Genomic DNA, 72,089 nt, shown 5'->3' with positions numbered 1-72,089 from the left:
TTTATGGACTGTTGTTAACAGAAGAGAGGATGCTACACGGCAGGTAACATGGCCCTGTCTCAACTTCTGTTACTGTCAGCACATTCAAAATTATCTTCTTTTTATTAAAATGATACATTTTTGACCATTTAGAACATCCACTCTTACCTCCACACCACTCTGCAAACATTTTTAAACAAGCAAGAAGCAGTGTGTCCTTAGTTTTTATTCATGGTGTAACAGATGCAGCTGGAAAAACTCTGAGGTAAAGCTTCAGCATAATACAGTTAAGGTGAGTGGATGAAAAATCATAGGGAATATGGGCACAGATGTGACGAGCTGATCTTTAAGATTCAGATTTTAAACTGTGGCTCTAAACCAGAATTAGAGAAACTTTATTAACCTCAAAGGGAAATTGAGTTGCCATAGCAGCAAATGTAGAACAAACATAGTGTAGAAACAGAGATAAATATTAAGATAAATAGATAAACATAGAGATATAGGTATAAATATAAATCTACATATAAATATAAAAGGACAAGTATGTGTGCAAATATATGTCACGGTGTACAAAAGTGACAGGGTGCACTGAGGTGTGATTAATCAACATCTACATCTTTGGGGGTAAATATAGCGAGTTTCAGATGTTTGAAGCAGCCATGTATTATTTTCACCAGCAGCAGTTAGAACATGGGAGCGTGCACTTCTAAAGACAGGGGACCCACAACTTTGCGTGACTAACAAGGGGCCCTGAATGCCGTCCACAACAGAAACGGGGACATCCGAAGAGACTCCACTATTTCCACTCCACTATCCGAAGAGACTCTGCAAGTTGTTATTAAAATGTTCTCCTCAAAATCATTTACATCTTTTCAACATTACATTACAGTTTTAATATGACCTTTTATAACAGGTTTTGCAGCAGGCGGGGCTGTACATCTTGCTGTAAATGAGCCTCGCTTTTCTCATATCCTGTCAGAGGTGTTTCCACTCTGGTAGGCTCACACATTCAGTAATTTTCATTTCTGTGTTTTCCAAGTTCTTTTTTTCAACATAGATCTTTTTAACATACTAGTTTTCTTAAGAAAGCACAAATGGTTCTGTTTGCACACAATAACAAATTCATTTTAGAAATTCTGAATATATAATTGAACATATATGAACCGAGGTGAATTTCTCCATCGCTTTGTTTTTGTCATTAAGCTCGGTGATCTTGGCGTCTGTGTTGACCTCCTCAGACCCAGGGAAGAAGATTCACTCCTTCTTAGCCATACCAAGTCGTTCACGAGATGAGGTAGGCTCCACAGCATCCCTCTACATGATAACGCCAACATAGGTAATGGATATATATTAAATTGATTTATGTATTTGGTACTGCAGTATTTTAAACTATTATTTAATATCACTACATAGTTGAATAAAGCAATAAGAGAAAAATGGGGAAAAAAACTAAACTAAATTTAAAAAAACAAGGGAATAGAAAAATAAATACAGAAATAAGAAAGTAATAAGAGATAAAAGGATATTAAATTAATGGTGCTGAACATAAACAATCATAACCAAAAAAGGCACATGAGGCACAATGAGCTATCAGACAGACTCAGATGCCAGTGAGTAAAAATAAGCTTTAAGTCTAGTTTTAAAAGACTCAACGGTGAGATATGAAGGAGATATGAATAAGATATACTGGAGGTTAGAGCAGCCAGCCAGTGACTTGCAGCTTCTTGCAGAGGTGGGACCAAGTCATTGTTTTGCAAGTCTCAAGTAAGTCTCAAGTCTTTATCCTCAAGTCTCAAGTCAAGTCTCAAGTAATGTCAGGCAAGTCAGAGTCGAGTCTCAAGTCACTGGTGTAAAAGTCCGAGTCAAGTCACAAGTCTGAAACTTTGAATTTCAAGTCCTTTCGAGTCTTTAAAAAAAACAAACGAAAAAATAATGTTGCAGTTATGCTAAATGTAAATATTAGACCATGTAATTTTAAAATCTGTGTTTTTCTCAACACATACAAAATAGTGAACTTAGAAAATATACACAAATTGTGAAATTGCACCTCTTTAAAATGCAGCTCAATTAAACTTAGCTCCAAGAATAATTTTCACCGACAGTTCTGAGATAAGCTGCATGTTATTCTTGGATGCGGTTGTAGGACCAGCTTTAAAATCGCATGACAAAAATATCATACACATTAAAAAAAACTGTATCACCAACATAGCCTGGACAACATTTGCTAGTTAGATGAAGTCAGCTATCTCATCTTAGCATATTTATATGCATATTTATAATTATACGGTTCTTGGAGTGAGTGCATACACTCGTGAAGTTTAGTAACTTCCGGTCACTGCAACAAGCCCAGGTACAGTTTACCGCCGGATGGATACAGGACCTTGAAATGCACCGTGTAGAACGAAAGACCATCGTACGTATCATAAGTTTACCAGTCTCACAAATCGTCTTCATAAATACACATTCGTTAACCGTTTATAAATAGGACCTTTGAGCTCAACGGTAATTAATTAGTAGTGGAAATAATTTCTGGTAGCATCACAGAAATGTAGCAGTGACAATAATATTGTATGCTGTAATCGTACTGGGCAATTAGTGATACAAAAACCTGTTTTATCCTGTGAATAAAAGTATATGTTTTTGTCAGTGTACCATAATAACAGAAGCGAAACGCAATATTGTGTCAGGACAATTCACTATTTATGCACAATAAACAAAGGAGCATAGCGCGACAATTTCTGTTCAGCGCCAGACTTGCTTGTAACCTATATCACCAATTATGTTAAGAAAAATGACGCATTAACTACTAAAAAACACTGACCTTCGTGTAAATGCTTGGAGCAGACTAACCTGTGAGCTGGAGGGTTCTAGGACGTTATATTTGATCTTTGAATGGCTGCAATCCAGTCGCCTCTTTGTTACTTCGGAAACATGGCTGAACAATTTCTCTTCAACGATGTAATCCGATAACAACCGATCTCTTTACCCGTCGGCTTCCCGTGGCTGTCATGCGACCGGCTATTGCAGTTAATAATACAACAGCTTCTTGACATTTTTGTGTTTCTTTTTATCGCTGTGTGACTGATTTTAATTGAAAGCCTGCGTGCGCTAGTACCGCTTGCCACGAGTTCCCAGAATCCTTTGCGGTTCTACCCGTGAATGACGTCACATTTTCAATCTCCATATAATATGCATGTTAAATTTTATATTTGGGGTAAAATATCAAGTCTTTTCAAGTAAACCGGTTCAAGTCCAATTCAAGTCCCAAGTCATTGGTGTAAAAGTCCAAGTCAAGTCACAAGTCTTACAACATTTTTTCAAGTCAAGTCTAAAGTCATAAAATTAATGACTCGAGTCTGACTCGAGTCCAAGTCATGTGACTCGAGTCCACACCTCTGGCTTCTTGTATTGAGTCTCTGTTCAGGTGGTGGGATGTCCTCCCTCTGAGATGTTTGCAAACAGACCAACATGAAAGAAGAACAATAAACAAATACAGAAGCTCATATTTTCCATGTGTGACAGGACGCCTTCTACAGCTGTCGCTGCAGCACTCAAAATCAGTACACTTACTTTTCTTTTTAATTACTCTTTGGGTTAACGGGTGGGGGTGCAGAGTATGGGAGATGCAAGGAGGGAGGGTTAAAGGTGGAAGAATAGTTGTAGAGAGATTCTTTTCTTGCTTTTGCAGCTACTTGAGTGCGTTTTACAGTCTTTCTTTGTCAATTCAGCGTCTGTCATTTCTGTGTAATTCTATCCTTTTGACTTTCTCCTCTTCAAGTGATTTCTGGATTTTAAGCAACTCCTTCCTCACATTTTCAGATTTTCCCCTCTTCTCCTTGTCCAGTGCTTCATGGACTTTGAGTAATTTCTTCTTCATGTTTACAGATTCGTTCTTTACATTTCACTTCCTTCTTTGCTTTGTGCATTTTTTTTCCTCTCCCAGTGTTTTCTGAGCTTCTAACAATTCCTTCTTTACATTTTCAGTCACTATCTGCCTCACTTCCTGCCTCCTGTTTTCCCCTTTTTTCCTGGTGAAGTACCTGCTAAACTTCCAGTAATGCCAGATAGTTGCTGTGCTATTGGATGCAGCAATTGAGATTTATTTACAGCAGCCAGAAGGGCATAGAGTATTGCACCAACATGTGAACACACCTCTCCTAACCCTGCCTTACAGGCCAAATTGCACCAAATTGCCCATAAGGGTAGTGAGTCAGCCATGTGATGCCTTTATAAAACAGTACTGTTAAGTTCCACATTGCCTAGCAACATGAGGTGTCATTGACAAATGGACACTACCAGAAATATTACTTTTTGGGGTCTGTTTCATTGTTTAGTAAAGAAAATATATCTTGGTATACCATGTTGAGATAACCAAAGAGAAGTAACCCTGCAGAGGCTTGGGGCCTGTTCCCGCATGATGTTTGGGTGATGGTCAACTTGAGTGAAGAGAAAACTGGAGGTCACTGGTTTGAATCTGTGTAAGCATGCTGGCATCTCCTCTCTCTGAGATGCTTGCAAACAGTCTCGGACAAAGAAAAATAACATTTGTGAGACTATTGTGTTTCGATCCATGTGTAGCAGGATGCCCTCTACAGTTGCTGCAGCACGCTGTTGTTAGAGCTCAGATGAGTTTTGGCATGTTCAAAACTTTCTGTATTTTCCTGTCGCAAATCTGTGTTTTAGACTCAGATTCAGATTCAGACTCTCTCACTTGAGAAAATGTTACTTTGAAAAAGTACTGGATCTCCCATGGTACCAGAACTACACACACACACACACACACACACACACACACACACACACACACACACACACACACACACACATCCTGAGGCTCAGCACCTTCCTGAAACCTTTCCGTCCATCTGTAAAACTTAATGGGAAAAAGCCACAGAATAGAAATATGGAAACAGCCTGATGGGTGGCCCAGTTCTCCATTTTCCTTTCATCGATTAATAAAAATAAACACAAATAATTTGTTCCACACTGAATTATTGGGAAAGTTGGTACAGACATACTTGTACGCTATCAGTCAAAATGCAATGAATTGTAGTAATTTCCTCTATTGCTTATGTCTGTTTAATGTTGGTCTAGGTCTACATATATACAGAACCAGTACCATTTTCACAGTGTTATCAGATTTTAAATGCAATGATAATTATAATTAGAATCAACATTATACATTTTTTAGATTTTGAGTTTTGTGCAGGTCAGCAGCAGTGCTTAATTGGCCTTAAGTGGCCAGTTGAGGTGGTTCAGGAATCTGACTAGGATGCCTCATGGATGCCTCCTAGGTGAGGTATTTTGGGCATGTCCTAGTGGGAGGAAGCCCCTGGGCAGACCCAGGACTCCCTGGGGGAGAGAACAACTCGGTCTGCCCCTGGAAGAGATGGTTGATAGTTAATGAAGGAAGTCTGGTCTTTTCTGCTCAGACTGCTGCTCCCTTGACAGGAAGTAGAAAATGGACGGATGGGAAAGCTATTGTAAGACCACAATAAAAAATAGACTGATGGGAGTGGACAGTTCTGCAAGTTATCTACTAACAATTTACTTGTTTAAGAGCACACACAGAACCCGTTCATTCTACCAGGGGTTGCTCCAAATTAGTGGATCTGAAAGAAGTAGACGCACAGAGTAATCTATTAATCCCAATAACACAGTACAGTGGATTTTATCCATGTTTCTTCTCAGAAGTAGCACTGGAATTCAGATCAGTGGGAAGCAGCTGAAGAAGATCAACATATTCTGACAGAAGATATTGATGGAGACAGTGTGGGGTCTTGGAGGTTAGCAGAGCCATCCATCAGATGGTCTGCATGGTTTGTTCAGATAAATACTGCTTTGTTACAGTCCCCATTGATCATTTTAATTTACCATTAGAGTCTGACTGGTCCATGTGTTAATGTAGATATTGCTACATAGCTGTATGTGACATTCAGTTAAGTAGCAGTACCGCCAAAACAATAAGAAATTTAATAAATAAAGTCCTTTTATTGAAAAACAAATGTTAGCCCTGTCTGATGCTCCGTCTTGCAGTATGTTCAATCTTTTGATGTGACATAACTTTAAGCTCTCGCTAAATGTTTCAGTTGCTCTTCACAGTGCTAACCCAAGATTTCTCTCACTGGGTAAAGGCTAAAGTAAATTTCTTAAATAAATATGTGCATTTTTCTGTTTTATCACATAACCAGACGACTGCACATTGTAAATGCACTCCACTTTACTCGCAAAGACAACATCCACTGTTGATAATCAAAATATTTTCAAGCAATGTTTTATTAATTTGTCTAAAAATATTTCATGTGCTGACAGAGGGCCTTTACTCTGTAAAGTGGAAGACAGCAGGTTTCTCTGGATGCACAAGCATGTTTCACTGTATGTACCAGACACCATCTGGACCAAGTAGGGACACTGTGGCTTTCCTGAGCAGTGGAAAGAAAGCGCCAGACCTCAGCACAGAGAGCAATATGTTAAACAGAGATAAAGTGTAAACACAAGTGGCCACAAGTATATATCTGAAATATAAAATATAAAAGAAAGTATAAAAACCAGAACCAGTAAATGAAAATAATACAAATAACTTGCTTGGTAAACACAAAATATTGTAAAACGTGAAATCAAAGAGAATGCAAAAATGTACCACATCCAGACTGTAGTGGGGAAATAATGAAGCTGAAAGGGGAGGAGATGATTATATCTGAGAAGAGACAGGCATGTGACATGGACACAGATGATGTGAAAAGTTTAATGTGAGAAGTGTCAACATGTGGATGAGGAGGAGGGCGGGAGTGACATTTCTCACATTTCTTACATTTTTCCTTGTTAATCTGGGACTGCTGTCAACACGGTCTTTGCTACCACAGCTGACTGGCAGAACAGAATATGTGTCCCGGTTTACGTTTCATGGATTAATATATGAAATAAACGGCACATGTTACAACTGTTTATCTATTCTTAAGAGCCAGGCTAACAAAAACGTGTTTCCTAACCATGGCTTGAATACTTGTTGTAAAGGCTCACCTTTCAGCACATTCACTTCACATTGTTTCTTTTCCTCACCTTTTATTGGGTGTGGTGCTTTCCCTTAATTGCACTCACCTGTCACTGGTTATATAAGGACTGCACTCACCTACAGCTCACTCCATCTTCGCTCCCACATGGGGCGGCAGCTGAGGCGAGTTTCTGGTTGAGTCTCCTTCATGTATTATTTTGAGTTACTGAGTTACTTTATTTCTTTTCAGAGATAGCAGTCCATGTGTGTCTTTCCTTTTGCTCATTATTCAATAAAACGAAAAACCCTGCAAGTGATTACTGACTGTTCATTCTCATCCTGACCGGATGAGCCCATGATGGTAACAATCTCCAACCTCCTCTGAACCTTCCTACAAAACAGTACTACAAAAAGACAAACACTAATTAATAGATAATTACAAGGTTTTATAATTCATCAAAGTCCTGTGTGATCGCTTTAAGTGGGTAACACACCAGAGCCCTCGGTTTAGTCAACTTCATTCTTGCTGTACTTTTTCCTACAACGTTTTTTTTTGTCATTTTCTGTCCTCATTTTGTGTCGAAATAGGACTGATGGTTGATGTGTGAAGCAGGGAACCCCTTCTCTCTTAGTGGTACAGCTGATATGCTCTGGTAGGACTGCATCTATTATGCATACATATCGCCTGCCGCTACATCTTCATATTTATGATGCTCCAGTCATGTTTGAACTCTCAAAAAAAGCAGATTCATTTAGCAGGAAAGTCAGTTTTCGGATGGAACCAAAGTGTGTTTAAACGTGTGTGTTTCCCTTTCCTTTTTAAAAAAATGAGTGCAGTCATGTGTGGTAGTCCACATCCATCCTTTATCCCAATGCCCATGTTTGTTTATCTCTTTGTTTCTGCCTGCTGAGAGAAGGCAATCATCAGGTTTAAAAAAAACACAAAGTGTCACAGCCAGCCGAGATTCAGCTGTGTTCCTCCCTCTGTGCCGACCCTTTCCCCCCACATCCCTCTCTCCGTTGCTGGGGTTACAGCAGGACCTGATGTGGCTCCTTTCCAGTCAGCCTTTGTTCTACAGATGGCCCTGGCCTCGTCGTTTCTCCTCCTGTCGACCTCCTCTTGGTCTTTGTCATGTGCAGCTGCACTTCAGCCCCGATATCTGTCGTTATGCAAATATGAACAGTTGATTAATTAGTGCACACATAAAAGTTCTTTTTCCATATGGGCCTCGTCTTCATTAGCAAACATCTATTTACAGTGCCCCGAAGTGCTTTTACAGTTTATGCGCATGTGTATAGGAAAAGGATGTGGGATTGTGGTGGACATGTCACTGGGTGAGTAACGGGAAGGCACTGCTTGTAAAAGTGGAGTCCACAGAATCTGTTTCTCATTTATAATACAGATACTAGTAGATTCAAAGGGTTAAAAACACTCGGGCTCAAGACAATGGTTGCTTTAATTAGGATATTCAAGGCTGATTTAAAAATGTAGTAATCTGAAAAATGTTTACAGGAGAAAAATAGTAAAGGTCATAAAAATGTATAATTTGTACATAAATCCTGCGTAGCTTGACTAACTAAGGCCTCTCCTGAGATTTATATCTAAAAACCAAACTTTTTCTACAGTTCCAGGGAGATAACACTGCAGCAACAATGGCACTGGTGTTGTTGGTGGTAATCAGACAAATAAAAACATTTCCTGAGGATAAGAGAAAACACAAGATGAGATCATGATTATGAGATCAGAGATGGAAATCTTGGGATGGCGTGCCAGATATGAGATGTGTCACAGTTTTTTATTTAATTTTAAGTAAAATATTAAATTCACTATTTTCCCCAGAAGCTGCATGAAAGGTGGCTGCTATGCATCCCTTGTAGAAGAACCAAATAGAGCAATTACTCAAATGTAACCAGATTTCCACGACCTCAAGCAGCAAACCTGTTCCTCATGCAAACCGACCCAGTTCTCTCTCACTTGCTCTTTGCTCTTGTTTCCTCGCCTTTCAGTCCAGTTCGAAGAATTCGAGTGCAATTCGCAAGGTAGCCTAATTTCGTAGGTTGATATGGGAGTTGGGGTGGTCCTATATTTAACATGGGGAGTGGAAACCACATTAGAAAGCCCTTCGGCGGTCCCTGAGCTTTTTCTCTGTGGACTGACTGGCCTTTTTAATACAAGACAGCTTCAATGTGGCCTCAATAAGAAGACAGAGTCTACATCCTATCTAATAGGTTTGCATTACGCTCATTAAACACATTTCAGTTATTGTCATACACAGACGTGCCAAAATATAACATTTACCAAATATAACTTTTAACATTTGCAGAAATCCCCTGTCTGTACTGCTTATATTAAATCAGTCAATTTAAAGTTGAGCTTCTAGAAAATAATAATGAAAAATAAATAAAAACAACATCTTCTGTTCAGCAGTCAGATCCTTTACTACATGAATCTAGAAACTAAACTGCCGAAACATTCTTCTATTAAAAATATTACTTTTAACTTTAAGAATATAATCAACCAAACAGACGTCGTTGTATTTATAGTGAAGCAATGGCCCCAGTCAGAAATACGTTATGGTTCATTATAATGTATTTATTGGACTATAATTGCATAAAAATAAATAAATGTCACCTGACTCAAGGAGCTATCAGTTGTTAGGCAGCTTAATCTGCAAAAATGTGTTTTTTCCTTAATTTATTAACTTTAAATTTATTAACTTTAAATTTATTAACTTTAAATTTATTAACTTTAAATTTATTAACTTTAAATGCTTAATTGATTAAATATCTACACTAAGAAAAGTGTCTGTTACAGTAATTTCCTCTTCTAATGTATAGGTCTAAATTATATTCAGTTGTATTTATATAATCACAAATCAGTCACCTCAAGGTGCCTTACACTGAAGGTAAAGACTTTACTATAATGCAGAGAAAACAATCAGATGAAAAAAACTCCCTTTTAACAGGTAGAAACCTCCGACTGAGCTAAGGCCAGTGAGGGACAGCCATCCATGACTGTGGAAGAGAGCCAAAGATGAATGACACCTAATGATTAAATGCAGAGTCGTGAGCACAAAGTGAATAAGAAGCACTCAGTGCATCATGGGAAACCCCAGGCAGCCTAAGCCTATTGCAAAGTAACTAAGGGAGGATTCAGGGTCACCTGATCCGGCCCTATAAGTGTATGCTTTGTCAAAAAGGAAAGTTTAAACGTAATCTTAAGAGTAGAGCGGGGTTTGTCTCCCCAATCCAAACTGAGAGCTGGTTCCACAGAAGAGGAACCTGAAAGCTGAAGGTTTCTGCCTCTGAGAGAAGGGAGGGGATGTTATGAGCATCAGGTTTTACTGCCGTGCTCTCTGTCGCTCTCCCTGCTAACTCACTTCTTCTATGGAAAGGTTAGTCTCTGCAAGTTTCACAGTTTATTTATTTGAAATCCACTTAGGCCCTCAGAGTGGTAATAAAAAAAGACACCATTGGTTGGTTTTACTATATGATTAGTCGTTATATTTAAGGTAGGTCTGTTTCAAATAAGTGTTATGTAAATGGATGTAAAAATACTCTATGCTTCCAGAAAAGCTCAGTGCAAATAGTGTGTGAGGATCTGGGTGGGTGTTTCTACAGATTGTTGATGGGGGAATTTCAGATTAGTCCACATATCTAATGCTCATTTAATTTAATCTGGAGGAAGCAGGTGTTCATGAGCACCAAGCACTGCCATCTTTCACAGTTGCATAGCTTACAATTAGGTCTCTTTCCTCCCTTTGGTTTCTTTCTTCCTTCCACTTGTTGAAATGTTGTCTGAGGCTAAGATGTTCAGGGAGTGAGGGCACAAAAAGAGCTTTAGCATTCCCAAGGTGTTAAAAGAGAGCTCTTAAAATCTTAATGACACTATGTGTATCTGGTGTTTCTTCTGTTCTCAGATACAGTTTGCTAAAGCAGGCAGCTTTCATTCTTTCATGCATTCATCTCATTTTATTTTCAGCTCACATCCACCAACACCCACCCACACCCACATAACAAAGACGAACGTACACAAGTATACAGGCACATACGTGCACAGTGATGTTTGCACGAGTGTTCTCTTATTTCTACATTTATCCCCAAATCCAGAGCAGCTCTTTGTAGAAGTGTGAAACAGCACAATGTCCTGCCCTTCAGGGACTGTCCTCATTTCTTGTAACCTTTGATCTTTCCAATGACAAAGTGAAATTCTCTCCAATCCCAAGCCTTTCTCTGCTGTACCTGCACCTTATAGATGGTCAAGCAAATATTTGGTAACAGCTATAAATATATAAGCAGGCCATGTGTAACCTAAGTGGACATCCATCTTCATGACCCTTATTTAAAAATGGACAGCAAAAAGCAGCTTGACAAATCTCCAAATAATGAAGGGCAAAATGTGTTTTTGAAGCTTTCTGAGTTTATTTAGCTCGGGCAAGCTTTGGAAACTCTCACATCTACTCCACTGAATGAGAGCCAAGGTATGGAATGTGAAAGGAAGCAGGAGTACAGGGAGAGGGAAAGTCTGCAAATCCAAAAGAGAAACACCCGAGCCATGAGATGAAAGTGATAACCATCGCATCATCACGTTGCCCTGCTGTGAAACTGCTTGGAAAATCTGCAATTTCTTAATGGTTAATGGTTAGGTATTTATTTTTGATGGTTAGGGTTAGGGTAAGTGGCTAGGGAAAGCAATATGTCAATTAGATGTCTTCACTAAGATATGAAAACGAGTTGCTTGCCAAAGAAAAATCTGGGCTAAGTAAGTTGATACAGCAGAATATCTGATAACCTGGGATTGAATGTTTTCTGCACGTCAGGAGAAACATGAAGTAAATATTGATTCATTTACTTCTGAGACTTATTGAGACCATATGTAGAATAAAACTGATACTTATGTATTGTTGTGTATGGCATGGTTGAGCCTAATTGCTGTATGTGTCCTTTAGATTGTGTTTTCACATAATAATAATAATAATAATAATAATAATAATAATAATAATAATAATAATAATAATAATAATAATAATAATAATAATAATAATGGTGTTTTTTGTTTGGTTTTTTGCTTTGTTAGATATGACAGTTATTTTATGGTAATTTTGTGTCTTTTCAAAGCTTTTGTAGTGAAATTGTCTGTAAGGTATTTTGGGTGTAGTCACTTTATTTGAGGTGAGTGCTATACAGTGGCCCAAACTATGATGCAACCTTTGTTGTTTATTTAGTTAATTTATCGGTTTAGTTTAGCATTTAAAGGTACTTATAACGGTGTGTTTGCGTGGTAACGTGAAGGTTGACATATCTGACTCAGTAGTTGGCTGTTCCCCTTTAAATGTTAAACATTAAGAAATGAAGCCAATGTAAATGTTTATCTCAACATAGTTCAAAATGACAACATGAAAAAATAGATAAGAGAAGCTGCACTGAGTCTTTGAGTAATTCATGATCAGTTTTAGCAGCTGTGTCAAAGGACTGTTTGATGCAAGTGCTGATTCAAGCAAAGAGTGGGTTTAAACCTGTGTTTAAGGTTCTGCCTCAGACATACTTGACTTAAAAACAAACACACAATAATATAAATGAATAGTTTGAATAGTCACCCCCCCCCCCCCTCCCTTTCAGTACCTCGGACAGCAACCACTCAAGTGACACCTGGAAACTGTACACTGAAATTATACAACACTGTCTGAAGCAATAAAAAATGTTAGAATTTCTATTTGCTTGTCGTTTTCCTGCCATACTGGATAATGATAACATGAGCTTGCTTGTCAGTCACACACATCCCCTTACTAGAAGTTTCCCATATGTGGTCAGTTTTAGCAGTGGGGGGAAAAGTCACGTTTCAGATTGCCTTTTGACAATAAATAATGATGAATGTCAAAAGGGCAGGTACAGTACACAGCACTGTCCTGGGATAGGTCTGATTATAAAGGTCACCTGACCTTGTATCATATGAGCTGAGGTAGGATCTGCGTGTCTCTTAATGTCTTATTAATAATGATTTCTTCGGCACTTGCTTCTTTTTAAGCTTTTCACCAAACATTGAATTTAATTTTATGCTGCTGCTGTTATGTATTCATCACACATCGACCTGACCGAACTACCTCCTGTCTTTCTCATCCCCGCGCTCGCTGATCATCACTTTAACACGTACCATTGGGACTCGGCATTAATTATCTCTCAGATTTCAGACGGGATATCAATCGTTAACCATTTTCCTTGAGCCTAATTTAAATAATATTATCGCCTGCAGAATTAGGTGCAGTACTTTACCAGGACACACCCTAATTTATTTCTGGTGCTGGTGCATCTTTTATGATACTTTCGAGTGGAAATGAAGCTGTGATATATTCATGAGCAGCCTATTTGAAAATATCCCATCTATGGGCAATGACCTTGTTTAAAAGGAGACTGTTTGTACTCGCCAAGTGTGTGTGAGAGAGTCTGTGTGTGTCAGCGCGCGTCTAGAAGACGGGAGAGGGGTAGAAGAAGGTGGGCACGCCCAAACGATGTGCTGAGTGACGCCCGTCTGTTGCTTTTTCTGTATAAAGGAGCGTCCAACGATTGGAGGAGGAGGGTGAAGTTACCCAGCGCTGGCGCGTCGTGGGCGGGTGGAAGGGCTGTTTATAAACCCAGATCTTTCCTCGTGGGCGGGAAGAGCAACAGTGGGGAGTGAAAGTGAAGCGAGAGAAGAAAGTGAGAGAGACGTAGAGGAGACTAGGCTGTGGTGGCGACGGCTGTGGTTGACCGGGGTCCGCGGAGGGGGCGAGGCGGCCGCCCCTGTATGCGTCTTCAACCGCGCATGGACGACCACCTCAGCCTCCTTCAATCACCCCCGCCAAGCGCAACCAAAACCCGGGGCGACAACCTGGTGAACCACGGATACACCGAGACAGAAGCCGACGTGATGACTGTTGTGGCTTGTGACAACATGCTAGAAGAGTCAGCGGCTCTCCCGGGCCACCACTCTCTGGACCGTTATGAACCGGATCACGAATGCTGCGAGAGGGTGGTCATCAACATCTCAGGGTTACGATTTGAAACGCAGCTAAAGACTCTCTCGCAGTTTCCAGAGACGCTGCTGGGTGACCCCAAGAAGAGGATGAGGTACTTTGATCCCCTCAGGAATGAATACTTTTTCGATCGGAACAGACCCAGCTTTGATGCCATCCTCTATTACTACCAGTCTGGCGGACGCATAAGAAGACCTGTGAATGTGCCCATTGACATTTTTTCTGAGGAGATACGCTTCTACGAGCTGGGCGAGGAGGCTATGGAGAAGTTCAGGGAGGATGAGGGTTTCATAAAGGAGGAGGAGCGACCGTTGCCTGAGAATGAATTTCAAAGACAGGTGTGGCTGCTTTTTGAGTACCCAGAGAGCTCTGGTCCCGCCCGGGGAATCGCAATAGTCTCAGTCTTGGTCATTCTCATCTCCATTGTCATTTTCTGCTTAGAGACATTGCCGGAGTTCAGGGATGAGAACAGGGATCCAATCACCATTGCGCCTGTGATAAATGGCACACTCCCCTATTTCATCAGCCCGTTCTCGGACCCCTTCTTTGTCGTGGAGACGTTGTGTATAATCTGGTTCTCATTCGAGCTGCTAGTGCGCTTCTTTGCATGCCCGAGTAAGGCCACGTTCTCCAAAAATATTATGAACATTATAGACATTGTGGCCATTGTTCCCTATTTCATCACACTGGGCACAGAGCTGGCAGAAAGACAAGGGAACGGACAGCAGGCCATGTCTTTAGCCATTCTGCGCGTAATTAGGCTTGTTCGGGTGTTCCGTATCTTCAAACTGTCGCGTCACTCTAAGGGGCTTCAGATTTTAGGACAGACTCTAAAGGCCAGTATGCGTGAGCTGGGCCTGCTCATCTTCTTCTTATTCATCGGTGTCATCCTCTTCTCCAGTGCTGTCTACTTTGCTGAGGCAGACGACCCAGAATCGGGTTTCAACAGCATCCCGGACGCATTCTGGTGGGCTGTTGTCACCATGACCACAGTGGGCTACGGAGACATGCACCCCGTGACAATTGGGGGAAAGATTGTGGGGTCTTTGTGCGCAATTGCTGGCGTGCTGACTATTGCCCTGCCTGTACCTGTCATCGTCTCCAATTTTAATTATTTCTACCACAGAGAAACGGAGGGCGAGGAGCAGGCACAGTACTTGCACGTGGGCAGCTGTCAGCCTTTAGCAGACACCGAGGAGCTGAGGAAGACTCGCTCTTCTTCTTCACTCAGCAAGAGCGAGTACATGGTGATAGAAGAGCACGGGATAAACAGCACGTTCAAACAGCAGCCCAACTTCCCCACTACCGCTCAGAACAACTCGCAGAATTGTGTGAATATAAACAAAAAGATTTTCACCGACGTGTAGCCATTATTTTAGAGCCATAACATTGAACACAGGACGTGGTGACGAATCAACACACAGCTGGTTCTGCCGTTGCGCACCAGCGCGTGGGAGCAGCTGTAGATCAGAAAGAAAGAAGAAGAAAAAAAAAACAGAAAAAAGAAGCGAAAGAACGAAACCTGCACGTTCAGAGATGCTGCTTTGCTGTCCATTCAAAGAATCGGGATTTTTCATTTCAGTGGTATGAATTCATAATTCTGTGTGGTTCCATTCGCGCTTGTAAGAAGATGAAGAGCTCCTTATAAAGTTTTAGGCCTACCATTCTTCTCTGAGTGAGGGGGGTTGACCTGTTGTGAGTCGGGCAATAGTGAGTATATGTTTCACAACAGGTAGACATAGAAGCTGTATAACTGTGACAGATGTGCACAAATGTATAATACTTGAAGGGCACTCACATTGTATTAACATGCGTTATGGGTCGTGATCCGTCCATCATCGGCTATGTATAATATCCAGAATCATTTAAATATGTTTGTGTGTGCGTGTTTAAACACATGTGACGTCTGAAAAACACAGTTCAGCATATAATATCTCAATTAGAGCGTTTTGTGCTATGCCTTTATTGTGCGTTAAAGTCTAGTCCAAATGCTATTCTCTTTAAAAAAACATATATATAAGAATTCCCAACAATTTCTTTGTATGCATTCTCCTGGTTGGCTATTTTAATGGTTAAACGGCGACATGTAAACACAGGGGCCAGCCGACTCCAGCTCTCATTATCGATGCAAGACACACGTGCAGCGAAGAAACACTGAGCTTTTTTTTTTTGCGCACACAAACAGTGATCAAAGATGGAGCGTGTCTCTTTTCGGATGCCTCGAATATAGCCCACTGTGATGCAGTCTCCATGGCGACGGTCGTTACCTCGGTAACCCACCCAGTCACCGTTACCATGGCACCTTTGTTTCCACAGTAACCTCCCAGATTGCTTGGAAGCAATATTGAAGATTTTCATCTTAATGGGTTGTCTTCGGTGTGTAAGAAGGATGTTGGGGCACCGTGCTTCGCTGCATAAAAAATAGACGCCCAAACACGCCCACTAACGCTAATCTGCAAGCCCCCCCAGTGACCAGAACAACGACACGAAACAAATCCCACCAAGGAGGTTGTTAATCACAACAGTCCTACAAAACAGCACAGGCTCGACACAGATAGCTCCAAAGCTGTCTGTCAAGAGAGGCCGAAGAAGAGACATGTGAGGAAATTGTGAATGGACTGGGAGCACATTGTCTGGCTGCCCTGAGTGCGCTGCTGTCGGCGTTCAGCAGAGGCTGCTGTTCTCCCACTAAAACAGCTGGTAAGTTCTAAGCACTGTGGTGCTCGTCTCATTCTGAACGATCACTGTGGCGTAAGTCATAACATAAGACCCGCGGCTTTTGTTGTTTGGAGATTTACAATTTACAATTTACTGAATGGAAAGTTCAGGCAGGTCATTTCAATCTAACAAGTTATCATCACGAGACGCACTGACGCTAAATTAACCTGCACTCAGGTTAAAGGCCAGTCAGTTATCTACAAATCCATTTTATATCGTTATTGTGACGTAAGAAGGTTTTTTGGCTTTCGTCCTTCATCGAACAGTGTAGTGATGTCATGCATGCATGTATGTGTTTTAATGTTTAGACCCTCGTCAGTCTTTGTGCAGGATTTGTGATCCTCGTGTCTTTCACCTTATGCTGACGCTGTCTAAGAAATGAGTAAGAACACCGAAGGCGTGCTCACACAGGTTGTGTACTGTGCTGCCCCCTGGTGGCCGTAATCTCCTAATTGAACAGGTGCTTTGTGACCTTTGTCATTTCTCATGGATATGAAGGGGATGTGATATTAGAAAGCAAGAGAAAAAAAGAAGGCTTGTACTTGTAATAACTGAATACATTGTAATTATTTAAAAAGTAAGAAATGGAATCTGTAATGGGGGTTTTCTGTTGTTTGCTTGGTCTTAAAAGTCTTAAAATACTCGTGCGTTTTCATGTAACACAGTCCTATCTTTGATACCGTTGCACTGATGATCCTCCAGATTTATGTCTGTTTATGCCCAGTGTCCGCCCTGACTCTGGTCACTTAACAGAAAGCAGAGACGAGAGTGAGGCAGAGATAAAACTTTCGAAAGCCAGGACAAGGGAAATATAATTATTCTTAAACTATTGACTACGCAATTAAATGATTACACAAAATTACATCTTTTGTGTACCTTTCCAGTTAGTGATAATCATGGTAGCTTCATTTGGAGGGACACCCTAAAAGGCAAAGTGGGAGGTGCCTCAGATTAAACCTTTTCGTTGATTGATTATAAGTTTTCAATTTGATCCCTGGCATTTTTATATTTTTTCAGTGGTGAGCTCCATATTGATCATCAGTTGGAAGCCTGCTCATTTCTCATGTTACATAAAATCTCTAGCAGAGGAAAACACTAATAGATCAGAAAGTGAATAAGCAGAAATGGGAGCCACTTGTTTTTCACCTAACTGGATTGGCCAGTCTGGAAGCCTTTATTTCCCGGGCCTCTAATAATCCACACGATTGTTAGAGACATTGCACACTGCAGTGCACTCATCCTTTCAATTTTTGTTCACTTCTGCTAATTTCAAGTCGACACAGGTCACTTGAGAGTTACAATCATGTCTGTCAGACTTTAATTTCCTGTCCTTAACGCTCTCCTCACTAAGACGTTATTCAGAGTTACACAGTTCTTGCCCGACTGTTAATGAGACAAAAGAAGGAAGAGAAGTAGCTTTGCTTTTGCAGAGACCACAAAACTAATAGTTTTGCTTTTCCTTCCCCATTTTGTCTTTTTCTCTCTTAGGTGAACTCTTTCTCTGCTCAGACCTCCTGGAACCCCCAACGAAACCAGTTAGACTGCCTCCCATTTAGGTAAACAAACTAAATTGATTTGATACAGGTGCTAATTACTTAGAAAAGCTGAGTCATTTTGAAGGCATTTAGATTAGCCATTAGCCTGCAGTGACCTTATTTTTCCATTTAGGGGCGATGCGACTCCGGTCTTCCTGTTGGGCCAGATTGGCCAAGTTAGCAATTGAGACAGAAATCTCTCTGGACTAATTCTTCCCGCCCTGCCTTCTTGCTCATGCTGGTGCCCTTGAACCTGAATTAACAAGTTGTGCCTATTAATCACCCTGCCACGCCCCTCCAGCGAACCACAGCTCATTCCAAAATGCAACAACATGCAGTTTTGAAAAGCTTATAATGGACACTCAACATCCAGTTTTGTAGCTGCAGTTTTGTAGCTGCTTCCGCGCTGAGGCTAAAGCACTGTGAATGGAACCATCGCAGGGTCAGAAGTTGTTGAGACAGTGACAGGATTCAGCTGCAACGGACTTTTTCACCACATGCTTTCTATATAAAATTCAAAAGGATAGATGCAGAAAACAAGACAGCAATTTTGCAAAGCACTTTCGCGTTACTGGAATATCAAGGATTTTTGCATTCTGTATTCACCTTTCCGGGAGGAGATGTTCATCATGGACAACAGCTGACCAACATTAAGACAGAAGTGGCAAAAACCAAGGCCATCCACAAGTTACTGCTATAAAACTGTGATACAAATTCAACGACTGTTAGTCATTTGCCTTTGTTAGTTCTATGTGTTGTGTATTTGTAATATGTGAGACAAACGCATATGTACATGTGCTGGTCGCTGCTATTCCATTGACATATACTGTACGTGGAGGAAAATACAAAGGCGTTTATGCAGACACAAACACAGACACATGCAGCACATACACATGCCTTTGGACGGCTTTCTCCTTCCCAGAGTGCACTCTTGATTTATGGGAAAGGGCAACATGTTGTCATGGGGCGGCTTGTTTGTTCTGTGTTATTTTTGTGCTGTCTTAAACATGACCCATGTAGAGAGTCTGAAAGTAGCCAAATTGTAAAGGAAAATGCACTCATTTACAGTTGCAAGGCAAAGTTTTAGTGCCACTTACTGATATATAATGTTGGATCATTTTCCTCAATAAATCAGTGAACAAGTTTTATACTTTTTGTTGGTCTGTTTAACTAGCTTTTAGGTAGAAATATAGACACTCTGAAAAGATTCAGAAAACCTTCCTGCAGCTACGTCCAGAGGGATGTCTGGATTCAATACATTTCCAAAGTACATTTCCACTTTTAAGTTAACTAGAAGGGAGACTAACAACCTGTGTTTAGTATCCCTCTGCCTTTCTCTCACTCTAAATTGTTCAATAAAAGAAACCTATTAAATTTGCAGTTAAGCGTTAATAGAATGAAAATACATGAAATGTTTTATAGCTGGGCAAAGAATTAGTGACTGCCTTACCTGTGCAACATATAATGCAATTAAGTACATGATATAAAATGGTTTAATCCTTCAGTACTGCAATATTCAATCATTTCATGGGTTTTTCTGGATTCTGCTGTGTGCAGAAATGCTGTTGGCACACAGGATGTGCCACTGTTTAACAAGTGTTTCCCGTGAAGAGCCTTGCAACGTGACAGTCTTTTAATAGTGAAAAACAGTGCTGGCCCAGAGTCCTTTGGTTACAGGAAAACACTAACACAACAGAAGAAAGAACAAAGAGAGCTCTCTGTAGCAGCAGGACCAGACAGGAAGCTTATGACGGAGTACTCCATCAATGAACTAGAAGGGCAATATTGAAAATAAAAGAGACGTCTCTCTGACAGATTTAGAAAGAAACATTTGGTGATTCCTAAATTTAATTCTACGTCAGACGTTTGGATGCCCCCTGGTTTGTCTGGTTGCACCTTAAAGAGCACTGAGCTGTGTTAGAGCACAGTGGAAAACTTCATGTCATCTCCCAGGCGAAGAGGTAAATATTAACATTGTAACAAAGGTTTGCAGCAATCATGCTGTCATGCTGTGTATGAGAAAGTGTGCTTTATTGCTGCGACGAGCCTGCCAGTTCACTAACCACTCTGCCATCTCTCTTGGCAAAAGTGTGGCTGAAAGAATCAAACCACTATATCTTTGGTTGTCCCCTCTTACATGCGCAGCAAATCCCCCCCACAGTCTATTTGTGTCTGTTTTCATTCTTTTGCTTGTCTGTTCCTTCAGGGGCAGGGATAGCTCAGTAGGTAGAGTGGTTGCCCCATGATCGGAAGGTCGGGGGTTCGATTCCCCTTAACAGCTACCCTGAGGTACCCCTGAGCAAGGTACCGTCCCTACACACTGCTCCCCGGGCGCCCAATGGCTGCCCACTGCTTCACTGAGTGAATGGGTTAAATGCAGAGAGCAATTTCCCCACGGGGCTCAATAAAGTACAATAATGTACACTTTCTTCTTCTTCAGTATCAAACATAGGAGAAGGCACAATGTGGCAGCCGATCACAAAAATGATGTCATCAGACCTCACACTAGCCACAGGGCTAATGCACAACAACTCTCCATAGTAACAGGGGAGGGCTGCTGGTGGCAGATTCAGCCCTCTGCAGGTGTATTTCAGAGCTAATCTCTTGAGCTGTTGGTGCTACTGTAAACTGTGCACAGGGAAAGGTAGAGGCTAGCAAAGTCTAATTTTGTGTATCAGTGTGTTTATTAGAATTGTACACTGTGTAGACTGGGTTTCACCATGCAGGGACTCGATGTGAACAGCAAGTTTAAGTTGAAACAATTTCAATATTGTGAGCCAACATCATCCCAGCACACACATAGTATAAAACCTTCACAATCAAAATGCCAACAGATCTTGAAGGGAGATGATGGAATGTCCCTTTGGATGTTTCTGGTCACCTGTGATCAGAGGAAAGAAGTCGTAGACACAAAATGTACATAAATTTTCCAAGGTTAATATTATCACAAGAGACACTGCACTTTGGGGCAAATTTTAATCCATAATTTGTTCCCTTTTGAGTCTTTTTTGGCTTCTAACACTTTAGGGGAAAGTCTGGATCATTAGCTGCAAAATGCTCCTCGCTTAATAAATATGAAGCAACTGAAGCAGCTGCATACTGTGGCCCAAACCAATGCTTTCAGGGATGGGAATAGAGAAGCTGAGGCCCAGGCTGGTAAACAGTGAGCCAGAAGGTCTACAGAGCCCTCATTACAAGTAAATCCCCTCCATACAGCCTTCACACATCATCTTTCTCACTTCATTTGATTTTCATAATTTGAATTTTCAATTTTCGTCTGTTGTTTTTGAGAAACAGCACGAGTTTAAGACATGAGCGGAAAATATAATCAAATAACTCCACAGAATAAAATTCTATGTCCACAGAGTGCCAGGACTTATCAATTATCAACACATGGGTAAGCTTTTTTAATCATTCCCATTGCATACTTTGGTATATTTGAATGTTATTCTCTAAAATATATGCTTATGCTTTCGACCCGAGGCGAGATCAGTTTGTTGATGATTAAATTTTTAATTTTATGTTAATTTAAACCATTTTTTATTTATTGGCTGCTTGACATCTTCTAACAGTACCAACAGCTAATTGTTATTTTTAATCATGATTACATTTTGTCTTAAAACCAGAGTCCAGATTAGAGTGAACACACTAATGTTCTAAAGGAAGGTGTCGACTGATTTCAGCTTCAAAATTCTTCATAAAAGAACTTTCACAATAAACTCGTGACTTTCTTAACATAAAGTATAATAAAGCATTTTATGCCCTGGTCATGTGACACAGTACACACGCCTCTTGTTGTTTTTTCCTCTAGTGACTCCCAGTTGTGTGATATTTCCCTGTTCGCTTGCAGAGCTACAGCCTTGGCACTGCAGGAAACGATGGTTGCTAAGGATGATGATGCTGTTGCTAGTGCTTCCACTAAAATCAGATTATTTCTTACTGCTGATTGGCTGATCAGTACCAGTTTTCAGCCGCAGGCGTAGCAGAGAACACAGGACTCCCTGTCCAGTTCTGTATACAAATGCAAAGAAAGAAATACCTTAGAAATACAAATATACACAGTCTGACACATGCGGGCCTGCAAGAAGATTTAGATTAAGCAAGAGCAGGATGTTCATTTGCAATCTTTTGCTGCCAAAACAAAGAGACAAATGGTAGAGAGGCTGACAGTTTAACACAGAGACACAAAGACGCTCCTGCATTCTGCTGCATGACTCATCACTGTCACCGTGACCTTTATCTGCTGCCCTCTCCACCTCTGTTCTTCCATCCCTCCCCTTCGTTTTCATTTTCTGCATCCCTCATTTCTGCATTTCCTGATGGCTTTTTTTCCATCCTCCCTAATCTAGTGTCTTCTGATCTATAAATATAAGCTCTTCCTGACACAATTTCCACCATTTCTCTGGTGTCTTTCCCAATAGTTGTTTTTCCACAACTCTTAGTAATATAATACAAATATACACAGACAGACTACAGGCAGACTGGTGCTTGATGCTTGTGGCTGACAGACTATGGTTTGTATACATTAACTGTTCATTTAGCTGAATTGTCCAGACAGAGAGCACTTAACTGCTGCCCACAGTTTCAGAAATTCCTTAGGGAAAATGAATGTTCAGTGGACGTGTCAGGCCACCAAGAGCCTCCATGCAAAGGTGATGTTTTAATATGTTGCTTATAGATTCAGCAGCAAATATCTAGTGATACAGAATACATGCCATTTGTATACTCCTCTCTTTGCTAAACCACACCCTCCAGATCAGCAAGATCATTGATTTTCTCTTGTTTTCTAAGGTGGAGAAAACAACGGAAAGTGAAACCACATCTAGAATCAATACCGGAGCACTCTGCTCTGGAGGTAAGGACATATCTCATCGTGAAAACCGGTTGCTTTCAACAGACAGGTATAGAACTTGCAAGGTCATTTTCTAAATATAGAGAGAGACCCCAGGGGGAGACATGCAGAGAACGTGAAGAGTGGGTGGAGAAAATGAGAGGAAAAAGAGGGATGAATGGCCAGAATAAGCTGATGAACTCCTTGGTGTGTCATACAGGAGCCGAGTTCTGCAACAAAGATTAGTTTATTTTTGTTCTCCATTTACATTAACTGCAGTTTCAGAAACATATTCATATTCATTTATACATGTATAAAGAAATGTGTGTGTTTTTGCACATGGATTTTTGTGGGCTTGAAGCCACAAAGAAACAGGGAGTCAGTATGTTAAGGAATGTACCGATAACAACAGCTCATCACTGCACGTGTGAGTGTGTTGCATCTAGTAAGATATCACCTGCTGCAGCACCAGCAGAGGTCACACAGGACAAAGCTCCTCCCTGCAGTCGTCTGTCATAACTTAGATAAACAACCTCTCTCCCTCACTCGGTCTCGTTCTCACTCTTCCAGTCATGCATGAGAAAGGCTGGAGATTTTAGGTGTGCGTGTCCGACACACATATCCTAGTCGTGCCATAATCATTTCAAAATATTCGTATGCCCTTCTCTTTCAGGAATAATGGTTTCTGCGTAACCTCTTCACTTAGATGTTATCCCGAGTATTAAGACTGTATCCATCATATTTACTTCCTCTAATCCATCTTCTAAAAAAGAAAGAAAGAAAAAACAAACAAACAAAACAGAGTGCTTGGGTAGCATTTTGGAGCATAAGCTCCAATAAATTCACTGGCTATCACAACATGGTACATATTTAATACAGTGAAAAATAATGTTTGCATGGTTATTGCAGTCATGTGGGGTCAATAGTTGGGAAGCAATCTAAAGTTTCCCTTTCAGATTTTATCTGGCCTGCTTGGCTAAACATAAAACACAATCAATGCTCCTATTAGGTTCAGACTTGGCATAACCTGAAGGTAAGAGGGAACTGGAGATGGATCTGGCTATCTGGAAGGGGTTTGGGTCTGTCAAACTCTGGGTAAACTGTGTGGCATTGATATAAAACTGTTTATACTTTATATGTCTATGGGCATTCAAAGCCCAGCACTGTACCAGCTAGGAAATACCAACTTTATGATTTAGGTCAAGACTTTAGTTACCACTGCATTTTATATATATATATATATATATATATATATATATATATATATATATATATATATATATATATATAAAAAAAACACCCAGCACGCCCCTGCGGGCGGTTTATCCTTCAAGCTCGGGTCCTCTACCAGAGGCCTGGGAGCTTGAGGGTCCTGCGCAGTATCTTAGCTGTTCCAAGGACTGCGCTCTTCTGGACAGAGATCTCCGATGTTGTTCCATATATATATATATATATATATATATATATATATATATATATATATATATATATATATATATATATATTGAACTACCAGAAGGCAACATTGCAGACATAGAGGACAGTTACAAGTACTTGGGGATCCCGCAGGCGAATGGGAACCATGAAGAGGCCGCTAGAAAAGCTGCAACCACCAAGTACCTGCAGAGGGTCAGGCAAGTCCTGAGGAGTCAGCTGAATGGTAAGAACAAGATCCGGGCCATCAACACGTACGCCCTGCCCGTGATCAGGTACCCTGCTGGGGTAATAGGCTGGCCAAAGGAGGAGATAGAAGCCACTGACATAAAGACAAGAAAGCTCCTTACCATGCATGGAGGGTTTCACCCCAAGTCCAGCACCCTGAGGCTGTACGCTAAGCGGAAGGAAGGGGGCCGGGGACTGGTGAGTGTCAGCACCACAGTCCAGGATGAGACAAGGAACATCCAAGAATACATTGGGAAGATGGCCCCAACTGACCGAGTGCTCAGTGAATACCTCAGGCAGCAGAAACCCAAGAAAGAGGAGGGAGACGAGGAACCATCATGGAAGGACAGGCCCCTGCACGGTATGTACCACCGGCAGATAGAGGAGGTGGCTGATATCCAGAAATCCTACCAGTGGCTGGACAAAGCTGGACTGAAAGACAGCACAGAGGCACTAATCATGGCAGCACAAGAACAAGCTCTGAGCACAAGATCCATAGAGGCTGGGGTCTATCACACCAGGCAAGACCCCAGGTGCAGGCTGTGTAAAGATGCCCCAGAGACAATCCAGCACATAACAGCAGGGTGCAAGATGCTAGCAGGCAAGGCATACATGGAACGCCATAACCAAGTGGCCGGCATAGTGTACAGGAACATCTGTGCGGAGTATAACCTGGAAGTCCCGAGGTCAAAATGGGAGATGCCCCCAAGGGTGGTGGAGAATGACCGAGCTAAGATCCTGTGGGACTTCCAGATACAGACGGACAAAATGGTGGTGGCTAACCAACCGGACATAGTGGTGGTAGACAAACAGAAGAAGACGGCCGTAGTGATCGATGTAGCGGTTCCGAATGACAGCAATATCAGGAAGAAGGAACACGAGAAGCTGGAGAAATACCAAGGGCTCAGAGAAGAGCTCGAGAGGATGTGGAGGGTGAAGGTAACGGTGGTCCCCGTGGTAATCGGAGCACTAGGTGCGGTGACTCCCAAGCTAGGCGAGTGGCTCCAGCAGATCCCGGGAACAACATCGGAGATCTCTGTCCAGAAGAGCGCAGTCCTGGGAACAGCTAAGATACTGCGCAGGACCCTCAAGCTCCCAGGCCTCTGGTAGAGGACCCGAGCTTGAAGGATAAACCGCCCGCAGGGGCGTGCTGGGTGTTTTTTATATATACATATATATATATATATATATATATATATATATATATATATATATATATATATATATATATATGTATATATGGTTTCATCTGAAGTATAGATATGCCCATATTCTATAACATGCTCTACGTGCACTCTTCCTCATCCCGTGAGTGAAAGTGTGTTTAGATAATTGCTTTCAACATGGTGGTGGAAGATGAATCATTGTTCTACTGACACCCAGCGCGGGATATTGGAAGCTGGGCTTGCTCCTGCATTTAGAAATGGGCTGTGTTCATTTACATTCACAAACAACTGAAGATTTAAGAGTTCCAGGGCATTTATCAGTAGAACCTGATAACACCAGAGTGGCAAATACAGTGCAGTACCGTAAAAAGTATTTGTTCCCTTCCTGATGTCTTATGGTTTGTATTTATCACACTTGCTTCATCATGCTTCAGATCATCAAATAAATTTAGATAAATGCAATTTGCAGATGTAGTTATTAAAATGATTATTTCATTTCGGGGAAGAGGAACGGGCCAAACCTAGCTGTGCTGTTTAAATCCAAGCTATAAACCAAGTCAGCTTGAGCCTCATGGCATTAACTGATGCCTGGACATTCTCCTTCAGGATTTTCTGATAGAGAGCAGAATTCATGGTTACATCATTTAGAGCAAGTCGTCCAGGTCCTGAAGCAGCAAAGGAGCCCCAGATCATCATGCTACCACCACCATGTCTGACTGTTGGTATGATGTTGTTCTTATGAAATGCTGTGTTGGTTTGGGGACTCAAACCTTCCAAAAAGTTCAACTCTTGTCTTGTCAGTTCACAAAATATTTCACCAAAAGTCTCGGGGTTCACCATGACGTTATTTGGTGAATGCAAGGCGAGCCTTGGTGTTCTCAGTGGTTTTAACTATGTAGCTCTCCCATGGATGCCACTTTTGCCCAGTTCCTGTCCAATTTTTGAAACATGAAGGCTGTCCTTAACTCATGCAAGTGAACCCTGCAGTTTTTTTTAGATGTTGTTCTCAGTTCTTTGGTGACCTCCCAGGTCACTGATTTACTCTTGGAGTAACTTTGGTATGCTGGCCACTCCTGGGAAGGTTCCAGGATATCTCCATTTGTGGGTAATGGCTCTCACCAGTGGTTTACTGGAGTCTCAAAGCCTTGGAAATGGCTTTGTAACCCAAAGTGATAGATGTCAATGACTTTGTTTCTCGTCTGTTCCTGAGTTTCTTTAGATTGTGATTGTGGTGATTCAATTTGAGATCTCTTTCACTTTGTCAGACATGTTCTATGTAAGGGTTTCTCGATTGTGCAGGTCTGGCAGTAATCAGGCCTGGATATGGCAAGTGAATTTGAACTCAACTTTTCAACAAATGAGCTTAATCACAGTTGATAATGAGGTGGGCAACTACTATTTTAAATAGGGCCAGTCAGGTTTGGACAGGTTTTTTCCTTCATAAATAGAATAATTTTTAAAAATGCAATCTTTTAAAGTGTAATCTTTCTCACACACACACACACACACACACACACACACACACACACACACACACACACACACACACACAAAGCGATCAGGACAGGGGTGTTTCTATGTCATACATATAAAGATTAACTATTATAATCATTGGAGAGACATGAATTCCAAAACTATTCAAGACCGTCAAAAATAACTTTGAGCACCTGGGATTTTGTTGTTTTGTGCATTAGCTGTTTAAACGTGTAATTTCCCCTACAATTCTCCCTCACTGTTGTTCAGTGAGGGAGTGTTTTTGTGCCTCTCTTTAGCCCAATTCTAATTTGTTATGTGGATATATATCCACATCGGAAACACAACAGAAGCCAAGTCATTAACAACATTTTATCGCTCAAATTTTTTCGGACATTCTCTGCCTCTAAGGGTTTTTTTCTTCTTCTTCTTCCCCTTAATCTCTTCTGAGCAGCGCGTGTTTTGCTTAGAAACGCTTCCACTCTCTAGTGGGCGATGCTTCCTCTTTAATGTGGAAGAGTGAGGACAGGAGTGTCGGGGGGTGGGGAGCGCAAAGGGATGGGGCGAGGCGCACAAGAAGCTTTTAGTATGCGCTGCAATGCCTAACTGCAGCCCACGCATCTCTACTATGGTGAATTATGGTGAAATATGAGAAACACGGGAAGAGCTCAAAAACAGTTAGACGTGATGAGATGACACAGCCGCTGGACTGATTAGTCAAATAGGGGAAGAAGGGCACATATGAAGAAATAGACGAACGACCTCAAGACACCTTTTGAGAAGAGAAAAACTGGATTTAACAAAACATTAATAGGCTACATGCGTCTGCACAACAACAAGACAATCGCGGTGAATTCCTGCATGCCATTAGCCTATCTGAAATAATGCTGCCTGTACTCGGACAGATAATGCTATGCTGCTTTGTTTAGTGCATGGAGACTGTTGTGGATTTCCATGATCCGCACAGGATAGGGCTGCAAATGGCTTGAGCATGTCTGGCACCTGCCCCTCCAAACTAACTCGCGCTTGCAGTCAACTACAACATTTCCATTTAATGTCTGAAAATGCATGAACTTGGCTGCTTGGACATTTATTAGCAATAGTTTATTTCGCCATCAGAGGGTTGGTTTCATCCATGGAGTTGTGAATGCATTCTGTTTCTTAGTGATGTGCATCACTGGTGTAGTCATATGGATTTTCCCCATCCGAAAAAAAGGATGGTGATATTTACGTTGAAATAATTAAAAAGTAACATTTTTTTAAACAACTTAGGAATCAAACAGGTGATTCCGCGTTATTTCTTAAATCTCCTCGGCGGCTTTCACAGTATCTTTTCTTCACTGATGCCAGGCATCAAGGCTGTCGTTGTTTTTGTTTTGGGCGACGGCAGTGTCATGTTAAATTTAACTAATGTCAGGATTTTAAGTGTGTTTAAGTGCAAACCACTTGCCCCCACCGTCGTCCCCGACCAGCTTCAGCCTGTAGCGTAGCTGCATCTCGGCATGTGCCCGCTGGTCACTGAAGCGATGGAGGTAACTCCTGCATCCTCACACCTTGTCCCCTCTCCCATTCCCACTGCCGCCTTGCTGCAGCGCCAGAGCTTCGGATGATATATGAGTGACAGGAAGGAGCTGCTTGGACCGAGGGGAGTGACTCAGGACCGGGCACTCTGCTTAAGATTTACCAGCAGAGGACAGAGACTGTAAACAAGCCCAATACGTGCCTGTGAAAAGTAGCAGGTAGGGGCTTTTGATTGATTGATTTTTTCAGACCTTATTTTAAAAATCAAAAGCTGAAACAAGTTTTTTGGTTTTTTTTGTGGACCACCGTTGCTTTTGTGCAGCTGCTAATGAACAGAACAGATGTGTGTTATGTCAAACACGTGAATTGACAAATCTCCCAAAATCTTCTCTACTGAAAAAACTACGAAGTTTATTAAATTAGGTAAGATTTTTTTTCAGCATTGGTAGGAAATGCTGGTAACACCAGATTTATAGAGGAAGCTCATCTCAGAGACTGTGGAGCACTGAGCTCATAATCAGATTTGTTGGTTGTAATTGCACCCTGTGAGAGTGGATACTGTATTACTAGCCTGCATATTGATCCTGCAGTGTGCTCATATGAGGGAGAACTCATAACCTAATACACAGACACAATGGAGCCAGCGCTCGCCAATGGTTCTGCCCCCACCAACTTGTTATTTTCAAATGCTCTGCTTTCAAGGCTTTGAAGTAACATGGCCTTTCTGGGAAATAACAGCAGCTGAAAAATGTTTGGTTTAAGAATTGACAAAATAAGTGGATCATAAATGTTTGCCAGTGAATACAAGTTTCTGAACAAGTTATTCGTTTAAAGTCCCATAAAAAGTAGAGCGTGAAGCATGTGCTGATCACATTAATATTAAACCTACCTCTGCTTTCTGTCTGTTCCTTTTAGCAGGCAAATCTGCCTGACTGTACAAGTGTGTGGAGACTTTACCTACTTGTGGCCCAGCGTGGCCCCGCCCGGTCTGAAAGCTGCAGGTCCCATCTTCTTCCATCATGACGGTCGCTACCAGCGACCCTGCGGATGAAGCAGCAGCACATCCAGGTCAGTCTCATGACCATTACGACTCGGATCCGGATCATGAATGCTGCGAGAGGGTTGTCATTAACATCTCAGGCTTGCGCTTTGAGACACAGCTGAAGACACTTTCCCAGTTTCCAGAGACACTGCTAGGTGATCCTAAAAAAAGGATGAGGTATTTTGATCCGCTCCGGAATGAATACTTCTTTGATCGGAATCGACCAAGTTTTGACGCTATTCTGTATTATTACCAGTCTGGAGGGAGACTGCGCCGGCCTGTTAACGTGACTCTTGACATTTTTTCTGAGGAGATCCGGTTTTATGAATTGGGTGAAGAGGCTATGGAAATCTTCAGGGAGGATGAAGGTTTTATAAGGGAGGAGGAGCGGCCTCTGCCAGAAAACGAGTTCCAGAGACAAGTGTGGCTTCTGTTTGAATATCCAGAGAGCTCAGGACCAGCTCGCATCATTGCCATAATCTCTGTCATGGTGATTCTTATCTCTATTGTCAGTTTCTGTCTGGAGACACTGCCACTTAATCGAAACGAAGATGAGATGTATAACTCACTCCAGTCCACATACAACACCACCACTCCATCTGCAAGCTTTTATTTTACAGATCCTTTCTTCATTGTTGAGACGCTTTGCATCATCTGGTTCTCTTTTGAGTTCCTAGTTAGGTTCTTCGCCTGTCCCAGCAAAACTGGATTTTTTGGCAACATCATGAACATCATTGATATTGTGGCAATCATCCCGTACTTCATCACCCTCGGCACAGAACTAGCAGAGCGGCCAGAGGATGGCCAGGCAGGCCAGCAAGCCATGTCGTTGGCTATTCTCCGTGTCATCCGTCTAGTTAGGGTATTTCGTATCTTCAAACTCTCACGTCATTCCAAGGGACTCCAGATCTTAGGGCAGACACTGAAGGCCAGCATGCGTGAGCTGGGCCTCCTCATCTTCTTCCTGTTCATTGGTGTCATCCTCTTCTCTAGTGCGGTCTACTTTGCAGAAGCAGACGAGCCAGTTTCTCAGTTCAGCAGCATCCCCGAGGCCTTTTGGTGGGCAGTGGTTTCCATGACAACCGTAGGCTACGGAGACATGGTCCCAACAACTATTGGGGGGAAGATTGTGGGGTCTCTCTGTGCAATTGCCGGTGTGCTGACTATTGCACTGCCTGTACCGGTCATTGTATCAAACTTCAACTACTTCTACCACAGAGAGACAGAAGGTGAGGAGCAGGCACAGTATCTGAATATGCCAAGTGTGCCTAAAGCCAGCTCAGCTGACGAGCTGAAGAAGAGCGGTCGGAGCGGCAGTGGATCCACTCTCAGTAAGTCTGACTATGTGGAAATCCAAGAGGCAGTGAACCACAGTATGGAGGACTTCAGATCAGAGGCCAGGAAAACAGGAAACTGCACCCTGGCCAACACTAACTATGTAAACATCACCAAGATGCGTACAGATGTATAATGTGAGCTCGGATGATTTACTTCTGCTGGGATCTACAATAACTGTAGTGGGAAGCTAAAGGTCCGCATACTGATAAATGTATGGGGCCCAGTATAGGAGTACAGAGCAGATCAGTGAGATTAACGTGGAGAAAGGGTCAGTAGAGAAGACCACATCCTCTCCCACATCATGTTCATACTATAGAACTGTCAGCTGTCGTATTCACGACATTGTTAGTGTTTGCATGGAGTTAGTCTTACCTGTGAAAGTAGTTATCCTGCCTCCAACAGTAGCAAAATTGTAGCCTAACCATAATAATCAATAATAACAATATAAAAGGACCACTAATTTTTTTTATCTTCTTTCTCTAATTGCTGCACAAAGGATGCATGATAACAATATTCCAACAATATTACAGACGTGTCATAACTTATAAAACAGGCCACTCGATCAGCATTCATGGGCAGCTTTAATCTGCTGCTCTAACTGCCGAGGTCCAGATACACAGAAAGATCATTTCAACCAGATCACAGCTGTTCTCTCGAGGGAACACCGAATTAAGAAAGAAAGAACGAGAGTGCAGCACCAATATGCTGGTGGCCATGTGCACTAGTATTCATTCCCTTGCTACATCTTGTCTAGTACAAGCTATCAGAGACAGGTAGACACCAACAGCCTAAATGAGTGCTTTGCTGTAATTCTGTACACCACATTCTTTTCCTGCCATTTCTTCTTGATGAAGTTCAAAATGATTTACAATGTCTATGCAGGGTGCGTGACTCTCTCCACTCGAAGCCTTTTCTTGCCTCTAATTAGTGCAGATTAGCAGGTGAACAGCAGAACACTGAACAGAGTGAATGTCTTAACGTATTCTACTAATGAGTGTTTTTAATATAATTAATTTATGATCAACGTGGTCTTATTACATATATTTTCATGGCCTTAATGTTGAATGAAATACTCTTTTAGTGTTCTGGGTGAGTTTCCAGCCTCTTTGCTGTAACCTTAGACACGCAGTTAAACGTGTTCAGCTTGACATCACTGCCCAAAATAAACGTTGCTGTTCTTGACTTCAAAGCATTCCATGTGTGTAGGAATAGATACAATGATTTTGTGGGCAAATTGCTGACATTCTGTTGCATATATCAACACAGCTTAGGTCTCATGATCAACTGAAATGTATATATGTCATTTTTAAGCTTCAGCTTTAGTGCCAGCATTTGAGTTTACTGCAAGTCTGCTTACGACGTCTTAAGCAGTTAGCTGTTAAAACAGAGTAATCTGACCTAATCAAGCTGCTTCACAGCGTTATCCTTTAATGGCCTCCATCTAAGGCAGACATGAAAAGGGAACATTTGTTTTCCTCTGAAAGTTGTTATGTGCAACCACCTGCTAAATTGGATCTTGGTTTGTAAAAGACATCAATTTTCTTTTGTTAATTTTGTATGCATTTTTTTCCGTTTCTGCACCCATTTCAGAAATCATTCCCCTGGCCCAACATATTTAACTAACCAAAACTTTTGCAGTTCTGATTTTGCAAAGCTGCATGTCCTCAAAAGTAATCATTGGTGCATGCATTAATATAAGTAATATTTGACAATAAAGAAAGGAAAACGTACTTAATTACATACATGGAAAGTTCTAAGTTAGAGAGGGTAGTGTGTTCATGTGGCAGCTTATTAGCTACCTCCAGCATAGGAGATGAAAGATATCACACTATGATCCGCCCTGTGGATGCTAACAACATCCCAAACTCTTCACTTTTCTATTTGTTATAGTCTGTTGCAGTCATGACCTAGTATCTATGTATTGTGAAAGCGTACCGTCTGCTGCCAGCTCAGTGGATGCACTGAGTTTCATAGCTGATCAGTCAGAGTTTTTGCTCACCCAAGTGTATTTGTAATGCTCCAAGGATCTGTCTGAGTGCTGCCATCTCTAACATATAGGTCCATCAACCTCGGTGTGTAATATTTTGTGGGTGAGAGAGCTTATGAGAGAGAAATAGACTCAGACACAAAGAGACTGTGAGAGAAACGTAGAGCTTTCAGAGACACACAAGCTGACGTCACTGCTCTCAAATGCTGCTCCCCTTGTTTCCAGGCTAGAATGACAATGGTGCTCAGCGTTAGCACAGTGTTTACAGCCTATGTACTGCATATATTAAACACATGCACATAGTATATTAAACAAAGCAAACTGAAAGGAAACACTCCGTTGTGATGATGTCCACAAGTGCGTGTGGACCTGTGAGATAAGCTACAGTGTCTGCAAAGGCAAGTTACTGAAGACTTAAAATATAAGGAAGTAGAGCAAAGTCTGTGAAGGGAAGTATGATCATTCAAGTGAGACAACACTGCCGCAATTTTCTCCCTTGTATTTTTCTTATGTGTATTTGCATTACTATGAGCTGCTCCTGTGTACAGGAACACCTACGTATATATGTCACTTCAGGCTTAGGCTGGACGCTGTCTTTGCTGCTCTTCTTAGCAAGCATACAACACCTGAAATGACAACAAACTCTCAGAGGAACCAACAGCGTGGCACATCAGGATCTAAGTCACGGATAACACGGCTTTGCTGTACTGCACAACACGAGTGGACTTGTACACGGACACACATTCATACAAACACTGGGCATTTTAAAACATACAGACAGTGTACACAGATGCTTACCCGAGAGATGTAATCTTATGGACATGTCTGGCAGACGCATTTCTGTGACAGACTTCGCTGCCACAACGGACCTAAACCTGCCGATTGTGGGGTTTGCACAACTGTAGCCATGTAAATGTATCTAAGAGTTAGAGCTGCTTTGATTATGTCGTCAAGTACCTAATGCTTTAGAACCAGACTCTGCCATGTGTAGGTTCCTGCGTAATAGAAAATCCATGAAACTGATTTGCTTTGTCAGAAATGATAAAATCCTGTTGTTTTTCACTCTGTTTTTGTATTAATTAGCTGCCTTTGAGCCTCAGAAGTGGATGGACTGAGGTTTGACGCAGAGCTTGGTCAAATAAATCCTGTCTCAGTACAAAGTTACTCTCAGAACACCAGTCGCTCTGCTCTGTCTTCTTCAACTGTTTGACAGGCAAAAACGTGTGTGAATGAAATATAAGATAATCCTCAGCTCATTGACTGTGTTGTTGTCTATACTTACAGCTGTCTATGCTCACTATATGTACAAGGATTGTTTTATCTGCTATTGTATGCAAAAGAAGGAACTAAGAATCAAGCTGTATATTATTACACCCAAAGAAATATGGATTTGAATGTCTGTCCTTATCATGTCCTATGAACATAAACTAAAAACAGAAAATATCTATTCAGAGATACTTTCATTATTTAAAATAAATGTATATTATAAAGTTATTATGAATTATACTGGTCTCATTGATAACATCAAGAATATATTTATGCTAACATGCAGCTACTGTTGTGTTTTTCTCATGTGGATTCACACCGTGGTGTCCTATAAGCAGCTGTCACAGAAACGATAGTGAAATCGGCTGTGACATCATTTTGTGTGAGAAAGAAAACAAAACAAAAAGGAAAAAGCTGTAACAGAGCGTAGGGAACCGCTACTGGAGCATCTGCTCTCATGTCCATTACATAAGGTGTATCAACCCTCACCACCTAAATGGTTTTGTGTCCCGCTTTTCGCCTTAAGTGAATCTTGTGCTCTCTGTGGATTACTGAGAAAGCAAAGTGGCCTATTTATAAAACCAGCAAGGAGGGGAGTGAGCGAGAGAGAGCAAAAGGCCCTCGACTTGTAATTCATCAGAGTGGGACAAGTGCAAACATTTCTCTGAATCAGAACCATTTGGCTCTCCCCCTTGTACCTGGTTTTTTTCTCCTCACGTCGCCTTGCTCACTTGTCAATATTCCAGTCATATTGCCCACTAGTGGTTCCTCCTCCCTGCAGGGTTATTGTCTCTTGTCTTTAGTGACGCTTTGGGGCAATTTTAATTACTCTTGATTTAGTGGCCTTGAAAAATAGTGACATTCGTTCACAATATTACCAATATGTTTTTGTAGAGCTAGTCATTTTGATTGACATAAGTGCATTTGCTTTTATGCTGTATGAGGTAATATCTATTAGGCCAAGAGAGTGTCTCATGTGCAGGACATATTTCCCTGATGTACTGTGAGCTGATTTATACCCGAACATGCAGCCCTCTTAATAGCCTGAGTGCATCTTTACATTCATGTGTGTGGAGGAGGGGAGTTTCCTTTTTCATCAGTCCTGTATGGATGGTGAAAGACCCCGTTTTAATAACACTAGGTTTTCTTTTTTCTGTTCACAGGTTTATGATTTAAACAGCTAGAGGACTGTGTTATGTGAACACTCCATAATCATATTGGGTAAGGAAGACAAAGATAAATACATAAACCTATAAAAAGGTTAATTAATATGCCAGATATTCGATGGTGGATGGCTGACAGCCTGTCTGTGCTTTAGATGACCTGATGTTATTTATAGCTTTGACATAAAATCTATAGCCAGCTTTCACGATATACCTTTGCTTCCAGTGACCTGTTAATCTTCAGTATTCTCTTTAATTGTTGCAGCTGACTTGCTTTGACACCCATTAATAAATCGATCCACATAACAGAGACACGTGATTGCGGCGAAACAAAGACTCAACTGCTAATGTTCTAACTTCCCTGTCTTACTGAGCTCCGTCTGTCTTTCATCTGTCCATCTGTAGTGTTGGATTCCTCCACTACCTCTCCAACCAGAGCTTGATTATAAGGTCATTGTTTAGTTTATCTCTATATCTTTATTTATAGACACACATACTCACAAACCTCATTACATTAATACTTTGTGTAATCCCCCAGGTGGTGGTTTTGATCTTTCTTTCAGTTCTCCATCCTCATCTTTTCCAGTAAATGTCCCCACCCACACACCAATAAAACACAAGCCACTGAGAACACACTCAGATATCTAAGACTAATTTAATCCAGGATACAAAACGCTGATATGATGATCGAGCATTCTGGGATAAAAGACACATTCACTCAGGGCTTCATGTTCCATTATGTCATATTTCCACATAATAGGAACACAGTGAGACTGGTCACCATTTCAGACAACAAACTGATACTTTTACTTTCCTTTTTAACCTTGTTTGACTAATAGAGCATAGCATCTGCAAATCCTGCTGTTTTCATGATTTCCTCAAGTGTGAAATTTGCAGGCAGTGAGATTGTTTCAAAGTTGGGACGCGCATCAACATTCTTGGGTTTGATACATGAACTGAACCCGACTGAAGTGCCTTTCGTTCATCAGCTGTGCGGCTTTCTATTAGTCTGTCTGACAGACTGGAGTGGGCTGCTTAACTGTATGCCTCCTTCATGCGTTATTTTCATCTGCCCCCTGGTGTCGACAAGGTGGAATGACAGTGTTAACTGAACCAATATCTTATTTTATTTATTTGATGGAATGATTTTATTACTTTCTCTGTTTTAGGTTAATGCATAGAAGACAGACATTTCCCAAAACTAATGTGAAAAAATAGGAGGCTGGACCAGCTTGTATCCCTTTTAAGAATGAAAAAGCACCAGCAGCAGAAAATAAGATCAGAAATACGACTACGACTACTACTACTACTAAGAATAATAATAATAATAAAAATAAGAATAATAAGAATAATAATGCAGTGCCAAGAAACTGATACATACATACACATTTTTTTTAGTACTTATGTCGATTTGAGAAATGTTTTTTTGGTTTTGTGTATCTGCCAGTAAGTCGGGGGAGCAAATTATATCTACTTCCTCTTGTCCTCCAACCAGTCATTGCTCACATTTGAGATTCAGCACAGTATTAGAGTCTTAATATATCCTACTTCCATTAATAATTCCTAAGCTCAACAATCATGTCCTGTCCCCTTTCTGGACTTCTTTTTCTTTCTTGTTCTTTTATTTCTGTCTTTCTGCAGCTTTTTTTCAACCTTCTCACAGATTCAACTTTGTGTCAGTGAATAAATTATTTTCTGTCTGTATCTTTTGTTCCATTCCACTCTTACAACACTGCAAACAGAAAATTTCAGATATGCATGTGCTGCCATATTTCCATCAAACACACATTAAGAGATTTGGTTAGTGCTCCTTTGTTCTTTATGCACATTTGTGCATCAATCAACTAATATCTGAGTAATTCTTCCATCACTAATCTGCCTCAAACAGAAAATAAGGATTTAAAACCTCATCATTTAAGGATGTAGCACATTGAAGATATCAGTTAGGGTGTCAAACAACTTATTCATCTCATGATAAATTATTTTAATAATATTAGATACAACAGACATGAAATCCTCTTTTTCCCTATGTTTTCCTATCACATCCCATTGTCTCATAAGTGTTGTCTTTGTAGTTGGCTTGCCCTGCTTTGTCTGAGTTATTTTTGTCACACGAATGAAATAAGAGTTGATAGTAACAGCTTTGGGAGGGGAAATAGAAGTGTGAATGAATGAGAGAAGCCCAGTAGCTCAGGCCTGCTGAGACATGTAGCGCAGGATTCCCATAAGAAGAGAGCAATGCTCATGAGTATGAACTGAGATTGTTAAAACAGACTTATCCAGAAATGGCCCCATGATCGACAGGCGACCTGTCCAGGGGGTAACCTACATCTTTCCTTATGATAATTGGGATAGCCTCCAAGTCCCATATGGCTTTGAATAATAATAATTTTTAAAAAAAAGTTAAGAAAATGGACAGATGGATGTGTGCCTGTGTTGTCTGGATAGCAGTAAGAAAACTATGAGATACATGTTTATATGTTGGAGTAAGTCCAGTCTTCAAACAGAGTAGTGAGGTAAATTATACATTGCTGAATGATGCAGCATAAATCTGAGGGCATATCCTAAGTATTTGCAAATGTAGGCTACATAACACTGAAATTAGGACAAGATTACACTTAGTGAATAGTCAAAATGGATATCTGCTCTCTTCACTTCAGATTTAGAAAGATGTAGATGAGATCGTTACATAACTTAACTGTGGCCAGTCTGCTAATCTAAGTCCATTTAGCAAAAAAATGCATAGGCCACTGACTCAACAATGCCTATGGGAAAATAGACAGGGTTTATCTTTGGGAAAGGATCAGGAGAAGCTATTTTTGGCAACTTAAATGACGAATTTGGGGTTGTAATGTTTCTCTTTGGGTTTATCATATTTGTACTGTTTCCTTAAATGTCCTAATTAACTGTGGTTTTCAATGATTTGTATCCAAAAGGGAGGCGGCCCAGCTGTCTGTTTTCTTTATCACTTCTGCACTGCTACTCTCACTTCTAGGTCTGGGAGACATTGAAAAAGATTACAAAATCATTCAAAGTGGGGAAATTACAATAAAATAAAAGCATACAATGTATTACAAACATACATTTTATTCATAAATGACTCTGAAACAACTTTTCATTTCTTTTCTTAAATAAACAGATAAGAAACTAGTGTAGGGGAGAAGCAAACGGACACATGTATGGTGGGAAATGTGTTATGATCAAAATTTATGCTGTTGTGATCAAAATGACATCATCATGAATAAATATACTGTGTGAATGGTGTCGTAACAGGTTAAACTGCTGTTACATACAAATAAATGCGTACGGTTTCCCAAAGAGCAGTCCCACTAGTAGCCTACAGGGGGCAGCCTTCATCCTTACAGGGATATCAACCTCACGTGACTGTGTTGATCCCAGACAGTGGCTTCCCCTCCCCAGCCTGAGGCTGTTCGCTGGTCCAGAGGTCAGCCTGTGAAAGTATCTGTGCCAGCCACATCTATTTAAACACTGATGATTAGACATTAGGATTCAGCTCTGCAGTCAGTATATCTTATTCAATCAGCAGGAGTATCTTTTTGACCTGAGTGGCTCATTCAATATGCAAGATGGGGCTTCAGTGAACCTGCAGTAGAACTGTTTTCCAATGAAAAACCACATAAACCCAGGTGCTTCACATTAATCTGGGGTCTGCATCTAAATGGAGCAGAATGTTCATTGGTTTAATTAGTAACACCTGCTTTATGCTTTTATTGTCTAAACGGCTGCTCTGTAAAATGGGTTCCCGGAAATAAAAGAGTAAGTGGGAATTCCACCTTAAAACATTACTCACATATTTAATTCAATGTCTGATTTATTTTATTTGTTAAGTGTTATTTCAGTACAACAGTCCACTCAAGACAATTTGAACTGGCAGGAAGAGACACCTCAGGAAATATGAATACTCACCGGCCACCTTTTTAGGTACAGCTTGCCAGCCAAGGTGCTGGAACCACATCACGTCTCAAAGGTGATCTATTGGGTTGAGATCTGGGGACCGTTGATGTCGTCTGAGTAAAGTGAACTCACTGCCATGCTCAAAAAGGCAGCTTGAGATGATTTAAACTTTGTTACATAGCATGTTATCTTGTTCGAGGCTTTGTTGTTTGAACAAAAAAGCTGCTGGTGCTAAGGAGCCCAAAGTCAGGGGCGGATCTACAGGGGTGGCATGGGGTGGCATGTGCCACCTAAAATAATGTCTTGTGCTACACTAGTTTTGCATATGACAATGTTGTTTATTAAAATAAGCTAGCATTAACACTTTGAGCCTAGCTTCAATTAACATTCAATATAATTTCTACAACTTGCATTTCAAGTTATGAAAATAATTGAGTGAACATGTTTGTGTTTTTTACAGTAAAAGCTGTAACTTAACCCAATAAATCAGGAAAAAAACAGTTTTCAATTTTTGGTGAAAAGTGTTTCATGAAAGTGCAGATTTCTGCATTTTGTGTAACTTTAAGCAACAATTTAATTATTTCTGTATGTATTATATGTCACATGTGTATACTTACTGGGTGGCTGTGGCTACAGTGTAGCTGCCATCATCAGTGTGTGAATGTGTGTGTTAATTGGGGGATGACTGAATGTGTAAAGCGCTTTGGGGTCCTTAGGGACCAAGTAAAGCGCTATACAAATACAGGCCATTTACCATTTTACTGCATTTGGTGTATTTTAACTATCCATTCACTTCCACTTATCCTTTTCAGGGTCGTGGGGGGTCCCAGCTGTCATGTACACCCTAGACAGGTCGCCAGTCATCGCAGGGCTAACACACAAAGACAGACAACCATTCGCACTCACATTCACACCTATGGGCAATTTAGATTGATCAATTCACCTATCCCCACTAACTGCATGTCTTTGGACTGTGGGAGGTACCCGGAGTACCCGGGGAGAGCCCATGCAAACACGGGGAGAACATGCAAACTGATGGGGGAATTGAACTCAGGACCTTCTTGCATATTACAGCATGTAACACCAGCATATGTGTAAAAACGTGGCTTTCATTTTGCCACTAAATTTGATATTCATGGCACCCTCATGCCAAAATTTCTAGTGAAATTTTCCTAGGGTGAAATCCTCGGCCCAAAGTGTGACAAGAAAATATCCCACACACCATTAAAACACCATTGTCAGCCTGAACTGCAGACACAAGACAGGTTGGATGTGTTCTTTCATGTTGTTTACACCAAATTCTGACTCTACCATCTCAAATCTAAGGCAGAGATGGAGACTAATCAAATCATGCAGCCTATATCCAAGCTTTTACTGTTCATTTTTGGTGAGTTTGTGTGAATTATAGCCTCAGTTTCCTCTCCTTAGCTCACAGAACTGGCAACAGCACTGGTGTTACCATTACCTTCCTATGAGCTTGGAGCAGTCTGTCCATTCTCCTCTGACCTCTGACATCAACAAGGCATTTTTGCCCAGAGAATTGTCGCTCACTGGATATTCTCTCACTTTTTTTTACCAATACCTGAAAAACCTAAACCAGCAGATCAGCAGTTTCTAAAATACTCAGTCACATAAATTACCTTTCTTCCCTATTTAGATGCTCAACTTCAGTTTGAGCAGTTGATCTTAACCATGTAACAAGTACAAGTACCTCGGGCTGTGGGTGGACAATAAACTGGACTGGTCATGCAACACAGAGCACCTGTATAAAAAAGCCCAAAGCCGACTGTACTTCCTCAGGAGGCTGAGGTCTTTTAACATCTGCAGGAAGCTCCTGAGGATGTTTTACCAGTCGGTGGTTGCTGGAGTACTTTTCTATGCTGTGGTGTGCTGGGGGAGCAGCACAGCAAAGAGGGACTCATCCAGGCTGGAGAAACTGATCAGGAAGGCTAGCTCTGTGGTCGGCATGAAGCTGGACACTCTGGTGACAGTGGCAGAGAAAAGGACACTAAAAAAACTGATGGACATTATGAACAATGCTGGGCATCCTCTGCACACGGCCATAAACAACCAGAAGAGTCTGTTCAGTGACAGGTTGCTTCTCCCAAAGACAAGAACTAACAGACTTAAAAACTCCTTTGTCCCACACGCCATCAGACTGTTTAACTCCTCTCTGGAGGGGAGAGGGAGGGGAGACAGGAGGACAAAGGAGGGGGGAACAACTAAGCTGTAGTGCCTCTGCACCTCACTGTGCAATACCTTTTGTGCAATACTTTTGTAAATAGTCAACGGTGCAATAGACTCAATACTTGAAATGTGCAATTCACTTGTATTTTTATTTTTATTCCTATTTATTCTATTTATCCCCTTCGTATATTTTATTTATATTGTCTCTGTATTTATATATATGTGTGTGTGTATAACTCTGTAACTTCGGTCGTTGCTGTGCTTTTTTGGAAATCGAATTTCCCAGAGGAACCCACCCGAGGGATTAATAAAGTTCTATCTTATCTTATCTTATCTTATCTTATCTTATCTTATCTTATCTTATCTTATGTCAACACACCTAAAAGCATCAAGTTACTGTTGAAAAAGTGTACAGATAAAGTGGCCAGTGAGTGTATGTGGTCGCCTATTATGGTATTACAAAAAAGGCAGCATGCAGAAACTCACAGTGGCTTTGATAACTTGAGGTTCTTACTTAATACTCCAAGAAACTGCTGCATGCCATATGTCTCTAAATGTTGGAGTTGTTTGTCTGCAAATGTTATTATTTTATCCTAACCAACCCTGCACTGAGCTCCAGCAGGTTTCTGTGTTCCCTCTCTGCCTGCTGCTTTTATAGGGATGCCTAAATTACTCAGGCTCATTCTGTTTCCTTCCTTACCTGCCAGGCAAGAAAGGAAACAGTATGAGTCTGAGTAATTTAGGCATCACCCCGTTTAAGTGGTATGATCTCCAGTCAGTGAACCTGTCAAAAGACTTGTACAATTCTCAACAGTGCATTAATTACTGGCCTACAACATAATTTGAATTATTTACCTTAAGATTGTAATTTAACACAATACTTAATTTGTGGAGTAGCCTGCTCTTTTTCAAATATTTCGCAAAAAATCGAATCCATTTTAAAAGCAAAGTGTAACATATGACGACAAAATGAGAATCAGACTTCTTCCTTCAGCAATGTAATTAGAAATGAAAATAAAAAGTTATCGTGATGTTGCAGCCAAGAGAGCATAAAGATGGGCAGAGGTTGGGGCTTTAATCTGCCTCTCAGTCTCGCTCTCTCCCCCTCTCTCTCCCTCTCTCCTCCCCTTTTGAGATAAAGAGACAGATTTGGTTGGAGGACGCAGAAAAACAAGGATTTTAAGGGAATTGCCCAAATTAAACGGAATCATGCTGTTGTTATATCACTCTCGCATCTGGCCCCTGGATAATTGGCCGGGGCACCTCGGCCGTACGTGCTGTCGGCGCGGTCAGCATGGGGGCTGACAGAAAGCGCATTGTGGTTTTAAGTCGGTCCAGCTGACATTCATCATGCCATCGGCACTGCACGGCCCGGCGCGTCAAACTTTCGCCAACAACGCCCGGAAGTTTGCGCGATCGTCACGGCAATTAAGGTAGGCAACTTTCCTAAAGTTGCACAGCTTCCTTCAGCTTACCATCTATTTCACGGCTGAAGTGCTGAACGATGGCAACTGGGAAAATGGTTGGTTTTTATTTTATTGTGGTTAAGGAGGGAAACGGAAGAAACTTTGAAAACAGTGGCTCATATTACGTCAAGACTGAGCGACTCACGTCCTATAACGTGACATTATAGTTTCCCCATATTTTAGAGATGCTATTTAGAGTCTTTTACTTTTGCAGCCATAGAGCTAAAAGCCTGCTTCTTAAAAACAAAAAGTAAACAATAACTTCAATTTGTAAATGATTTAGATCCATTAGCTCCATTTATTGGTGCATTGATGCCCCCCCGCCAAGGAATGTGAAGTAGGCTATAGATGATCTGATCATTTGAGTAATTTCAGCTTCATTAAATTCACTCTTGTATTAATAATTTTATTAATTATCAATATTATATTGATTTATGTCTCCCCATTTTTAGCATCTGTGTTTTTGAAACTTTCAACTAGTGGCTAAAGCTAAAGCCATGAGCTCTGCACAGGTGTCCTTAGCACTTTCTTCTGAATGCCAACAAAAGGATATTATTTACTCGATTAATCAGAATCAACATACTTTAGTAATCCCCAAGGAAACTACGTGGAATCATGTTCCACTTGAGCTCATATATAAGAGATTGTAGAAACAATGCATACATGGACTTAGTCTCTCGTTGCTTGAAAAGAGTCTCCATGGATGAAAAATTGTACAGTGTGTCATATGGTAATTTCAGAAATACAGGTGAAAACATGCACAGTGTATTTTGTATGTGTGCGTATGTGTTTAAGCCTGCATGTGGATGTGTGTTGCTTGTTTGTATGCCACCTGAGATTAGTGGTATGTAATAGAGTCAGACCAGATGGCCACATTTTCCCTGTCTGGATTTGCCACAAAAAAAGCTTCTGAAAAATAATTCAATATTTCTGTAACTGAAACAGGCTTAATCCACACAGTGGAGGGAAAGTGCCAGGCCATGGGGAAGGCAGGAGGTAGGTAGGTCATGAGGATAACAAGGGGGCATTAAAAACATAAGCTTGAGAAACATTTAACTTTTGAAAGGGTATTTATGAGCTCTTGCAGCCATGGCTCAACATCGCTCATGGAAGAGGGGCCACACGCTTTTCTGTATTGGTTGAGAAAGATCTGTATTGTCTTTGGGACATCTTAAAATAGCTTTAGTAGGAAGAACCCCACATAGTATAAGTTTGTTTTTATTGTTGCTGGTGGTTGCTTGTTGTTTCCTTTTGTATGCTTGGATTCCTATTATTGAATTCTGCTGATTTCATTGTGTAAATTGGCCTACAAAATGTGAATTGCTGTTATACTTCTTAGTGTTTGAGAGAAAGAAACTGTAAATGATCTGTGATATATCACAGTTAAACATTTGAATCTGTTCATCTGAATGAATGTCAACAGTGTGCACTGTTAGACTCATGTAATTGCCTCCACAGATACTGTGCCTACTATTTTGCATTAAGATGCTCCACAGGAAGTTTTTAATTTACTAGGAATTCATTTTGGCTGTTGCTGTTGTTATATGTGTGTCTTGTCTAAATGCCAAGGGAGGATTTTAGTCCCAGCTGTTGTGCACTGAGACGTGGCCTGCAGCCTGCAGACACACCCATGTCAGCATCAACAGCTTACATCTTATAAATGCCTCACGGAGACTGCACTTAAATTATCAATCTGCTCCAGGCAAACACATGGAGAAGGAAATCTTAATATGGGAATATGTGGATGTCGTGTTGCAGATCAGTGTGTTTCTTTCAAATGATGGCTTGTCATTTAGAATTATGTCTCTGTAAAGAGTTTTAACCAATTTGTATGGACAAATAAAACCGATACCCCTTTTCCACAAATACACTGGCATATGTTGACCCTATTAAAAAAATGTTTTTTAAACAGAAAAATTAATTAATATCTCACACATACCTTAGACCATATTACTCATGTTTTTTAGAGCTAGCAAAGCCTGATATGGAAGAGACAACAAATATAATTTCACAGTTTGTGTTCCTTCTTATCATTGTAATATTACTTGTACAAAAGCAGTTGGCATGTAGCACATGCATGCCTGCCTTCATTCTGTCTGTAAACGCAACACAGTAGCTCTAAAAGTTTTGAATGAATTCTGATAAAACATTGTTGGGATGTATGAAAATTTGGCTAACATCTACCAGTATCGTTAAGGTCAACTTAATGGTTTATTGCTTAAAAATACACAAAAAGTCCCATAACTTGGAAACTATGCAGTGTGTATTATCAACATATAGAAATTACCGCATAAGGATTAAAAAATATTGTGTCCCATGTGACCACTGACCTCTCCTTCAGGGTCAATAGATTGATCTGAAGGTCAAAGTGATAATAATGCTATGTAGAGCTAGATATGTTTTTTTTTACTGCCATTGTTGGTATTGACATCATAGGGAAAGTTGTGAAAAATAAAATGTCTTTTTTTTTTTAACTTTGCTTAAAATTCAGCTGCATTTATTGTAAGTCACTTTTACATTTCTATCTTTCTTTAAGGCTGACCCAAAACGTTATATCTTAAAATTGTTGTCAAGAGAAAGATAATGAGCTGCCTAATTAGTAATATTACACAAAAAACTCAAGTTATCCATGTCCAGTTGTTTTCAAATCAGCATCTGTCAAGTTACCTATGTCTGAATTTTACTGCACTCCAGACTTCTTAAAGTATGTTTAGACAGAACAAATCAAAATGAACGAAGGTGCCAAAAGTACAGAAAAAAGTGCAAAAGTTGCTCCCTGAAGGACAATTCTACAATCTATTTTATGCACAGGTAGTTAGACCTTCTCCTATATTAATGTAATACAAAATATTAGTACCTGAAAATACAAATTTATTCAAATCCAAATTCTAATTCTAATGAATGTACTCATCTTTAATCTGTTATTTAGGACACAAGCAATAAAGGAGAAAAAATAAATGGGGGTTACTTTGCCTCTGCACCTAAACAGAAAAATGAGAACAGTCTGGGGTTTCAAGTGTGATTCAGCAGGTGGAGGAACACTAAAATCTGTTGTCGTGGCTCAGTGTGGGGGAAATACTAACAGCTCACAATAATTTCTAATGTGAGTTTCATTAGATTTTCTTAGTGGACAGGCTGTGATCAGCTGGCCTGCTGCTCTTTGTGGATTTACACAACTGAAATCAACAAGACGCAAGCAGATGTTTCACAGCTGAGTTCCATTTCCTACACTAACAGTATTCTATACATTGTCTTTGCAGTAGAAATATAAAGCTGGTATGATTATTGAATTCAGCCAGCGAATCTAAGCATCATTAGTATAAATGTAGATGAAATCTGATTAATTGACAGATCCAATATGTGATTAAAAATTATGACATTCCATGTAATCCCAGCAGCTGGCCCTTTAGCTAACAACATACTGTGTGACAAAGTGCACACGAAGAGTTTGTGTGTTTAGCTCACAAAAATGTTGTAGAAACATTGTCATGTTGAAATATTTCTCCCTTTATGCACGTTCCTCTTCTGTAGCGCTGGCTTGAAGCTGACTACAACATACCTGCACTTGTCCTGGCCCACTGTAACTCCAGAGTATAAGCTCTATAAATGATACAGTTGAACCTACAATAACGAGCCTGTTTTGAAAATGTAATTATTTGTGTTGAAATGTAGGAAGTAAACGTAAAAAGTAAATAAATGAAAAATAAATGAAAAATAAATACTCAAGTAAAATAGAGATACCTTAAAATTCTACTTACAGTAACAAATGTATTTATTTATACTAACCTAACTAACTAGGTCAGTTATTTATACTAACCTGTGAAAATGAATATATAAAATGAATATATAAAAAATGCAGTACTATTCCTTTAAAAGTAAGTTTTCACACTATGAATACTTATTTGTGTATGTGTATTAATATGTACAAATGCTTTGGAGATAATTGCCTATTATTATTTTTTTGTTTTGTTTTGTTTGGATGATTTTGCTGTAAAAAGCTTTAAATGCTCTAAATTCTGTAATTTAATATTATTATTACTGTTATTATTGTTGTTGTTGTTGTTAATTGTTCCTTTGCTTTTGTGACACATTTGATATTCTATTTTTCTTTTTCAATTCATTACTTTTTCTTCTCCTTTGCTCTCATTTTTTTCCTGATGTCCATAATGCAAATACCAATTTCACATTTGGTGATATTGTTCTACCCAAGATTAAAAACGTCAGGTGCAAACAGAATTCACACTGAAGTGGTTGATTAAAGGGCAGTCTGCATCCACTGCTAAAGAAAAGTGTGGAAGTAAGACTTGTCTAATTGCCTACAACTTCCCAATGACTGAGGATTACATTAGAGGATGCACTTTATGAACATGAAAAGAATTCACCTGCACATCTTTTTCTTTGTGCACACACAGCTGTATGACCCTCTACACAGAGGGTTATGCAACCGTCTCCAGATGTTTTACATACTCTAGCTCATATGGACAGGTCTTAAACTGTAGTTGATAACCAAACCATAGTTTCTCTTAGGATAATCTTCTTAAATCTATCACAACATGATAAACTCACAACATAAGACACCTAACTTTTATGTCCATTTAGACCCACGAACTGCTACATTGCACAACATTAAACTATAAATAACTATGATGTAAACACTATATTATTATTATTATTATTATTATGTACTTACTAAATAATAATCATAATAAACAGCATCAGCATCATTTAGCCACCACAGTTTATGTGGCTAAATATAAGCAACTAAATATAAATAACTGATGCAAAATAGGTTCTAATAGTTAAGATAAAAGAAAAAAAAAATACTCTTATGCTGTAGTCACAATTTATTACACAATTTATTAATTTATTATATAATTATTTTTTTCATTAATACAGTTTTCTAGTAATATTACTGTGTGTTTGTTTGGGACTTCATATTTCTGACATGTTCATTTATTGAACTGGACACGCCTTCTTACGTCAGAGGTTCAGGTTCAAATGCATACTGCTAAAGTACACACAGCATACACATGACCCCAGGAACAGTAAATACTGCATAGACAGAGACTGAGGGTCTATTGTGCATCTATTTTATAACTACACTAATGAAAGGCTGCATTTGGCTCAGGTTATGAAAACTGTTTTACCAAATGGACACTGGTGTCGTTTATGTCCATTCTGATACAATGTTTAATGTTCAAAAACATGTATAAGATAACAGGACAATAAAGTACAATTAAACTAGAGTACAAGAAGGGTTGTTATGACAAAACCTGGATGGACAATAGTCATGACAATTTGCATATTTAATTATCAAGGAACTGACCTCACAGTCCATTGGTCATTCAGTGGTGCTGGTTTCAGTCATTGTGCAAAAAACCTATAGGGCATAGGCCAAAAGGAGTGATGTTATTCATAGATTGAACGCTGAAAAAGTGGGTGTAACTAGGAAGTGGAGTGGCAGTGAGCAGTCCACAAGGCGGAGACATGTGTTTTCCCTCTTTGTAACTTCGGTCTTCTCCACAGCAGACTGAAGGACCAACAATGGCACAAATAAGAATTCTGACAGTGCCTCCTGGTGGCAATACACAGCTAGAGCATCTGCAAAGCAGTGCATGCATCAGTTTACAATTAGGTCAGTCCCTTCAACAAATACAAAAACCTGCTAATTAGTGTGAAGTAACACACCAATAAAAAGCTAAATTATCACTCAACAAAAGTGGAGCACGAGGTCTATGACGGACTCTCCAGTTTGTATAGTTAACTGTATAGTCATACATATAATTTGGGGGAAATGATTTTCTTTCACAGTTTGCTTTTGGGATCTCAAACTTATTTTAATTTAAATAAAAGGAATAATAACACGCGCTCAGGTTTTAAAGTGGGCTGAATGGTGCTTTTGTTGTCCATAAGTTGTGGTCAGCATATAGTTAACAAAAGAGGAGGAAGCATAAAGGGAATACATTTTTTTTAAGTGGCAGGTAATTGCAAATGCAACTTTTCAAACTGAAAACTTGCATTTGCTGCGCCACACCACTACAACAATCTTTTATTTTTACATTAATGTCGCACAAGGTTCAGTTTCTTTTGCACAAAAAGTAGCTGGTAGAAATGTTCTTTAAAGAGCTGCTTTTTACTTTTTTACTTTGAGCCATTTGAGTATCTCTTTTACTTGAGTAAAGAAGTGGAGTACTTTTTTTACACAAGTATCTGTACTTTTGCCACCTTTGGAAATAAAACTCTACAACCAAGTAACAGAAAGGGAACTTAGTCGTAGCATTCTGGAGCCCATGTAGTTGCTAAAGAGAAAATGTAAATTTTCTCAATTTAACAATTTGATATCTTTTCTATTGTGAATAAAATGATTGCATCATGTTTTACTACAGAATCACAACATTTTTGGATATTCTTAAGACACCATCCATACAGAATTTATTCAGTTTTCTGTGTGAGCGATAAGGAAATGTGAATTTAGAATAGGTGACTCCAGGGGCAGTGTGTGTGTGTGTGTGTGTGTGTGTGTGTGTGTGTGTGTGTGTGTGTGTGTGTGTGTGTGTGTGTGTGTGTGTGTGTGTGTGTGTGTGTGTGTGTGTGAACTCACTGGTATCTGTGTTAATCTGACGGAAGAGATCCCTCGGCTTATAGCACTGAGCTGCTCAGCCTGCATTAATCTTCTTAATAGGGTCAAAACTCTGATCCAAAAATATCATTTAATGCCTTCACACAGCCAGAGACCACCCCACCTACCTCATCCCAGGAGCATAACACAGGGTCCATCATGCAAGGTCAACCATACTTACTGGGCCTTAAAGGAAGAGAGTGCTTTATGCTAGTTCTTCACACACAAAGGGAAGTTAACAGGAATTAGTGCACACTGGTGAGCAAACATCTGTGCTCAGCTGTAAATTTATTCTTGTGATCACAAATGTTCTTCAGTAAAGTTTGTGTCAAAGCCTACAATGCATCATTTAGAGGAGATACATTTCAATTAGTTTACAGGAATTAAGTGGAATTGAAACAACTTTTAACAAAGTGTAAATCTTGCATTTTGTTTTAATAGTTTTTACTACATATTATTTTATTCCGATGTTTAGATTTGGACAAAGCTGTTAAAACAGACCCAATTTGCTGGAAATGAGTTGGCGAGTACATTTGAGAGAGCCCCCATGACTCGTCACGCTGTGCATGTGTGAAGGTTACATTTTGCTTCAGTTTTCCTGAATAAGTTGATATTGTTTTGTGGAAACACTGCATGTGTCTCACACATGTTCAGTGACTGTGGCTCGTATAGCATACACTCGTTTTTATTAAAACAGAAACATTTCACCAAATGAACGCAGCTCTCAAAGTTAAATGTTGGACATAAATATACATGTTTTTTCATCTGACCAGCAAAGGATTGGGTTGCAATTAAGCCAGATCGGCCTTGACATCTGTTCATGTTTACACACATGTGAAAAAGTCACGAGGGATAGCTTACTTAAAGTTACTGCTCATTGCAACATGCATGACCATAGCTTGGATGTAAATCCCTGTGCTGTCTCTCTGTTGTGTGCTGGGCTTTCCAGTGAGCATTAAAGGATCATATGTAACAAGGACTTGTGAGTTTTTCTCAACATGATATCCTGAATATTAATAGCATGGTAAAAATGGTTACCCACCATGCATTAACATTGGCCCATATGAAACCTTTGTTTTACGATGTCCTGTCATAGTCAGGGACACAAGATATTTTGTTTTCACTGTTCTGTATATTTGAAGTATTTATCACTTCCATTTCCATTAAATATTTGTTCATTTATTGTCTATTTTTCTTTTTTACTACCGGTAGTTTTTGAGCTATAAGCACATATGTCCTATTTTTTTCCCCACAAATGCTGGGATATGTAATACAGAATGCTAGAGTGAAAAAACATAGTTACATTAGTATTGAAGCAGTGAGCGTTGCAGAGTTGGCAGTGGGAGATGGAAGGCTGTGCTGGTTGAGAATGGAGGCTTTGGTTTCTCTGCCCTTGTCACTCTGTCATCACTCTTTCTACTCCTCTGATGTCGAACATGTGAGAGTTGCTAAAAATCAATTATTGATTGTGATAGTGTAAGTAACTCAGATATGGATACGACCTGTGTGTGTGTTTGTGTACCGGTTTTCCTATCTTAGTGGGGACCAAATCTGAAATTTTACTTAAAACTTACTTAAATTTGAGTTTGAAGGCATTTTTCACACTCAAAATGTGGTTTTACAGTCAAGGTTACAACTGGGTTATGGTTAGGTTTAGGGAAAGGGTTAGAGTTAGGCATGCAATTTGGATGGTTAATATCAATGAGATGTCCCCACGAGGATAGCAACAACAGACGTGTGTGTGTGTGTGTGTGTCTGTGTGGCCCAAGTCAAGCATGGAGAAATCTGAGGATCTAATTGCAATGTTCCACTCTAGAAAGCTTTGAGTACCTCACTCAGATTCCTGACAGACAACTTATGATATGCATGGTTTGGGAAACAATCTAACTCATGCATGCACACACACACACACACACACACATGCAAAATTAACAATATTGAGAATGAGTTTGCTTTCCACTGCTGACTTTGTTTTTCTGCGGTCGGTGTGTGTGTGTGTGTGTGTGTGTGTGTGTGTGTGTGTGTGTGTGTGTGTGTGTGTGTGTGCGCATCGTTATGCCTGTACCCTTTGCCGCAGCTCTAGTTTCTACTCAAGCATAAGGTTACCTAAAGTAGTCCATGAGAGGCTGACCATTCTGATCCCAAGTGAAAAGTTGGTAAAGCGGCTGGACTTGTGCAGGACCCTTTTTCTCTTACTCTTGTTTTTATTCTTTGATGCCGATGGTATAAAAACCTCTTGCAAAGGAAGGTAAAAGTTTGTTGCTTGTTTGATATGCTTTGTGTGAGTCTGTTTGGGAATATTGTTGCTATTGATTACTTTGTTCATTCCTCAACATTAAAGGGTCCGGGAAGCAGATTTGACTTTAGAGTGGTAACAACATATTTAACTGTATATCATATGTCTTCCTTTAGATTCTACCCTGGTTTAGGAATAAACAGAATGCCAAACTGAGAAAATTGCCCTAATTTGTGCTTTGTGAATCAGTCATCTAATAATTTAGTGTGCAATAATGTAAATGAACACTATAAGTACATTTAGTTTGGGGCAGAAAACGTTGATAAAATGGTTTGGCAGGTCTATGTCAATGATTTCTGAGTATTAAGTTGACAGTTGACCCTGATTTTCAGATTCTGTTTCAAGATCATTAGAAAGTCCCAATTGAGGAAACTGACCTTGTTCCAGTCAGGAGGTCTCAGGAGGAAATGAGACTTCCATTGTATGATTTACCAGTTTGTGTTTTTCATATCGTATGATTCAGCACATGATTTTAACATTTTGCAATCCTAAAGAATTATTTAGGCCTTGTTCATCCTTGTTTCATATTTTATTCCTGTGAAAGACAGTAGTCACCATGATGCTTTTCTGTGTCCCATTTTTTTGCCTGATTTTGATCGATCAGACTCCTTTTTTTTTGTCGGGGTCTTCTCTCATCATCCTGTCTATCCATCCACCCACCTATCAAGTCCCATTCTGTCTCATTGACACATTCCCTTTTTTTTGCAATGCTGTCCTCATCCCATCCACCCACATCCACTTCCCCAATAATTTTCATATCATCCTCGTTATTCTCGCTCTCTCTTTGTCTCCCAGGAGGATTGGTATCACTGGCTCTGGTTTTAGGTGGTGACTCATCTCTGGAGTCTTTAATTAAACATCTGCAGGCTTCAGCACCCATTCACACAGTTACACACATGCATGCACACCCACACACACACACCTATACAGTACAACCCCACACAGGCACACACACCGACAGGCACAAATACACCTTTCACACAACCTCACTATTTCATACTATGTGAATGCTGATGAAAAAACACACACAGGTAAATACAAATATAAAGAGCAAAGCTGGAACAGAGCTTATTTTTACAGCTAAGACCAAAGATATGGCACAGTGGAGTTTAAATGTGAGCCTTGGCGTCTGGTAGAAACTAGGCTCATGCTATCACTGCACAGTCAGTTAATTATGCACTAATGTATGCAGAGTCCCAGTTACCTCGGACTGTCCTCCTTTCCTACAACCCTCGGGGTCATGACAGGTTGTGCAGCTCTCATCCCTTTTCTTTCATTTCAGGTTGTTTGTTAAAATAACTTCAGTGTCCAGTATATGCACTGGTTAGTATGTATTGCTAACTAGTATTACTTATTTAAAGGAATAGTAGTAAAGTTTATGTCAACAATTTGATAATGATTTGATCAGTCAGAGATATGTGAACATGTAAGGGTCAGGCCCTACTGTAGCTACCCTTGAGTTGCTCTCCTATTTAATGTCTGCTGTTTTCAAAGTTACATGACCCATCGCAGTGCCACTGCCACAGCAGGCAAAAGAAAGAACCAGCAAAGAATTTACTAGTTTTTGTTCTTTCTCTCCCCCATGTTCTAGCTGTATTGCTGGTAGATAACGTTGCTGGTTCCCAGTTTCTTTTCTTTTCATCTTAAACTATGTCTCTCACTTTCTGTTTCCAAATAATTCTCCAAGAAACTAGCATTTGTGTTTATCATATTTTAATGACCTGATGCTTGCCTTGGTGAGCTCTGCACAGCTAACAGAAACACACTGATAATCTTTGTCTCTCCTCTTCAACTCTACAGGAGCTGGATTTTTAAAAAACAAGTTGAAGGAGGTTTTGTATTTACGTCAGTCACACTGTAGCCTGAATGCTCTGCTACGCTGCTGGAGCTGCTGACTCTGGTGTGTGAACCTCCCATCTGTCAGTCTGTGTGTTGCACTGGCTGAACCAAAGCCATGGAGGTGGCCTTGGTAGACTTTGAGAGCCTGGATGACCTTGCTGGCAACCTTGGAGATGAGGTGGACACCTATGCTGATGAGACCACAGCTCTCACAGTGGACATGCCCCCAGAGCACAGCAGCCCAACCAGCAACTACCATCTAAGAGCCACAGACCTAACACCTACACCTTCCCACTGCAGCCCTATACCCCCATACATTTGGGAATCGACCTCCTCTTCACCCATTCCGCAGACACTTACAGTACCACAGTCCCCGACGATGCCAACTCCAACTAGAAAGGGGCGTAGCAGCTGTGCTAGCATGATCTCAAACTTTAAACTGCTGCTAAGCAGTGAGGGCAGCAAGGAAAGTGAGATGATCTTTAACCGGCTTGCTAAGGAGTGCTGTGAGGATCTCTTTGTTGATAAACGAGGCTTGGATGATGGAGATCAGAAAGTCATCATCAACATTGCCGGTCTTCGTTTTGAGACGCAGCTTAAAACACTGGACCAGTTTCCTGAGACACTTCTAGGGGACCCTTTGAAGAGGATGGAATACTTTGATCCAATGAGGAACGAGTACTTCTTTGATCGGAACAGACCCAGCTTTGATGGAATTTTATATTACTACCAGTCAGGAGGTAAAGTTAGGCGACCAGCTAACGTTCCCCTCGATGTGTTTGCAGATGAAATTCTGTTCTATGAGCTTGGAAACGAGGCTATGGAGCAGTTCAGAGAAGAAGAAGGATTCTTAAAAGACGTTGAGATTCCTCTTCCTAGTAATGATGTGTACAGACAGTTCTGGCTGCTGTTTGAGTACCCAGAGAGCTCCAATGCAGCACGAGGTGTAGCGCTGGTGTCCGTCCTTGTCATCGTCATATCCATTATTATTTTCTGCATGGAAACACTACCAGAATTCAGAGATGAGACCGACCCAGTTGTGCCCACAGCTGTACAACCTTTTAACCAAACTGTGGGTCCGCCTGGTGTAAAGCCCACAACCTTCTCTGATCCTTTCTTCATCATTGAAACTGCCTGCATTGGTTGGTTTTTCTTTGAGCTGTGTGTGCGATTTGTGGTCTGCCCTAGCAAAAGAGAGTTTTTCCACAACCTCATGAACATTATTGACATCATATCTATCATCCCTTATTTTGTCACTGTGATTACAGAATTAGCCACAACTCCAGCAGAAAGCTCAGGGCAGAACATGTCTTTGGCCATTCTACGTATCATCCGCTTGGTGCGGGTGTTTCGTATATTCAAACTATCTCGTCACTCTAAAGGGCTCCAGATCCTGGGACAGACTCTGAAGGCCAGCATGCGTGAGCTCGGGTTGCTCATCTTTTTCCTCTTTATTGGAGTTATCCTTTTCTCCAGCGCTATCTACTTTGCTGAGGTAGACGAGCCAAATACAGTGTTTGTCAGCATACCTGATGGCTTCTGGTGGGCTGTTGTTACCATGACCACTGTAGGCTACGGAGACATGTGTCCCATTACCATGGGGGGTAAGATGGTGGGCACCTTGTGTGCCATTGCAGGTGTGCTGACTATTGCCTTGCCTGTTCCCGTCATTGTTTCCAACTTCAACTATTTCTACCATAGAGAGGCAGAAGCAGAGGACAAGTTGCCCTTGGCTGATGCTGTCGAGAAAGCCATAAAGGATACCACACAGGGTAGCAACACCTCGCTCAATAAAGCCAACGGGATCTGGCAGAGTGACAAAGGGAACTGACGTCAGAAGAACACTGTTCAATAGGAGGTGAAACTTTGCCACTAACCAGTAAATATTAAATAGTCACTGTTACGAGTGGCCAGTTGGATTCATTAGATCTGCACTGCACCTTGTGAAAAATATGTTTTTTAATTATAAACTGGTTGTACCACATTTACCTCTTTTTGTCCAATATGGAAATGACATTTTGAAAATGAGTTCCCCATATTAATGTTTAGGAATTCATGTTATTACGTTTCATGTTTAGGTTGCACACACCCGAGAAACGTTCTTCATTCTCGTGTGTGTCTAACAGATCCTTTTAAAGGAAACCTTCTGTTCATTGCATTGGCCAGTAATCCTAATGTTTACAACATGTTGTGATTTTGTCCTCGAGGATGTTTAACACAGCTTTCCAACAGCATTTTAATGGGCCATAAAGTATTAAACCATTTAAAGTTCATCTAAAGTAAAGAAAATTCTTAACTGTCACATTGTTAATGTATTTTATTCATCTCTGATAATTCAACATTTCATCCTATTGGAATAAATTCTCTCCTGCTCAAAAACTGATGCTTATATAATATTTACAGTGTCTGCAATGCCTCACACGGCCCACTTTTCATCTCACTGCTTAACTGAAATCTTCTATATTTTCCAATTAAAATTGCAACTCTGCAAAACTGAATTGCTGGCCAGTTCTGAACAAACAAAGGTCCCTCCTTTCCTCTAAGTGTCTTCAAAGACTAATTTGTGTTGTGCTTATTGTCTAGATTATAGCCATCACATATTTATTCATTTATTTATTTATTTACACAAAAACTGAATCATAATTGTGAAGTATTCATTCGTTCTCACTGGGTTGACCGAGTAAGGATTCTCCACAACTCACAGTCAGACTGATTCCACTTCATATAGTTGTTGTTTTTATTTGTTGTATTGTAATGGAGTGCCTTAAATCATGCAATGTTGGGATACTGTTGAATATGCCATATATAATTCCACTGTAATACCTCTGTCTGTCACACATATATGCTCAGTATGTTTGGTTTCATATTTGACTGGTATTATAAAGGTTATAACCATTTTGTCCTTTTCATGCATTTGTGTGTTATTTAAAGAAAAGGAGTGTCCAACATAATATTCTGGATCTGAATGAATCTTGAAAGAAGTTATGTGAAGTGTAATGGATCTACACTCTTTATGGGGTCACATCAGTTCTCCCAAATTTGGATTTCATCCTTTTTTTTCCTTTCATTCACTGTCTTATTGTAGACAAAGAAACTTCAGTTATAGAGAATTTCTCTCTGTGTCAAAGAAAATATGAATGAGAGATGAAAGAAGCCAAAGATAATTGCTTATAAAGGGATCTGTTATCCCATAACTCAAAAACTGTGCTTTTGCAACGTAACATAGAGGTGGGTCTTTGAAAAGTGGCTCATAAAAATAAATTCTGGAAAGAAAAATTGAGATAATCTGGATCCAAGGATGTGATTTTATTTATTTTGTTAATCTCAAAATACATAACATCCAAATTTGGACACACTTTAGAGCGTGGTGGTTGAGCATATGATGAAAATGAGATTATACGGTGGCAACAACAAGTGAGCCCATCAGAATTACTTGGTTTTCTACACAATGTGATCTTTGAAGGTTTTTACACAATTAGCTTATTACTAAACTGCACTCATGCATCAGGATATTTATTGGGTTTTAATTGGGCTTTGCTTAGATTTACTTGTTCCCTTGTTTGCCCGGGTTCAGTTTTATCAGGTGGGAACTATCCTGGCAATATAGGATACTTTCATTAATTAGAAATTGATGATGATTGGCTTATAATAGGCCTACAGACACAGACTCTCACATTATTGACAGTAATGTCAGTAATGTCTATATGTAGCTTGGTGTACATGACAATTTTAAATAAAAAATGTTGCACCTTAGATGGAGCTTTGCTGGATTAGGCACCACTTGCACAGGCTAGAGACAGGTCAGCAACAACCTGAAATCACTGGGGAAATGTGTACTCTCCAACCACCTGGCAAGTGGACGTTGTTGGCTATCATTGTGAAATCGATTCCTAAAGTCACGCAGGTCTAGACTGGTCATTGACCTCCCTGGCAATCACAGATTACTGGGAAAAAATGTTGCCCCTTGCACCGATCGCTCTCCAGGCCTGTATGACTGAGACTTACATGTTTGCTAATTTTATAAGCATAAGGGTTCACATTTTGCATCATATTGTATAGCAGTAATAATAATAATAATAATAGTGGAAAGATAACCTGAAGATCTACCCATATTCTAATTTCATGTAAATGTAAGTGAATCCAAGCAATTCACTTCTTTTTCTTGTCACTATGTTACTTTCTGTGTGTTTGACAATCAGCTTTGCGGTCATAATGATAACTAACTGTATGGTTTGATGCCCGTTTTTGTTGATACAGGTAATCACTTGTTCAGCTGGTAAACTGATAAATGATAACAGCATACTCATGAAAACAATAAGCCAGAGTTTATTTCATTACGAAGACCTTTACACTGTATTTATATGTATGAAAACATACGACTTACTGTAATGAAGATGTAATACATCCTGGGATTTTAAATGTTTTCTTCTCATGTTTTATGTGCACTGGTGTGTTTATAGAAAGTTGTGCTTGTGTGAATGGAGATACATAGGTGTGCATGTTTGGTGAAAGAGAGAGGAGTGAACTTTTTTGTATTCCCTCTGTGTTCCCCCTTCAGGTAAGAAAATCCCCAGTGTTATATAAGATTTCGTCATGACTTTCATTAAGCAGTCTCTGCTTTCACTGTAATGCTAGTGCCACACAAACACTGGTAGTCTGTGAGGTACCAACAGGATGCCAGTCTCTGGTTCACATGGAGAAGTCTGCTATCACCTGATACTGTTGTCTGTAGATATAACAGCTCATCTCAGTGAAATAAACCAGTACGATAAAGTACATCATCTGAACTGTACTGCACATTAGGTGTTGGCCTAAATGTGGACTCAGTGAAATAGTCTATTGTGCCCACTTGCAATATAGTTATCAACACTGGTGGTCTCTTTTTTTATTTTTTATTTTTTTTAACCATGTAGGTATTTTTGGATTCTCCAGATCTGGCAAACAATAATACAAAATATTGTGTCTGTATAATAAAAATAATTTTAAATAAATTTCACTTATCAGCAGAATTTCACGAATCCTCATGATGCTCATCAAGTGAATGAGGCTGAAGTGAACAGAAACCAAATCACAGCCAGTGAAAAGGAAAAGACACTTAACAGGGTGCAAAGGTGAACGGCAACAACGGCGATACAAACACACACTGACACCACAATCATGTGAGTGATTAAAAGTTTCTACTTTTGCAGATTTTATGATGTTAATGATTGCATACCCAGTATTCCAGAATTGCTGCAACATAACATAATAGCAACGTGCTCTGATTGTGACCTCTTGAAGTTTAAATAGGCAGCACAGGACTACCAACAGTTAACTGAGACGACAATCTGGACGTGCTGACCAAAACCAAACCAAAGACTGACAATATTGCTGGTCTGATGAGTCTCATTTTCTACTTTAAATCAAATCAAATCACTTTTATTGTCACATCACATGTGCAGGCACACTGGCACAGCACATGCGAGTGAAATTCTTGTGTGCGAGCCCCACAAGCAACAGAGATGTGCAAACACAACAACACAAACGAGCAAAATACAAGAATGGCCAACCTGAAACTAATAAATATATGTACAATATATAATAGTGTATGCATTTCTGGATGTGTATACTAAATATTTTCCTACGTGTGTGTGTGTGTGTGTGTGTGTGTGTGTGTGTGTGTGTGTATACACATTTTTACAAATTAAATAGTAAAAAAATAAAATAATAATAATAATAATAATAATAATAATAATAATAAAATATATAAAATATACAGAGTTGAATATGTGCAAAAAAAGTGGCATTTATATACAGTGTGGAGTGCATAATGTTAAAGTTCCAGTAGTGAAGCTGAGGTGTCTATGACGTGTTCAGCAGTCTGATGGCCTGGTGGAAGAAGCTGTCTCTCAGTCTGCTGGTACGGGACCAGATGCTGCAGAACCTCCTTCCTGATGGAAGCAGTCTGAACAGTTTATGGCTGGGGTGACTGGAGTCCTTGATGATCCTCCCCGCTTTCCTCAGGCAGCGCTTCCTGTAGATGTCTTGGAGGGAGGGAAGCTCACCTCCAATTATCCGTTCAGAGCACCGCACTACTCGCTGGAGAGCTTTGCAGTTGTAGGCGGTGCTGTTGCCGTACCAGCATTTGGATGGTCAAGTCAAATTTTGTTAAACACCATGGAAGCCCCCTGTTTGGCATGAACAGCTCAGGCTGCTGCTGGTGGTGATATATTGGTGTGGCTTAGAACAAACTGAGAATTTTTTAAATGCCAGCTTGTACCTGAATATTGTTGCTGGCCATGTCCATCTCTTTATGACCAGAGTGCGCCCATGAAGCTGCTTAAAGCAGGATAATACTCCATGTCACAAAGCTCACATCATCTCAAACTGGTTTCTTGAACATGATGAGTTCTCTGTGCTCGTGCCCTGCACAGTCATCAGATCTCAATCCATTAGATCACCTTTGCGATGGGATGTAATGGGAAATTCCCATCATGGGTGTTCATTCACCACATCTGTGGCATCTGTATGATGCCATCATCTGAATATGGACCAAAATCAGCTCTGTTCTAGGATGCCCTCTGGACCCAGTGGAGGTGGTGAGTGACAGGAGAACGGTGGCTAAGCTGTCATCCCTGATGGACAACATCTCCCACCCCATGCAGCAGACTGTGACAGCACTGAGCAGCTCCTTCAGTGGGAGACTGCGGCACCCACGGTGTGGGACGGAGAGATTTCGCAGGTCTTTCCTCCCCACTGCTGTCAGACTCCATAATAAAGACTTTAACTGATCAAGCACACACATCCACACATGTGCAATAACACTAAGTGCAATAATCTTTTCTGGCATTGTTGTATTTTTACTCAGTTGTATATAGCATTTGTATTTGTATTCTATTTTTAGCTTATTGTATATTTATTTTATTTTATTCTACTGTATATAGTATTTTATTTTATTCTATTCTGTACAGTTGTGTACTGTATTTATTCTTATTGTATTCTAATTTTTGCCTCATAACTTTTGCACTGTCCACTTCCTGCTGTGACAAAACAAATTTCCCACGTGTGGGACTAATAAAGGTTATCTTATCTTATCTTATCTTATCTTATCTTATCACTGAGGAATATTCCCAGCACCACGCTGAATCCATGCTACAAAGAATGAAGGCATTCTGAAGGCTGTAAAAGTGTACATCTGTATATCTAATACAGACATTCAAGAAAATGTTTATATATTACTAATGTATCTTAAGTGCAAATTTACAAGATATCACACACCTCATGAGAAATGAGAAATGTATAAAACGCATTGAATAGAACTTAAAGTCGGATTTTTTTCCCCCATATATACACTTCAGAAAGCAGTTTCATCATATAGTTGTGCCTTGATTATGAGTAGTTGAGTGAAGATATGCTATTAGAGTAAGTTGGTATGATGACTGTCGGTGCAACAATTGTGTCTCTGAGTGACATAAACGTAACCAGAGAATACACGACCACATTCCTGAGCTGACAGACTGTGTGATTGTTGTAGTGTGCCTTTACACATTCATCTTGAAAACAGAGGATAAAATGAAGATGATTAACAACACTGTCTTTCTAACCTTGAATTTGCAAGAAATTCCTGTTAGCAGCAGCTGAATTTCCTCCTGTGTCACATCACAAATGCTGTGTTATTTTGCAAGGTTAGAATTAAATAGCCCTTTATTGTCATTGTACATCTACAATGAACTTGCAGGTGCTCCACACCAACTGTGCCTAAATACAATATAAATATTCATAGTGGGAACAATAAAGCAAGCAGTGCTTTTGACATTTCAAATTAAATGCTGCTGAAGAGAACAGATGATTACTCTTTGAGAGTTCTTGCTCCTCAGATGACTTTGTGGGTGCTTTACTAGAACAGGTTGTTTTCTCCAGGAAATTTCTATAACAGGAACCTCAAAAAATGAATATATGACCCAGATTATGATCATAATGAGAGGCGTCCAAGGCAATGAGTGAAAAGGGAGAAAGGTGGACTGAGTGACACCTGGGAGGAGATGGAAGGTGAGAGTTGACACGCCACCTGGTCCGTGGTAGTGGACTGTCATATAAGTTACAAGCAGGTGCAGAAGGTTGCGAGTGAAACAGATATCTGGCACACACAAAGATCACACACATAGACAGATGTCTGGTTTGCTATCCTCGTGGGGACATCCCAATGACATAATGCTTTCCCAGCTGCTTTTTCACATTTTGAATGTGAAAAATGTCTTCAACCCTGTGCGGGCCTGGATTCTGGTCCCCACCAGTATAAGAACCCGTACAGACACACACACACGCGCACACAATGGAAATTAAACAATAATTAGAGTTTCAAGAAGAACAACAAGCTAATAAAAGTCAGAATTGTGATGAACTTTAGCACATTGTAGTTATCAAGTCCTTTTTTATAAACAGAGGTTACTACTTCCATCATGTAGAATGCAACATTTGTCCATTAAACCCCCGGTTATTAATTTTCTTTCTTGAAAGATGCTATGAAAATCTAAATTATTATTATTATCACAAAGGCAGTGGGTGACATTTCACATTAACGACGATGCAAATCTACCTGTTAAAGAAACTTCACGACTCCTGTTGGCTGAATTAACAGCTACAGTGGAAATCACTATATTTTTAAACTGATAATTCCATAAATGGACAAATGTGTGGTTAAAAAGTACAGTGGAAAAAGAATCCATGGCAAATTTAAACACTGCACATTCAGGTGCAGCAAAGAAAAAAACAAAAACAAATAAACAAAACCTTAAACAAATATACAGAAAATTCCCTAATTAAAAAATGGCACATTGTATTGTATTTATACAGATAGTTTTGTTGTTGTTGTTGTTGTTGTTGTTGTTGTTGTTGCTCTCTTTTGCTTGTTTTGAATGTGTGCATCAAATACCTGCTAAGTGATATAAAAACTAAAATATTAGAATTTGATTCAACACATTGGAGTGCAAAGTGGAGCTTGGAGGGTCTGTTAGTGTAGAAAATTGCACAGTAAACCATAGCATCAAAAATAAAGTTTGTGTTTTCATACTTGCATTTCAGTGAAATGATTTTCATCTAACTGTCAGGTTTACACACTTTGCAGTTCTTTGTTCTGGTTAAGAGTTGTTTTTATTGTTGTCAGATATACAGTGGAGCTGGTTTGGTGCCTGTTGCTATGTGTTCTAAGACAACAGACAAAAGGACTTTCCTCATTCATATCATTAATGCTAAACCAATTTCCTATCCTTGTTTAACAGATTAAGAGGAGGCCTTCATACCAACACATCATTGTTGTCTTTGATGATCGTTCAGGTCTCTAAGCTTGCAACAGCTGTATTTTCACAAGTAACACAACTGAGCCTCATCGCTAACATGGATTACGAGAGAAATTTGAAGAGGACTTACCCATCTAAAATGCTAAATGAAAATATCAGCCATCAAATCAGCTAGAAGTAAAAACAGCTTTTGATATTAATCCTCCTGCTTATTTATCCAGAATGTGTTTATGTTGGCTTGTGTTTGTGTGTGTCCCATTTTCTCTTGGAGTGGGGTTTTAACAACATCCAGTCAATCTGACTACATCCCTGGCAAGGTTGGTTAGGTTTCTAAAATTGTGTCCATTACAGACACTAGATACCTCATCAAAATTGTAATTGGTAATATAATCCAAGGGGTTACCCAAACAGAGTAAAAGATACTTCCAGATTGCCTTCAGGATTTGTTGTAGAAACATATATATTGAATAATATATAAATTTACAAATGTCAAACCATGGCATCTGAAACTTTTTTACTTTTCATAAAGACATGACAGTCTCCTCTTTTTTTTTCTTTGAATTCTTGGTTCTCACTCTCCCCTCAAAACTATCCTAATGGAATATCCTTTCAATAATGTGGGGTTTTTATTATGTATAACTAGTGTGTTTTATTTTGTGTGTTTTTGTGGTGTTGTGGCCATCATAAAATCAGTTATACTTATATGAAAACCTCAAAAAAGCATAAATATTTCACTGTCCTATACATGTACAGAGGGCACCACACACATGTATACAAGGTGGGAATATAGTGGGATTTGAAAACATAATGATGGCAGCAGCCATCAACAGTCAGGTCAATTCAGGTACAGTGAAAGTAACATTTTGAGTGACTGGCTCAGGGAGCGCTTTGTTTTGCCTCAACACTCATTGTGTAGGTGGAGGTGACAGCAGGAGGTTGTCTACATTTACACACACGATATAAATGACAGGATTTCATTCACATGGATCCAAACAGTTGTAAATACCCACAAAGATGTGTGCACATAACTTTTAAACATTTAAGCATCAAATGAGGATTGGGCCTGGTTTTGTTTTTCATGCTCTGTTGTTATTGTAGAGTGAAAACGAAGTAGCTACACTGTTGACTTTTATCAAAAAAAGGAAACATTAAATAAAGAAAAAGTGGTTTCAGTGTGTGTGATTTGTGTGAGCATTGGGCTGAAACTGCACAGTGGAAGATCCCTGTCAAATGCTTAAAGATGCATGAAGGTGCTCCATCATTAACGAGCTGCTTTGATGGAAAATTCCACAACTGAGTGCGAGATAAACGGAGCGAGATAGATGAAGGAAGACAGAGGAGCGCACAGTGAGCCTGTTGGAGACAGAGTCTGTGTGACACATGGGAGAGAGAATTTCTGTGACGACTGGTGTGTCCCTCTTTTGAACTTCAGTGTGTGTGCGTGTGTGTGCATGTGTGCATGTGTGTGTGCGTGTGTGTGCATGTGTGCATGTGTGTGTGTGCTTTCATCCATAATTAACTGCATCCGGTGATCCTGCTGTCATGGTGTGTATACATACATTACAGAACAGACCCTGACAGATTTGTTGGCTCACTGGTTGTTGTTGTTGTTTTTCTCCTTGTGATTGATTTTAGGCTTTTTTTGGAGGGGGGGTTAAAGGCCCTGTATTATTTATTTTCCTCTCCATTTTCACAGTTTTGATTAGAACTGGTGTTTCCACTGTGCAAAGGGGAAAGCAGCAGGAATGGGTATTTAATTCTACACACAAAGTGATGTTTGTCTGCATTGCCAGGACAGTAAGAAATCTTTTGTTAATATGATAGTTATTTTTGCATCTTTGCAAATCACAAAGAAGAAGAAGCAACTAAAAAGAAAAAAAGTAACACTGATTCTATTAAAAGTGGCAATCCTCAACAAAGCCTTACAGCTATAACGAAATGTGTTGTTTTGTTTTAGCTTTTTCTATTAAAAATTGTCAGGTGGTATAAATGGAGTTTAATGAGATAAATGTCAAACATTAAGCCATTAACAAGGCAAGACTGTGTAGAAATGGTTTATGTAGAAGGTAATCAAAAACTTCAGGGACCAGCAGAATGCAACGCCACATACAAAACAAAAACCCTGTTTTCATTTTGGTTAGCTGGATCACCTAAGGCCAACACAACAGTATTATCTGGATTATCCTTTTGTGTTACACATTTCAATGTTTTTTTCCTCGCTACTTAGCCTGACCTGTCTCCTCAATGTGATGTTTGTGTATTGTATGTACGGTCGGCAAGGTCTGTCATCTCGGTTGTGGGCAAAAGACCTGCAACTGACAAATAAAGGCTCTCTCATCTCTCATCTCTCATCTCAACAGGGGAATTTATTCAACTGTGCAGAGGGAAGCATCGTGTTCTGGATGGGGTTGGTGAGGACAGGGGGAATAACAGCATGAAAACATCAGCATGGATACAATCATCTCATCTGTGAAGAGTTTCCGCTGTGCTTATCTGCCCGTCATGAGGCGGTAACACGGGAACGGTGGTTAAACCACGTTCTTGTGCAACAATTTCACAACACAACAGTGTTTCACCATATCCAGTCATGAGATACACAGCTGTTGGCTCTTGTTATTTATGTCTCACACATGAGGCCATATTAAACAGTAGATAATACTTTGATATTCATTTCACTGGTTTTCCTGACACAACAAACAGCGTTGCTACAGCTTAATTTAGAATGGTGACACCACATAATCTGTTTTATTTTAAAATAACTCCTAACTATTATCAACTTTCATCAGCTTTTCTAACCACAAAAACCAAATCTGACCAAGCCCCCCCAGCTCGGTTGGACCCCTTGAGTGTGGGGGCCCCTCAGATTGTGGACCTCTGGGCCCGGGGCTTGGTCTGCTCTGGCGTAGCCCTGTGACTCCTGCACCGTGGCTGCCGGGTGACACCCGTCCAAGGCACTCCTCAGCTCTTTTCTGGGTGGGTGGCACGATTGCCTCTGCAGTGGTCGTCCTTGGGCTCTCGTGCTCTGGGGGGCATCTAGATGTCTGGGGCCTGGGTCTCGTCCATGCCTGCTTCATGTCCTGGGGGGCAGGGCCACACCTACTAGACACTTATATGGAGAACTTTATGAATACGAACGAGCTCGCACACACAGGTGTGCACACAGGTACCCACAGACACACACTGTCTGGGTTGGCTGCTGCATCTAAACATATCATGCATTACTAGTACTGTATGCTGCTCAGTAACATTCAATATTTATTATTTACTTACATTCAATTTATTTACATTTATTCAAATAATCATATTTATTAATTATTATTACTGTTGTGTTCGTTGTTGCTATGGTTTCCTGACTGTGTTGTCTGCTTTTGTGTCTGTTTTTCAGCAGGTGAAAGCTGATTTTTAGTGTCTGTCCTCTCTCTATCCGTCCTCGCCTTCTGTTAACTCTCTTACAAACGTCTCTTTCCTTCTTCTTTCTCTTTCCCGTCCTCTGGTCCTGTCTCTTCTGATTGTATTGACTTAAAATAAAAATATAATGATAATAAAGATCAAATAAACGATGACAATCAAGTGGACCAGTATAGCAAAAGCCATGCTGTTGGGCATTTTGCTTGGCCTTAGGACAATACTTCTGATTGCTACAGTGCCAGATATGACAGGCAAATAATAATAATAAAATAAATAAATCAAAGCATTTGATTGTTGAAATTACACAGATCTACATTTAGTCATCGAGGCCAAAAATCCCTAAACTGGAGGCACTACACACATGCAATAGTCACCAGGAAAAACCTGGATAATTAGATAAAGTTTAAGTTCTCAGGGTCAGACAGGGCAAACAGGAAACTACTTTTCTGCTTTACCAGGAAATGACATAGTGATGTTCATAAGCAAAAATAAGACTTTTCTTCAGTCTAATCATCCAGGCTCTAAATTCAGAAGATGTAGAGGAAGCAGAAGAAAAGCTTAGAAACTGAACAATCTGTTAGTGTGTAGTGTAGTCTAGTGTGTGTTAGTGTGATCACAAGGGCTGCTGAAGGTTTGGGAGAAACAATATCCCCCAGATGACCCATCTTCAAGGCAAAGGAAGATCCATATGGGCTCAAAATGTGGTCATAAATATTTTGTACTTGTAAATCGGGATTTGTATGTGTAAAAAGATTTGTGTGTGCACTTAGCCAAAAAAAACCCTGCAAGTTACAAGTACGAATTTTGACCCTATTTTTCTTCCTTTCATCTGATTGGTCAATGTCATGTCAATCACAAATGTAACAATCCAATCAGAGAACAGATGGGTTTGGCTGTCGGAGGGGGTTAGGGTTAGGGTCTCGTTGTGCATTTATTGTCTGTGCTCACCTCCATTCATTGTCGCATCGTTCCCTCACGCTGTGCGTTTCCTCCGTGCTCCAGTTCCCTGTGTTCCCAGTGTAGCTCCCTCATGTCTCTGGTTTTTGATTTGAGTTTCTTGTTTATAGCTCCTTGTGTTTAGTTCAGTACCAATCTGTTTTTTTTTTCAGCAGTAAAGCTGCCGTTTTGAGTTCATCCCTCCCCTCGTATGAGTCCTGCGCTTGTGTTCTATTTCCTGCCCGCTACACAATGAAACATGTTCACTGTGTAAGACGAAGTAGTCAGTTACAGCCACATTTTTATATTAACTACACATAAATTATATAATTTTTAATGATGAAAGTGTAATTCAAACAATTTCCAAGAGTTATGTAGATGCTGATAATGCTCGTACCCTAAGCAGCTCAAGCACACTTGGGTTTTGCAGCAGGACGATGATCTGAAACACAGCAGAAAATCTATCTCCGATTGACTCAAAGCAACAGTTTAGATGCTTTAGCCTGAGTTTAAACTTTGAAAATCCTCCTGTGTGGATGAATTAAAACAATCCTTCAAAGAAGAGTAGACTAAAAGCGATAGGAAAGACTTATTGCAAGTTACTGCAAACACTGGATTGCAGTTCTTGCTGGCAAGGGTGGCACAACCAGTTATTACCGTTAGGGGGCAACTACTTTTTCACATGGGGCCAGGTAGACACACGGAGAGCTTCTTTCCTTAACCTCCTAAGACCCGAACTCTTCCACAGCAGCATTTTTTATTTCTCTTTGATATTTGGGCTGATTGGGACCTGATGAATGTTAAAACAAAGAATTACCAGGGTTTTTTCACCTTATTTTTGTTTCTAAGAAAAATCAGAGCCACATATGATGATATTCGTTTAAAATTTTGATAGAACAGCAGCAGTATAATGTCCTCGTCAGTGGATATCAGGCCCTTGTAGAGCAAAATTGAGTATTTTGGTCTAAATAACCCAAAATGTGATGTCCACATATGTGGATGCCAGGTCCTAGGAGGTTAATAAATGAAATCATAAATTTTAAAAATGCCTTTTTGTATTTACTTGAGGAAAGATTTTGGTTCACTTTGATTTGTAGAAGTGTTTTCAGTGACACTGGGCAAAGATAAACGAGCATAAACTCTCACACAAACACAAGATACATATTTTTACTGAGACACATATCTGATGTGTTTCTCTTGGTTTGACGTTGTGTTTATGCGTGTGTGCTTTAATAGCACGGAGAACCAGATGGAGATCATCTATACCTTTAAGGCAGTATTTGTCAAAACCCATTTTCATCATCTCAAGCAACAAAAAAGCATTAAGACTATCATTAAAAAACAAGTCAACCTCCAGATGTGTCTCTGCAGCATTTTATCAGTGACAGAAATTTCATAAAGAAGCAAAAAAACAACCTAGAATCAATTATTCCTCAACTCACATAGCAATCACTCTACGGTATACTCACTCAGTTGCAGATTACTGAATGTACTTTTAGAGATATCGTCGTTAAAGAGACAGTGAGCAATGTGAACTCAGTTTTACTGATGTCAGTCCTAATTTTTTATTGCTTTTGAGCAGAGGGTTTGACGAGTAAGGGCCCAGTTAAAACAAAAAACAAAAACAACAATACATAATTCAGGGCCCGATGGAAAATGCACACATTCATTTCATTTTTTTGAGAATGCTGTTACATTTTTTACATCCTGACAGAGGATGAATCTCATTCTGCGTTATGTTATGACCTAGTTTGGCACAAGTTTTTTTTTAATCTAAAGTTAAAAGTACACAAAAAAAGAACTTGTGCATTTCCAGCCTTTATCCCATGTTGTCTTTATATGACAAGTCTGCCACATACTCTCAAAAACTGAAAAACCAGCAAGGGCATCTTTCTTTCTTCGCAAAGCCAGCTTACTGCCAGTTGACTGGCTGGATCAGCGGCTGATGCGGAACAGCACCAGATGTGTGTGTTATCTGTATCATCCATCCACATTTATTATATAAGAGGATCTGTCTGCAGGTAGCAGGCCATCTGTATGAAAAAGGACATGGAGCTGAGAGATCAAAATCATCTGTTCCTCTCTGTGTCGACACATGTTTCCATTCAGACAGGAGTGTGAAAGTGGATTAGATGGTCACCCGAGAAAGCGGTGTACTTTCGTTAATAAAGCCACACCCCTGATTTAAGCCTGTCTAGATACCATTGATGTGTTTTTCTGTCATCTCTGTTTATTTGTTTGCTTATTTAAAAGGAACCCCATTAGTCTTCCTGGGGCCCAAACCCCCAGGAAAAACACTATGACAAAATACACACATTTCCATTACAAATGACCTTACCCTCTTACAATATTTACAATAATTTAAAAGCTGCCTAAATAGGCTTTTAAGTCATTTTTAAAATTATGAATAGAAGCCAGTTCTCTAATTGCATAAGGCAACTTATTCCACTGAAAAGATGCTCTGAATATAACAAAAAGTTGCTTTTAACCGGAGGAGTTACCAAATGTACTATGATTATGCATTTCATCTGGATGCTGCAACTGAGCAGAAAACAAATATGGTGTGTTTACCAGTATTGCTTTCTTTAAAAATACAAGTAAGTCATTGTATAATTTGGCTGTTACAGAAAGCCAAGGAAGTTTATTGTGCATTTTATCGATATTTGTATTGTATGAACACCTTAACACTAATCTGGCCGCCTTGTTCTGGACTAACTGAAGTTCAGATCTGTCTTATTAGCTGCTGACCAAATGACTGAGCAGCACTCTAGATGAGATAACACTAGTGCATTAATGACATCTTTCATAACAGAAGTAATACAAAAGGAGCATTTCCTAGCTATAGCTATGCCCTGTCCCATTTTCCTTATAACAGAGTTGATGTGCTGAGACCATGAAAGGTGGTGGTTTATGGTAACACCAAGTAATTTAGTCTGGGTGACCTGTTCTAATACCGATCCAGCTATGGAAAGATTTAGCTGTGAGCTGCTGACTAAGCGTCCTCTACTTCCTATTAACATGGATTTGGATACATTTAAAATCATGTTGTTTTTACTTATTCAGTCAAATATGTTCAGTAAATCTTGTTGCACTGGTCAATTCAGAGTAAAACATGGTGGAATCATCAGCATACATTACAAGATGAGATTTATCCAGGACGTACGGCAGATCATTCGTAAAGACTGAGCAGAGAAGTGGACCGAGGCAGCTGCCTTGGGGTAGAGCACAGTTCATTTCACAGCCCTCAGAGAAATAACCATCATAATAAACCTGTTGCCTTCTTTCAGACAAATAACTTTCCATCCAGCACAAAGCAGCTGGTGAAAATCCATAACATTTTAGTTTATCTATTAAGAGATCATGATTTATCAAATCAAATGCAGCACTAAAGTCCACGAATGCCAACCCGACCAGGTTCCCATCATCTAGATGTTTATACCAGTTATCTGAGCTGAGCTGGTGGAGTGACCAGGTTTGTAGGCATGTTGAAACTGAGTGAGTAACTGATTTTCATAATTTTACTTAGACCAGTAATCGGTCTGCTATTGACACCATTAAAAACGTCGTTCTTGTTTTTAGGGATGGGAATTATTTTCGATTCTTTCCACTGCAATGGAAATGAGCTGCATGCCAAAGATCTATTACATATGTGACATAGGGACACAAACTTGGCTGCAACTTTGAGCAGTTTGCTGTCTGTGTTATCAGAGGATGTATCGTCAGGAAGTGATATCAATAAGCGCTCTACCATCTCAACACTCACTGCCTCAAACTTAAATTGGCTTTGCTTATTATTCACGATAACATCCTGTATAAGTGATAAACTGGGATCGCCTCGGCTCATATTAGATTTTAAATTTGTTATTTTATTGCTGTAGTAATTAAAAACATTATTGGCCTTAGCTTTACTCATAAACGTTCCACCCGTGTAGATGTGAGACACCACCGGAGCAAGATCTCTACCCATTATATTTAAAACTTCCCACACCTTCTTTCCGTCCTTATCGGCCTCCTTGAGCTTCAGTTGACAATATTCTTTCTTCTTGCACATATTCAGTTTAGTTACTTGATTTCTTAACTCGCGATATCTTGCCCACTCTTGTGGACTGACAGAATTATTTGCTTTTGCTATATCTCTTTCTGACGTTGCAGCCTTAAATTCATTATCTAGCCAAGTTCTTTTTAACAGTACATCTCCATACGGGGGCATGTTTGTCAGCCAGGTAGCAAAAGTTTGCACAATATGAAGAAGGTCCTAAGGCTACAACTCAATTTAGCCTAATTTATAACAACAGGCCGGTCAAATGAAACCAAAAGCATCAAGCATAGACTGGAAGACAGGAGCTATTAACAGCTAAATTTTAGAAAAGCAACACAAAGACTTGATACAAGGCAAATAAGCCTTAGAAAGTAGGTTTCTGCTCCTTTGACATCAAACTTGCCTTGTCACACATTAGTATTTGTGC

General features: G+C 40.0%; 4 protein-coding genes across 6 annotated transcripts in view; 3 read left to right on the top strand and 1 right to left on the bottom strand.

Moving 5' to 3' along the window:
- Positions 1-13,504: 13,504 nt before the first annotated feature.
- On the top strand, positions 13,505-18,249 carry LOC113012934 (potassium voltage-gated channel subfamily A member 3). Its single transcript, XM_026153393.1, has 2 exons — positions 13,505-16,680; positions 18,187-18,249. The coding sequence occupies exon 1, from the start codon at positions 13,752-13,754 to the stop codon at positions 15,345-15,347; it is 1,596 nt and encodes a 531-aa protein (XP_026009178.1). The 5' UTR covers positions 13,505-13,751; the 3' UTR covers positions 15,348-16,680; positions 18,187-18,249.
- Positions 18,250-27,937: 9,688 nt separating this feature from the next.
- On the top strand, positions 27,938-34,676 carry kcna2b (potassium voltage-gated channel, shaker-related subfamily, member 2b). 2 transcript variants are annotated; one of them, XM_026153396.1, is made up of 3 exons: positions 27,938-28,214; positions 28,958-29,104; positions 29,802-34,676. In XM_026153396.1, exon 3 carries the CDS (start codon positions 29,906-29,908, stop codon positions 31,397-31,399), a length of 1,494 nt encoding a protein of 497 aa, XP_026009181.1. In that variant the 5' UTR covers positions 27,938-28,214; positions 28,958-29,104; positions 29,802-29,905; the 3' UTR covers positions 31,400-34,676. The 2 variants fall into 2 exon arrangements, with proteins under 2 accessions (XP_026009181.1, XP_026009182.1); XM_026153397.1 differs by having other exon boundaries at positions 27,938-29,104; positions 29,805-34,676.
- An 8,247-nt stretch (positions 34,677-42,923) lies between these two features.
- Positions 42,924-55,862, top strand: kcna10a (potassium voltage-gated channel, shaker-related subfamily, member 10a). Of its 2 annotated transcripts, none has more exons than XM_026153388.1 (2): positions 42,924-43,217; positions 53,966-55,862. In XM_026153388.1, the coding sequence occupies exon 2, from the start codon at positions 54,120-54,122 to the stop codon at positions 55,833-55,835; it is 1,716 nt and encodes a 571-aa protein (XP_026009173.1). In that variant the 5' UTR covers positions 42,924-43,217; positions 53,966-54,119; the 3' UTR covers positions 55,836-55,862. The 2 variants fall into 2 exon arrangements, with proteins under 2 accessions (XP_026009173.1, XP_026009174.1); XM_026153389.1 differs by lacking the exon at positions 42,924-43,217 and adding an exon at positions 43,228-43,306.
- Positions 55,863-70,225: 14,363 nt separating this feature from the next.
- pnpla1 (patatin-like phospholipase domain containing 1) overlaps positions 70,226-72,089 on the bottom strand; it is a 6,285-nt gene continuing 4,421 nt past the window's right edge. Inside the window, exon 9 of the mRNA XM_026153398.1 lies at positions 70,226-72,089. This exon is cut by the window's right edge and continues 925 nt beyond it. The gene's annotated coding sequence lies outside the window, so the exon portion shown is untranslated.

Source organism: Astatotilapia calliptera, chromosome 20, assembly GCF_900246225.1.
Source record: "Astatotilapia calliptera chromosome 20, fAstCal1.2, whole genome shotgun sequence".
NCBI lineage: Eukaryota > Metazoa > Chordata > Actinopteri > Cichliformes > Cichlidae > Astatotilapia > Astatotilapia calliptera.
The sequence above is the reverse complement of the archived record's forward strand: the minus strand, read 5'-3'. Positions and strand labels throughout refer to the sequence as shown.

Excerpts from the sequence above, each read along its gene's own strand:
- LOC113012934 (XM_026153393.1), top strand. The coding sequence starts at position 13,752 with ATGCGTCTTCAACCGCGCATGGACGACCACCTCAGCCTCCTTCAATCA.
- kcna2b (XM_026153396.1), top strand. The coding sequence starts at position 29,906 with ATGACGGTCGCTACCAGCGACCCTGCGGATGAAGCAGCAGCACATCCA.
- kcna10a (XM_026153388.1), top strand. The coding sequence starts at position 54,120 with ATGGAGGTGGCCTTGGTAGACTTTGAGAGCCTGGATGACCTTGCTGGC.